This window comes from Rhodamnia argentea, chromosome 1 (assembly GCF_020921035.1).
Source record: "Rhodamnia argentea isolate NSW1041297 chromosome 1, ASM2092103v1, whole genome shotgun sequence".
Taxonomy (NCBI): Eukaryota; Viridiplantae; Streptophyta; class Magnoliopsida; order Myrtales; family Myrtaceae; genus Rhodamnia; species Rhodamnia argentea.
In genome coordinates, this window is record NC_063150.1 from 18,378,790 (window position 1) to 18,446,630 (window position 67,841).

Here is a 67,841-nt window from a genome sequence, read left to right on the forward strand (position 1 = left end):
CTATCCTAAGCTAATGGAGACTGTCGAATGTAACTTATTTGTTGCGAACATATGAATCTAATTCTGCGCATCATAACTGATAACCATGCTCACCCTCTACATAATTTAGGAACATGCACTTTATTGCTGTTTCATCACACTTGCCGTCGCTCACTTAAACATAATATAGGCAACCGCCTATTACGATAATAGAATAATCAATAAAGTTACATGATCAAACTTTTTAGGGAGTTTGATATTTGATCGTAGATAACTCGTCATAACAAGCATATCTATCAAGATGAGACCTCGTTGTTCTGTTTTAGGTTGAAAGAAAAGTGACGAGAGAATTGAAAGGGAAAAGTAAGAAATGTGTAACTTCATTATGTTTTGTGATCTCAAAAGTAATTTTTTTTTGCAGAACCAACTTTTTTTTGTTCTTATTTTTATTCTAAAACTCTTTTTGGGAACAAAATCAGAATCAGAATCATTTATGTTACTAAACAGGATTATCATCTTTTTTTGTTCTGGAAAACAGAATTAGCAAATCAAAATGGTTGTCATGCAGGGCCTTAGTTTAAATGAATTTTTCAAAATCACAAGAAATATTTGGTAGAGTATTTTTAAAAATATATCGAGAAGCAACTTTGACCTAAATAGCATTCATAAAAACTAAACTTTGTAAAAGTACATATAATTTAAAAATTATTAATTATTTGCCGGCAGCCAATTTGGCTCTCGGGCGCTCGTCGATGGCTAGTCGACTCTCGCCGATAGTTGAGGCCTTTACATGCAAATTAGGATTTTCGAGTACATTCTCGAAATTAAGAAAGTTGAGCGAAGGCAAAGTTGGAAGAATGAAATATCTATTTGCATTCCGAGAATACTATTTACCAAAGTAGCTCCGCACTTGCCTTGGGCTAAATGCCTTTAGAGGTCTTTCGAAATGAAATTGCATTTCCTTGTTTAAGCAAAAAAACGAACCAAACATCATTTGCATTTTCCTAAGGGACTTTAGAGCCTTTTTGAGTAGCTAATACTTTATAATCGGTCTATAAATCATTAGCTTAACTTTTTGAGTAAATATGAGTTTAACTAGATATATTAATACGCTCGGACGTGAATTCTTCCTCAACGATTTTCTCAAGCGAATGTTATCAAATTTTTGCAGCGTCAAGCAATACCTAATGCAGATTATCTTTGGCTCTAGAATTAACGAAATTCATCTTCCTTTTTAGGGGGAGTATCACTTTTCTTCATCTTCTTTTTTTGGCCTTTTTAAGTTCTCGTAGTTGCTCGTTAATAAGGACGCATGTTGACGCGGAGACCCAAAAAAGGTCCGAACTTGTAATCACGAGCGTCCAGTGCCCAGTTCTATCGCTTCCCATCTTAAAATTGCTTCCACGCCAGTTATCATACTCTTCAGGATTGTCTATTTAGACCAGCAAACATCACTTCATGTTAAAATCAAGCAAAGAAAATCAAAACACGATATTAAATTGATTTTGTCAATCGAAAAAAATTATCTAATAAATCATAAATTTGTTGTGCATATGTCAATTTAACTGTAACATTTTTAATATTTTCAATTTCAGTCCTAACATATTTGCATGAAGTTCGAACATAGTCCTCCCCGGCACTTTTCATCGAAAATCGCCATAATAACGATATACCACGTATGATGGTCAACAATGACCAGACTACCGTTATAGCGATTTCTGACGCAAATTGACCGGAAGGATCGCATGGAATTTTCATGAAAATGTTTAAAACTAAGTTGGTAAAAATTAAAAATTTAGCATAAAATGGGCGGTCGTATAATGAAATTTAAAACTGGTCGAGGAATTTCTCGTCAACCCAATTTCAATCCGCATGGCGCATAGTCTGCACGACACGCAAATGAAAAGGGAATTTTCTTTTTCTTAGGGATAGCGGTGGGGCTAAAGGCTATCTCATGAGGGTCTGTGGTCTAGAACAAGAACAAAGGTTAAAAATCAGCATTTTATAAGACTGATTTCAAAATCTGGAGAGTATTTATAAAAAAAAGTCCTAAATCTATTTCAATTGTGTCAATTCAGTCCTAATTTTTTTTGTCAATTAAGTTCTAAATATTTTACAATTGTTCCAATTCAGCCCATTTTATCGGTCGGCTCTAACATAGCAAACTTTTAATAACATTTTAAATTTTTAATTATTTTTTAAAAAAATTCCTTTTTGGTTTAGGGCCTGTCTTTGTAGGAGGCCGCAAGCCGTTGAGCGGGGGCTCGCAACCCTCGCCCAATGGCGACGAGGGTTCACGACCCTTGTCGAATGGCCAGTAGTTGACGTTCTCCCGTCGGCCCTAAACCAAAAAGAAAAGAAAAGATAGAAAAAACCACTAAAAAATAATTAAGAATTCAAAAAAATATTAAAATTTTACCACTTTAACTCCGGCAGGCAAAATAGACTAAATTTTCATAATTGTATAAGATTTAAGATTTAATCAATAAAAATAATTTATGATTAAATTGATATAATTGCAATAAATTTAAGACTCTTTTGATAATTTTTCTTAAATTCTTGTTGTAACGAATATACTTCTTTAAAACTTGTGTGCGTTCAATTAGTCTATGTCGCGACCCTCCGGAAAAATTTTTAAAGTTCCAAAAGTTTCGGTTGTGAGAGGGTTAACGAGCCGACCCTTCGGATCCGGTTGGAAGCGGATTTTTAGGATCACGGGTCTCTCCCAAGACCCATTACTCGAATCGCGATGTCGGAGAAAATTTCATCGAAATTGACTTTAGTGTGGTCGGGTGGCATGTGCAATGTGTACATGCAATTGGAGTCGCCACCGATCGATTTATTGGAGGGTACGATCGGAAAACCCTATTGAGCGGTCGGGAGAAACCGTTCGGTTCCGCAAAAACCAGAGATTTTTAGGTCCGGGGACTTGGTTATGCCGAGATTTTCATCGACGCCCTTTCGGTTACCGATGAGTGATTTTCTAACCTATGAATTCATGCAGACGAACTTTCGGGTGAGGTAGGCCCTAACGGTTCTAGGTATTCATGCGGATGGGAATTTTCTATTCTAACAATCACAATCAGAAATTTAAAATGCACAATCAAAACAATCAATATCGGATCAGCCAAACAATTTAAACAAACGAGCCTAAGATGGCCCTATCGACCCACAGAAATATCGAATTTGGGTTCCGGGGATGGTACGGGAAAATTTGGGGCGAAAGGCCCAGAAGGGTAGAATGGCCATTTTTTGGGGTTCGGGACCCGAAAATCACAAAATTTCGGTTTGGCCAGTTGAATGTGGCCATTTCCTATTTTTTGTGATTTTCTTGAATTTTTCTAATTTTTTCTATTTTTATTTATTTTCTAAAAAGGTTAGAGATTTTTCGGAACGACACAGATCGACCCTCAAAGTCTCGAAAATTTTTGATTCGGACTTTAAGAGTCCTGAATCGATCTAGAAATTTTAGAAATTTTTTTGAAAAATCTGGGAATTTTTATGAATTTTCTAAGTATTTTTATAATTTTTTTGGATTTTTTTGGAAATTTTATCTATTTTTTATTAATTTTTATTAATTTTTCTGGATCGGGTCAAACCTGTCAACGACCGGTCAACCCGGTCCGACCGCTCGCAGTACCGCTCGGCTCAAAGCGACGCCGTTTTCCATTTATTCTAATTTTTTGAATTTTCTAAATTATTTTCTAATATCCGGAATATATACAAAAAGAATGGACGGCTAAGATCAATCCTAGAATTAATCTCAACGTCAACTCGATCAAGATGAAACGACGCCGCATCGGACTCGCTTCGCAAAAACGACGTCGCATTTATTAAGGGCACGGACGGTCACGATCTAACCTAAACTCGATCTCGGCCGTTCATCTCACCTAAACTAAACGGCGTCGCATTTTTAGTACCTTGAACGGCCACGATTAAACCTGGGATCTAATCGGCCGTCGACCGTTAATAGCATGGACGGTCAGGATCTAACTTAGACTCAATCTCGGCCGTTCATTCCCTCTGAAGCCAAAACGACGACGTAACACTCGGGAAAAATGGCACCGTTTCGCTATTTTTTAATTTCTATCTAATAAAAATGAATATCTAAAAATACAAAATACCGATCCAACGGCCTGAAATCAAACTCAACAAATTATAAGTCGGCTCGCTCGCGCAATGGCGGCTCGGGCGTGAGCTGGACCAATCCTCGCTCGCCACCTAAGCACGATGACCGTTTGACTCGACACGTCGGCGTCGTCTCCTACCTCTCGACGACGCCTAATGGACGGCCGAAAACGTTCGGCGAGATCCAACGGCGAGATCTCGCCGGAATGACGCCAAACCAAACCTAATCTACTTGCCTCCCTTCACTGATCGACATATCTCGGAATCAAAGGATTCTATCCACTAAATCGCGAGAATCAAACTAAGCACGGTCGTGGCATCTCGGACTTCAATCAAGCATTATTGAGCATAACAATCAAATTCAAGCTTCAGAATCGTTCAAAGTGAGTTTAGAATACTTACCTCGGGTTCGGATCGAACCCGCAGTTGTTGGATTCTGGCCGAAGTCCAACCAGGTCGCGAAGTATTGAAGGCTCGACTCGGGGTTTTCACGCGTAATCAATGCGAAATGAAGATGCGATCGTGATCAGAGAGGGATAAGAAGCAAAAGGCATACAACAATTTCAATAATCGAACACGAGAACACGAGATGCCATGATCGCATTACTAAAGTTAGAAGTTCGACTTACCGGTTCGGGCGGTCTCGGGCGAGGTTGGTGGCGATAGCTTCCTTGATCCTCGGGCAAGCTTCGGAAGCTACTTCGGGGCTTGGATCGGCCTAGATTGGCCGGACGACCGATTCACAGTTTTCGCTCGAGCTCTCGTCAATGGCGGATGACGAGAGCTTTTCTCTCTCTCTAAAATCACTCTCTCTCTATTCTGTTGTGTCTCACGAGCACGAATGAGCCTCTTTCTGATTCGCGAAGCTTCTCCTCCTTTTATACTCGCATTTTGAATTCTCGCGCGCACGGGAGCTTGAGTCGGCGACGCCCTCACGTATTGATCACGTGGTTTTTGGTTATCCGTTAGATTGCGTCCCGTCGAGCTAAAACGAGCACGAATTGCTTGCAACTTCTAAAATGTTGACTTTCACGACCCCGGGACTTTGATTGTTGATTCCGCCGCGCTCCGGCGGCCATTGGCTATACTCGGCCACAATTGCTCTTGACCTGGACAACAAAAGCGCCACAACAATTGAACTAATTAGGGTCGAATTGCCTTTCAATTTCAATGTTGAATCTCGGCTCCTAAACCTGCAACTCGCGCAAATCTGTGAAGGAGACGACACTGTTTTTGACCGATTCGGCCGGTTTGGTTTAGACAGTGAATTTCGTAGAATTTTCAAAATTAATTGAAATTGAGTGGGAATTTTTGCAATTAACCTTCAAAATTGGACTTAGGGGCCTGGATAGTATCTAGAAATGCAATTTTGCCCAAAAGTTCACTTCAATTTCTATGAAAACCCCAAATTTTCCAAAATTGCCAATTTAGGGAAATGTTCAATTGAGTACCAATTTGATCAAATTGGATTGTGAGACCTATGCCAATCGATTTAGAATGTATGAAAACATAGGGAGACGGTCCAATTTTGTCACCAAAGTCCCTCAATTGAAAGTAATTTCGGTAATTGAGAAATTGAGGGACTAAATTGCAAATATTTTGGGAATTTTGCCTAATTCGTGCAATTTGTGCAATTGAAGGTGCAATTGATCAAATTGGAGTTCAAAGGGACTGCAATTGAATGTCTAGACAACAAATGTGCAAAAATTACAAATAAAAAGACTCAAATGGTATTTTTTGTGTAAATCCAATTTTCGGCTTTGTGAAGAAACACCTCGAATTGAACTCGATTTTTGATTTTTATTGAGTTCAATATGAGGAGAATATTAAAATAAAAATATTGGACATTTTTGTGTATTTTTGTGACCTCGAAAAGTATTTTTTTATGAATTTTCTATCGTTTTTCTATTTTCCGAAAATATTAAAAAATGTGAAAATATGAAAATTATTTTTTGTTCAAAATTGGTTCCTTATGCTTGGCCAAGGCTTCCAACGTTGTTTTTTTAATTTTTTAATTTTTTTGTGAAATTTTGGGAATTTTTAAAAAATAAAATCGAAAAAAATTGATTAAAAATCAGGGGTCAACAGTCTATAAGTGGAAATTAATTAAAAAGCATGAAAGCTACCACATGTCCAATGCTTGAAGCTTGTGAATCCGTCGCGAGCGGGGTGGTGAAAGAATGATGTAAGCTCATAGGACCCCAGCATGCCATTAAGAGAGAGATGGGTAAAGCATCATACGTAATTACGTAAGGACACAAGTAGCTATGAATCCAATTATGTTTTTTGGGGAATTATTCCCTGACTTTCCGATATTTGGAACTAATCATGTTTGCGAAAAACGTACTTCCATAGACTTGAATTATCAAATTCAAATCCGAAAAAACGGCAAGAAGGAAATCATTTTTCCTAAATCTCAAAATAAATAAAAATTAATCATTTTAATTGAAAACGATTTCCATGGAAAATATTTTACTTTATCGTGAAATTTTCGGAGAAACAAATGTATCCTTAAAAAATGTGGAGCTTTGGAACTCTATCGCCTCTCTCTTTGCAAAAGAGATGAAGCATAGTTTCTCTCGGAAAAAAATACGAAAAAAGTCCTAAGCATGTTGCATTGAACTAATTCAGTTTTAAATCTTTTAATTGATCCAATTTAATCTTAAGCTTTTTTGCATTGATACCAATAGAGTTCATTTAACTAATTTTAATCAGAAATTGCTTGACGTGACGCTTGACGTTGACATTTTAATAATATTTTAGCAATTTTTTGTATTTTAATATTTTTTTTTTTTTTTGCTTGGTGAGGTTCGGGATGCCTTCGCTCGATGGTCACATTATAACCTAAGATATATGTGCGACAAAATTACAAGCCTCGCCTTAGACCGATCATGTCCATTTGACCAAGATAAAGTATATTATTGGACAAACGCCAAGGAAAAAGATTTGAGTTGGCATCAAAATCGTACCCTTGTGACGTAAAAATGTCGAACTCCGTTCTTGATCAACCAACGAGCTCTCTGAATTTAATTTGCATTAAAAGAAGAGTAGCACAAAGCATAGTTCAACATTGTGGGGGTATCTATGTATACACACACGTTACCGGATAATTCTGGCCACAAAGAAAATTCTCAAGTAATTTCTTGACTACTGTACTATATTTTGTTCTATCACTTATGTAAGATTTAATTTTTTTACAAAAAATGAATGACGTAAAAATTATTTTTTAAAAAACGAATACTTGTATGTGAAAAGTTTTTAACTTACCTCCCATAATAAGTCTCAAGTAAATACATTCGTAATGACTCTCTCTCTCTCTCTCTCACAAAACGGTAACGTCCTGTTTTAGTTGGAAAAGCAGGAAAAGATTCGAGAAGGACAAGAACTTTGATCTTTCATGCTCACGGGCATTGCAGAACCGGTTTAAAATAACCAAAGCTTTTGGAATCTGGTGCAGCTTTCTTTTTTCCGCTCCCACCAGTTGGTTTCTCTTGCAGGAAAATTTTTGTATTTGCTTCTAATTTCTTCGGTGAACATGAGAAGCACATTTATGAGAGTTGGAAATAATCCTCGGCGATAATATAAACTGCAACTAAACATCCTGCTATAATGAAACTCCATCACTGTTAGTTTAAGTTCAAAACTTTAATAATTTATTAAATCCGGACAGCTCATTGGTTGCAACATTTATTATGGCTCCATTCAAAGTGTCAAGATTGAAAGATCACGTCATTAGTCATGCTATAGGGTCGAGGCTTTTCCGCGTGAATTATGGTCAGGATCAAAGTTTTATAGTGGATACGAATTATGGTCCCCGTGACTTTCACCTCCTGAAAAGTTATTCCTGCACTCGGTACGAGGCATGACGCGTGCATTGATTATAGGAGAAGTGTTGGTAAGCGGTTCAGCTGATAGCATTGATAGCTGAACCAAAAACTTTGAACTTCTTTCGTGGTTGTTTTTCTGGCATTTGTCACCTTCAGAGTTTAAAGTAAAAACTTAATGACATGCTTTGGTTAGAGGAGCGGTCGGTAGAAACCTTAATGCACTAAGCAGAACCCTGACCAGAACGTAATGTGATTTGACTTTCTTTTCCGATTTTCCTTTTCTGATTTCTACTTTCTTTCGGAATTTAAAAAGGAGATTTTTGAATGAAATGAGCATGGATAAGGGTTTCACTAAGCTCAGTCTAAATATCATAGTAACCAAAAAGCAAAGAATTTTTTTTATTTGAATTATTGAGTGTGATGAATACCGATTAAAGTTAAGCAAGAATTTACAGAAACCAAGTAGTCTTTTTCCCATCTCTCTATTGTCATAGACGACGCTGTTAGCAATATCATGATATCTATTTGATTCCGGAAAATTTAATCTTTCGCATATTGTCTTCTCTAACTTAATATAAGCTTCTTTTTCTAAGACAATCCTAGTGCATCGGATGCTCTTTGCGGTTGGTGCAGCCCACATAGTAAAATAAATCCATCCTTGCCTCTAGATAGTGTCCATTGTAGTGCCAAATTCCAATATGAGTAAGCACCACAATGGTCATTTTTATGTTGTGGACGACACGTCACATTGTCAAGCATTTTTTACGGAGGTTGCTCAATCACTATTTCCCAGGCGAGCCGCTTGATACTTCGACCCTAGTTGTATAGGTTGCATCGCTTAGTTAATGTTCTAATAGCCAACCAAATCGGCCGTCTGTTGTTTCTCTTCCGATTCTCGGCATTTCATGTGTTATTTCGAGAAACCAACACCATTGAAAACTCACCACCGTCGAACAATAAACATATTGAAATCTCGTTGTCAATAGAAGCCTGAGGCCACCACATGCACCCCACGCGCAACCACGCAACGGATCCATCATGTCCGACGTTGTGCAGTGCAGATTTGACCATTTATGCTATTTGATTTCATGAAAATCGAAGATTCATTGGATATTGTTTTGGATTATTTTTCAAACTCAAATTGATTTGTTTCAATTCACCTTGCGTTTGGGAGAAAATGTTAGTAATATTACGATATCTACTTGATTATGCACATATCGAATAATATAGAAAATTAATATATCGCAAATTATCTTATTCAATTGACGTTATTACTACAAAATCAGACCTCTAATCAGACCAAAGAGCTACAGAGCGTAAGTACATCACAAAAGCTTTAACAGGACAAATGATAATCGCTTCAAAGTTGAATCAGGAGGAAAATCTATGACCCAAAAGCAGAATACAGTTAAAAAACCTTTGACAGGAAGTGACAAGAGAGAGCAAAACCACAGAGAGAGAGAAGGGGGGGTGGGTGGGTGGGTTTTGTGTATGGGAGAAAGCAAATCATGCGAGCAGATTTGTGAAAACTTCTTTCGTTAATAAACCAATTCAAGCGGAGACCAGCCATGTTTCCCGCCCTTCGCCAACCGCTCAGCTGCTCTCTCGCACTTCGTCGCCACCGTTGGGGAATACGAGGATGTTCTGGAGCTTGACGTCGCAATGGACAAACCCTTTGGAGGGGATGAACTCTAGAGGCCCTCCAAGATCGACCTCGCGTGGTGTCTGATCCTGGCCTCCCGGGGAGGCTTCCCCTCTGGACCTCAAGCTATCGGCCAGGCTTCAGGCGGCGGCATGTTGTGGAGCTCCTCGCCCCGCTAGCTCGCTTTTAATTTGTTCAATGCAAGTTTGAACTTTTGATATTTGTTTAATTCAATCCATGATTTATATGAAAATATTCAATATTATCTTTCTATTAATTCAAGATATGAAATTAATCATGTATTAAAAGTCTAAAAATTATATTTAAAAATTTAAGGAAAAAATTACATATTAAATTAAAATTCAAGAATTATATTAAATAAATTAAAAATTCAAAAATCAGTCGCGTGTTGAATCAAAATTTAAAAATTTTGTGTCATTTTTCCTTATCCGAAAGGGAGAAATTGGAAGGGAAATTAAAGCAACGAAAATGAAGGTATTCAAAAGCCATTTTGTTCTCAAAGTTGGAGAAGGGTTTGGAAACAGTACAGCAATGTCAAGGTTGGTCGCCGTGTCCATCCCATCCATCAATGCCCCCAACCTTTTTTGCAGCGTAGGGAGGTTAGAATAGGACTCAAGGCCATCAATCTGCATTAATTGGCACGATCTCCGACCATGTTTCAACTTTCACCATTATAATGCCTTAATTTTTTTTTTTTTTTTTTTGGGTCGGACATTATTATCCTTAATTAAACACTACTTTTGATAATCATAAATAATCCTAACTTATTTTTTCCCAACCACCCACGAAAGATCTTATAGACTATTTCTTTCTTCAAATATAAAGAAATCACGAGAAAATGACTTTATTCAAATTGAAAACACATGATTTCATGATACCTGAAATAAGTGTTTCGTTGGGATCAATTGGACCGGTTACCGATTTCATGACTAGGGAAGTAAAGAACGAGAAAAAAATGAAATGAGGAGATCGAAATGGGTTAAGGACGTTTGTCTCTCTGTTCCGTTCAGCCATCGTCAAGTACTAGTTAAGTAGGTCATTAATATTTTTTGGTTCAAATGGGCTTACGGTTTGTGGGAAGAGATAATGTTGAAATTAGAATATGAGAATGTGGAGATTATGAATGGCAGACAATTCATTTTCAGGCAGGCCATACCATTTTTCAATAATGCAAAAGAATAAATCAATATTAAAATGTACTGTTTCATGTAAAAATCGAGTTTAACTAAATAATTGACTCCACCTTTTAATTAACCAATATAATTATTGACGCATATTTTTTTGATGGTGGCGCAAATGACCCGTTTGATGGGTATATCAAATTGCATTAAAAAATAAATAAAATTTGAGAATGACTTGGGTTTGTACAGATGGATCCACTTTTCAGAATTTTTTAAACGCGTTGTGCTCCGTTACTTTCTCCCCATTTCTCCGTTAGGGAGGCCCCACTTTCTAGAAAATTCAAATGCTCCCTCATCTTTTCCGTTCTCTCTCTCGTCCTTTACCTCTCTCTCTCCTCACGCTCTTTCTTCTTCCTCCTTCAACCCCTCGCCATTTTTGCTTCCTCTAATCTGAGTTTTGTTAACTCAACCTTTTGCTTCCAGTTCTGAAGTTCGAGTTCCCAGATACGCTCTCTGCATACGACCTTGTTCGAATCCAGGCATTATGAAGCATCCCAAAACACAAGCAGAAAATGAAATCGAAGAAATTAAAACCGATTCTATTCGCCAAAAATAGATCCCATCGTACGTTGAACAAAAAACTTCGCATATTCACTTTTTTGAAACAGAAAACCCAGAATAAGTTACAACTGCAGCACCAACTATACATAAAGACCCTCCTAAAACCATGCCCACGGTGGTCACTGTCTTCCGCCGAGCGTCCTCCATGTAGGTCACCGCATCGCGGATCACGTTTTCGAGGAAGTTCTTCAGTAACCCGCGCCTCCCTGTAGATCAGCGGGCTGATTCGCTTCACTTTCCCATGACTGGCCAGCAGCTGGATTGCCTGTTGCGTAATGCCCTAAATGTTGTTGCGCAAAACTTTCTGGTGCCTCTTTACGACGCCCTTTCCCAACCCCTTGCCTCCCTTTCCACAACCTCACATTTTCTTGGCCTCGAAGCTGAGAGGATTCGAAAAAGAAGAAGACAAGGGGGACTTTGTGTTTTTGGTTTTGAAGTGTTTGAGGTTCATGACGGTGAATGGTGTACGGCGGAGAGAGAGTAACGGCGGAAAGAGGGAGACAGTGACGGAGCAGAGTGCGTTTAAAAAATTCTGAAAAGTGGGCCCCATCTGTACACGTGTCAAATTTTTTATGGACTGTCTTAGAGATGACGTGGCACTCCAGGTGCACCTAATATTTTCTCATGATCCACGAGGCTATAGAGCACCCATGAATGACACGAGAGAAATGGGCAGCTATCCTTTTACAGCATCATCATCAAAAAATCGAATTTGGTTGGCCGTCTAATTAGTAAACTGCACATAGTATCAGTCTTCATAGACGTGTAGAGCAATTCGATTATCTTCACAAGTCAAGTCCTATGTTAGGACACCTCATCTTTTTGGATTACTATTCAGTCGAAATGGATAGCTTATATTTTGAATATTATCATAGGATGAAGCATTCCGCCGATTACTCGACTCGACATTGCTAGTCACCGTAAGAAATAGAACAAGAATGAATAGCAATTGGTAACGATTCTAAACCTGTTTGGTAACGTCAATGATTCTGATCTTAAAATTTTATGATTCTATTTTTTAAACACATTTGGAATAGAAACAAGAATAAAAAAAATTTATTCTTTGTTCGAGAATCACTTTTGAGAAAGATGACCAACAAAGTGAAAAAGCTTTGACTTTGCTCAATTCACCGCCACCCGCTATTGTTTGTCACCGCCAACTGCCCATCGCAAGAGAAAAACGAGAAGAAAATAGAAAATAAAAATAAATCAAAAAGTAATTTTTCCAATGATAAAAAATAATTTTTTGATAAAAATAAAATAATTAAATTTAAAATTAATTGTTCAAAACCATATATATTTTAGAAAAAAATATTTTTCTTGAAAAAAATTAAAAAATATTTTCTAGATTTGTATTGCATTATTAACAAATTATAAGAAACAAATATTGTTAGGATTCAATGCATAATCATAACGAAATAAAACTTAAAAGCGAGAAAGAAAAATCGAGACATAAGATTTTTATCCTGATTCACCCTTAAACTAGGGCTACTTTTAGCAGATAATTTCACTATAATTAGCAACCCGCGTCTCTCTTTACATCTATTAATTACAAGATATATATGTATATATATATAGTAGCTAATTTATGAGTTCAAGCCCAAACTAATAATGAAAAAAATATGAGCTCAAACTATAAAAACCCTATGGTCGCTTGAGACTCACGTGCATTCCAGTCAATGGTGAGTATGAACCATACCCTAAAAAATATGTCATGATTTGATTAAATATAAAAGTATTTAAGTAATATGGGTCGGATTTGGTATGGATTTAATTAAATATAGAAGTGTTTAAGTGCAAATTCATGGTAAAAAATCAAGTGCAAATTACCTATTGAGCTTATATTTTTTCTTAAAGATTTTGCACATATCTTTATACTCTACGAATTGAATGGACTAATTATGAATTATGTATGATCTGTATTCATTTTATTAGTGATGCTATATAAATTGATTTTGTAGTAACAAGATGTAATTATTTGATTTAAACGAAAAAATTTGGAGAAATTATTCTTGAGGACAGAAATTCTAATTTATTTTTATTTTAGAAACAGAAAATTTATATAATTATGAAATGCGTTCTAATTTTTTAAAATTTGTTTAGAAAATAAAATTAAAAAAATTAATTCTCATCAGAATTGTTATCGAACGCACCTTTGACAGATATTGATAAAGCTGAGAGCATGAATCACGCCTCTGTTTGTCTTTGGCAATGAGAAATTGGTGAAGAATTGCTTAGTGCTTGTACGGCGGAGACAACATACAAAGATTGAAAAAGATTTGTCGACATCACTTGTCACATCCCATTCCATCGGCAAACAGATGGACCCAAAGTCCACTTTCTTCACGTGATTGTGGGGTCCACATCCCATCAACAAACAACTCCGCTTTCTTCTTATTTTCTTCTTCGTCTTTTTCCTCCGCCCTTCATCTTCTTCACCTCCTTTTATTTATTTATTTTTCCAGTCCCGTCGTGTATGTACTTCACATTTGCTAATCTAAGTCACAAAAATTAGACGTAATTCAGTTTGTTATAAATTATCGCCATAAAAAAGTTATAATGACATTAGCATGACAGCACCGTCGACTTAGTCATGAACGATTACGTGTTTTGTTGAGCGAATTTGAGAAATTCCTCCTCGAAAGTTAAAATGTGTATATTTGCAATAGTTTTTGTGCATAGTATTTACATAAAATATCCTCTCCATTACTCCGTATAAATTTCAGCTAGTACAACTATATAAAGATGGGATTTGTGTGCTTTGGTCGTAAGGGAAGGCTATACCAAAAACAAAAAAAAGAGAGAAGGTTAAAGAACAAGAAAGGCGACATTGACAACGCACCAATCACTTCGAGCTGGAATCTCTTCATGGGGAAGACAACCTGCTTTGCTTTTGGCGTCACGCGTCTTTGACACCCACCGACATGTGCACATGCTTATCTTCTTATTGGTCAGTTCCATTCCCACCGGCCAGAATTTGATTTCTCCGCATAAATGTAAGAATCGTAAAATTAACAATCTATTTTGAATCAACGAAAATTATAATAATTAATTAAAAATTATTATGAAATTCACTCGTTTAAGGATTTATAATTCACGATATATGTTATTTTTACAGCCTCCATAATAACAAATGACTCATGATTTCGTCTTTCCATGTATATACAGAACGCTGTGGACCATTATTCAGGTTTTTTTCAATGATATTACATATTTTTTTAATTAGTAGAAGACTATTCGAGTTTTCATGAAGTAACACGGAGGTACCGTTGGTGTTGTTATGTATTAACGCATGAGGTTGGCCATGAGCCAGCACCAAAACACTCTCTCACAACTTAGGCATCAGCTCTGTAGCATCCTCTCAAGCACTCCTCAACCCCTGCTTTTTCGCCTTTGGAAATGGCGGAAGCGGTTCTTTCCGGCCTTGCCACTTCCATACTCAATAGCCTCGCCGCTGAAATAGCAAAACCCGGAGGCTCCTTAGCTTCCCAGAAGATCCGGTTGCTCTGCGGTGCCAAGGACGAGCTCCAAAGCCTTAGAGAGCACCGTCCAGTCCATCCAAGCTCTGCTTTTGGATGCCGAGAAGCAGCAATGGCACAACGACCAGGTCAAGCTCTGGCTCAAGAGGCTCAAGGACGTGCTGTACGACGTACAGGACTTGCTCGACGATGTTGCAACTGAAGATCTGAGGCGAAAGGTCACTTCCGGCAACAAGACCTGGAAAGAGGTACGCTTTTTCTTCTCCAAATCGAATCAGCTTGCACACCGGCTCAAGGTGGCTAATAAGATTGAGGAACTTAGGAAGAAACTGGATGGGATTAAAAATGATAGACAGTTCATCGGATTGAAAGTTAGATCCACATCTGAGTGGGCCAACTGTTGCTATTGAGAGGAGGAGGACAACTCACTCTTTTGTGCGCGAGGAAGAAATAATTGGTAGAGAAGAGGATAAGAAGGAGATCATCGCGCATTTGCTTGATTCTTCCTCTGGAGAGAGAGTTTCGGTTGTTTCGATCGTGGGTATAGGCGGGCTTGGAAAAACCACTCTTGCTCGGCTCGTTTACAACGATGACAAGGTTAAAGACTGTTTCAAGCCTAAGCTGTGGGCGTGTCATGGGGATCCTAACAACTTTGATGAGTATGTGATCATCAAAGAAATACTGAAATCTGCCCAGCATGAGTGTCAAGGGGATCCTGAGATGATGAGAGATCTGCAAGACATTGAGAATAAATCGAAGGACCGGTTGCAGCAGCTCCTTCGTAAGGTACTGGACGGGAAGAAGTACTTGCTTGTTCTGGATGACTTGTGGAACGAAGATCACCACGCATGGTTGCCCCTCCAATCTCTGCTCATGGGTGGTTCATGGGGGAGCAAGATACTCGTCACCACTCGCAATCGGGCGGTCGTGCGTGCTACAAATGTGAAATCAGTTGTTCGTGCTCTACCTGGCTTATCTGAAGATAAGTCATGGGACTTATTCAAGAAAATAGCTTTGGTAGATGGGGAAGAAACATTAAACCCGAGCCTGAAGGAGAAATGTCGAGACATGGTCAAAAAATGCGCTGGTGTTCCTCTTGCCATCAGAACTATAGGCAGCCTTTTATACGAAACAGAGGAAAATAAGTGGGACGGTCTCATTGACCGTGAACTTTCAGAAATAGATACGTCGGAACGTGGAATTATGGAAGCCCTTAAGGTCAGCTACTATCATCTTCCGTCGGCATTAAAGCATTGTTTTGCATATTGTGCGTTGTTTCCGAAAGATCACGTCTTCGATAAAGAGACGCTGATACAGCTTTGGATGGCACAAGGATTTATTGAATCATTACACAAGAACGAGGACCCAGAAAGGGCTGGGGATCGATACGTCTTGCACCTACTTTGGAGGTCATTCCTTGAGGTTGAAGAAGTCGATGATTCCACAAATGAGGTGAAAATGTTCAAGATGCATGATCTCATGCACGATCTTGCCTCAAAAGTCGCAGGAGATGAGTGCAAGATGATTAATCACAATGAGGGCGGCATAGATAGAGAAACTCGACATGTATCATTTACTTTCCAGTCCTCCTTGCTTCAAAATATGACCACTCGACTTGAGGCAGCAAATCTACGAACGTTCCTCACATTGACGAACAAGAGAACATATGGACAGGAGGTGTCCCCAATTGAATGTGAGGGGATTTTCACCAAGATTAGGCGTTGTCGAACTTTGGCTTTGCTCGGTCCAGATTTTTGTATCCCTTCTTCCTTGGGGAGTCGGTTGAAGCACTTAAGATTTCTTGATATTTCCGAAAACTGGTCCATTAAGAGCTTGCCCGATTCAATCACGGATTTGCTGAACTTGCAGACCCTTAAACTCTCTGGTTGCAGAAATCTTACAACACTTCCAAAAGATTTGAAGAAATTGGTCAATCTTAGACACCTCTTAATTGATGGGTGTGACTCATTGACGCACATGCCATGCGGGTTGAATCACCTGTCTTCTCTTCAGACTTTATCCAAATTCGTGGTACAAAAGATGGGCCATAGAGTACCTGGAGGTGTGGGGAGAGTAGATGAACTGGATGTGTTAAACAAATTGGCGGGATCCATTAGTCTTGAAAAATTGGAGTTCCTTCAACCAGCACCGAACAAAGGTCACTTGGGGAAAAAGAAGGTCTCCGTTCGTTGGTGTTGAGCTGGTCGAGCCCGTGGGAGCAGCAAGATGACAAAAGCGAGAGCGATGAATTGGTCGTGTGGGAGAACCTCAGGCCGCACCAAAATCTGACACATTTGGACATAAGCGGTTGTAGGGGTAGGAGTCCACCAAGCTGGCTTTCCTCCATCAGGTGTCTCGTTAAGCTCACACTCTTTTGTTGTAGAAGATGGAAGTACTTGCCACCCTTGAGTGAGCTCCCTTCCCTAAGGGAGTTGGAACTCTCTTGGCTTGCATGAGTTGGAGTTCGTTCAAGAGATAAGGGACCCACAACAATCCAATACCGCGTGCCCCTTCTTTCCATCTCTAGAGACACTGCGCCTCTTTTTTTGTGGCAAATTGAAAGGGTGGTGGGGAAAGAGGCTACTAGTGGGAGAAGAACAGAATCATGGGCGGTACGATTCCCAATCGTCATTCCCAAAACTTTTGCACGTGGATATATGGGATTGTGACAACCTGAATTCCTTGCCACTCTTGCCATCAGTGATAGACTTGGAATTACGTGGATCGAGCTCGAAAGGTATTGGAACATCAAGTGGTGGCCGTTCCAAATTATTCTTCAGAAGCAGCACTAGTATCCACCTCCATCCCTCTCTCTAAATTAAAGAAATTGTATTTTGCTTATATGTCGGCTTTGGATCACTCGATGCTCGAGACTCTACTTCCATTCCTCCGTAATCTCGAGTCCATGAGCATTCTCCTATTGTTCCGCACTAAGGAGTCTCTCTAGTGGCATGCAGTACCTGTCCTCGCTCCAGCACCTCTCTATTGATAATTGTGAAGAGCTCGATTTGTCGAGCCACGATGATGAGCATGGTACCCAGTGGCGATCCCTCGTGAACCTCCGTTCTCTTGAATTCGGGACACTTCCGAAATTGGTGGAGTTACCCGAGGGGATTCAACATGTCACCACTCTGCAATCTCTTAGGATTGTTGAGTGTCGGAATCTGACGAGCTTGCCGGAATGGATAGGCAATTTCTCTTTGCTCCAAGATCTTAAAATTATTGGCTGCCCAGGTATAGAGTGTATGCCTGATGGGATGCAGAACCTCACCTCCTTGAAGAGATTAAGAATTCGTGCTTGTCCAGTTCTGGAAGAGAGGTGCCAAAGAGAAGTCGGTGCCGACTGGGAAAAAATTAAGGGCATTGCACACTTATTATGCTGACTCAAAATTGTTCGGACGACTAAAGGAAACCAATCAGTCCCCAACCCTCCAGTCCAGTGGCAGGGGAATACCAATGTCGTCCGACGATATTGGCCATCAAAATCCACAGAGAGTTTCAACTCTTCTTCTTTTTGTTTTCCTTTTTCTTTTGGCGGTGGAGATTGGGCGATTGATCTGTACTTTTGTAAAATATATTGTGGTCAAGACAAAATGATAATCAATGCGTAAATCGTAATTCTGGGTTTGCTTCATTGTTCATAAGCATAAGCAAGGTGGTTGAAAGAGAGACAAAAATAAGCTCTTAATTCTGGGGTTTTTTCTCCTTTTTCTGGTTAATCTGTTTTTAAATTTGTCTCAAATCCCAGCTCTGTTAGCAGAGTTCTTGATGAATTGATTGCGCGAATGATAATATTTATGCTCTAAAAATTAACTTATGATCAGAAATTAATTTTTCTACTTTTGAAAAAAAGGAATTTTTTTTTATTTCTTCAAGCGGGTCTAAAAATACTTTTAGCGTGAAAAAATGCTCTAAAAGTAAAAGAATGAAATTACACAATCAAACAGATTTTTGCTTCAGAAGTTGTGTTACAATGGATTTCTACTCGAGAAGTGTTATGATGTGCGCCCAAATCTAGCAATACAAGCTTGTATTGAAATACGTGATTATTAAACTCGTATCATTCGACGTTGATTTCAACTTTTTTGTTATGATTTGTCGAAATACAAATTTCTTCTCGAAATATTCGGCATTTTAATTTATCGCTATTAAAATTGATTTTTTCACACTTTTTCTGTCAAAAAGTGTTCTCGTAGTTGAGTTTCGAATAACATGTAATGTTTGACTTTTTCTTTATTTACGAAAGCTTTGGATCAACTTGTCGTGATATGGGTCATGCCTGATATTATTGTCACGTTTGCCTTTGGCCACGTGTCCACTTGTTAGATCAAATAATCTCATTACTAAACATAACAAGGCGTTTCGATCAAAAATAAAAAAGAATATGGCATAAATTGTTGTAGATTTCTTAGATTACTCAACCAATCTCGACATTGTTGTATTACTATCCTCTAATCGAGATCTACTTAATATAAAAGGAAAATTACCAAGAAATTCGTAAATCAATTGTAATGGTGCCAATTCGGTTTTAAAATTTTTTTTTTGTCAATTCAGTCCTAAACTTTTTTATATTTGTACTAATTTTGTGCTTGGCGTAAAATTTATTTTATAAATATTTTAAGAAATTATAAATTCTGTGTGCATATATTGTAATCCTAATGCAGTTGAAATATAGAAGTAACCTCCGGAAAAAGAGGAGAGGTACTCGTTAGTAGTTTTGAGCTGAAAGATCGAGCTTCGTTCAGCACAGAAAATGCACATGGCAATCCCGGTCAAAGGTTTTGACTTTGACCTGCAAATACTTTCCCATTCCCGAAAGGCCCGCATCTCTACTTTTGTAAAGCATATTGTGATCAAGACAAAATGATGATCAACGCATGAAGGTCCCAAAATCGTAATTATTGGGTTTGGTTCATTGTTCATATGCAAAAGCAAGGTGGTTGAAGCAAAGACAAAATGAGCTCTTGACATCCAATTTTTGTAAATAAGTAATTGGAAACCGGGAAGATAGAAAACCCCAGCTGTCATTTTTGCAGCTACTAGAAAACACTATCGCCCGTAGGTGCTCTATAAGACGTTTTATGCATGTGTAAAACACATTCCCTATTGTATTTAGGCAAATATAATATTGTCTCTTTTACTCATATTTGTCACTGTAAAATCAATTACTGAACTTGAGTGCATAATCAAAGCGACCACCGCCATCACATACTCACCTTGATTTTGACAGTGACTCACCGAGCTAGGTGTGGCCAAACGCAGATATTCGCAGCGACTCGGAATCCGTGAGCTGAAAAAGAAACGAAGGAGGCGGACCTAGGTAGCTGCGGGCCGGGTGGCATAGGCGCGAGAGGAAGTAGAGACTAAAAAAGGTCCTACGATGGCGGCGAGGGTTACGGTGGCGAGGTCTACCACTGGGCTAGCAAGAGAAGAGAAAAGAGACCGAAGATACAGAGAGGGAGGCCACGGTAGAGAAGATATGTTACGACTATCTTATTTTATTTACTTCCTCAATTTTTGTAAAGTTTCCATTAGATCCGTCACCTTTTGATTTGTTCAATTGAATTCCTAAATTTTATATTTTTTGTTCAAATTGGTCCTTTTCAAATATATACAAAAATGGAGACACATGTCATTTTCTTATAGCTTTTTTTATTATTGTTTGTCTTTGAAAATTCTCATTTATATCAATATTTACAATAAAATAGTAAATAGTAAATAGTGTTTTTGACTATTACAGTCACGTGCATCTTGTTAGTGGATAAGTCTATAAAAATAGAGTTATTTTACCTAATTTAAGTTAACAAATAATGCGATATTTGTGAGAAAATATTTGGATTTCCTTCTATTTATTCAAATTTTCCTTGTTTATTTGATTGATTTAACTGCATCTTGTTCCAAACTTTTGCTTCTAAGATTGTCGGTTTTAATTTGTTCTCAATTCTATATTGATTTGTTAGATAAATTTTAGAATTAGTCTATTTTTAGTATTTAATCGATTTATTAATCATCAATCTATGTGAGACAATATCTTTTTTCATCATTATATTACTTGTTGGACACGTTCACTTGAATTGAAAATATTACGAACAGACGATATTTTTTCCAACCACCCTCTATTTGGTGGATTTACAAGTTTTAGACATCACCGCATGCAAATTAGCTAAATATAGATGAGTATTTTGTACATACTTGTAATTCGCCCATCAAAAGGCTGGTTAAAGGAAGTTTTCTTCAACTCGATTTGTAAATTCGCTATTATTTTCCGTGATACTAAGATTTTGAAGAGCCGATCACAAAAGTTTGTTGGGCAACTTCTTGGCTTGTTGTTCGTTTTTAACTTACCAACACTTCTACAGAAGTACTAGCACTGCTTGATTCTTTTGTGTTACCAACTAGTCAGAAAATGTATGAAGTACCAACTTATTAAAGTTACTAATTCTTATACAAAGTTACTGATTTCAAATTGAATCACTAACCAACCTTTATTTGATTTTTCTGATTTCCAACTGCTTCAATTGTTAATTACATTTTAATTGATTCAAGCACCCTGTAAAAGTTGTAACCTACGTTCCACAAATAGGAAGTAATCTTGAAAAACGTAAAATTTGTCCCGCTGATAAGCTCTCAAACAAATGTTGGTAAAACATAGAATCATTTAGATCTTTTGAAACGATAAGCAGACTCAAAACGGAAGTTGGTAATTTTGTTTAAAAATTGTTAGTTTCATAAGTAAGCTACATAACTAATCATTTGTATGTTACTGAAACAGTTGACAACTTGCAAACAACCATATATAAATAACTTAAATCAATTACAATGTGATGTCGAAAAGAAACGAAGTAAGAATCTTTTTTCATGTGCCAACACGAGCATGAGATTTGCTCCAAGAAAACAGAGCTCATGATAATTTTGAACCCTAATGATAGTTAACGAAAAGAGCACTAGTCCCTCTTCTTAAACGGCAGTGTAGCCTCAAAGGGAACATAAATTTTATAAAGAGCAGCCAATTGCAATGGAAGCAATTGACTGCTTGGCATGGGATGCTACTATTGCTGCCAAACGGATGAGAACAAATAAAAAGAAAAAACATTCGCATGGAGAAATGGAAGCTCAAAAAATGGGAAAAAAAACTTCAATAGATAAATGAACAGTATAGAAAATTAACCCGAGTGTCTTCTCAACCGAAATACGAATGCATGGACATTCCGGTCCCTGTTCAGCAGGCTAATCAACTTACACAGATCAGTGGAGCAACTAATATCAAAAACAAAATTGTTGCGGCCACTGCAATGGATACTTACACACAAATGAATCCTGTACAATTCCGTCAACAGGCAACATAGCCACTAGAGGACTACAATATTTCCTGCGTGGAGAGTGGCGGAGCCAAAATTCCGATGCCTGCCATCAGCCACGTTAGTCAAGCGAAATCCTTGATTCGGAAGCTGGTTTATAAGAAGAGTTTCCAGTTGGCAAGCCATGCTCTTCCCAGGAACTACGAAATAAATGAAAGACGCATTCTGCATTCCATCCTTGGATCGATGTGCACGTATCCTGCCCTCTAGATCATCCGTCTAGGCAAAAAGAACACATGTCAATGAGTTAAGATTAACAAAACTGTCGTAGGGAAAATCGTGAGACTACAATCGTGAACAGTTGAGGTGCATAAGACACAATATGACATGCCCATCCCCATTATACTCTTGTAGAAAAACCGAAATATTGACAAGTAATCATAGCCTACTAGGCAAACAAGGTATACTTAGTCAAATGGAAAGAAAATTTCATAATTCATCAGAAAGAAAAAATTCTTAGATAAAAAGGTGACTGGACTCCTCGGAGCACTCGCTATGTTGATTTTGTACGTGAAAGTCACCAAAAAAAATAATAATAATAAGCTGCAACACAGTAATAAGCATAATAAATTCAGAGTCCTTCCACACAATAAGAGATCCTAACTACAGGTGGAAATGGAGAAATGGAGAAGGCAAAATGAAGGTAACCGCCAGCTAAAAACGGGGAATGTCAGAAGATAGCTGTAAGAGGGTCGGTCATTTTACTGTCATGCCCTTTTTGGTTGCTGAAGGCAATATTTTATATGGACAAATTCAGAACATTCCTAAATGCACCTATTTGACATCTATTAGATTAATTGAACTTTATCGTTATATATTAGATTGGTGCTGGAAGCAAAGTACCTCTCCGACATATATTCTGTTGTCAGGTCTAAACATGACATAGACAACAGAAGCGCCCATTGCGGATGGCGGTGGTTGTTCCCTAGCAGCCACGGACACACAGTGTAGTTCAGGAACTTCCAGTGGGTTCTTCAGCTTTTGGAGCTCCATCAACTTCTTTTGAAATATTGTCATAACCGCTTTCTTGACATCTTGCTGCAGGGCTTCCGTTTGCTTCGTTGATTCAATCTCATGATGGAGGGTGTCTGCTCCAATGCGACTTAACTGAGGATGGGCCTTATCAGAACCCTTTACAACTAGTGCAGACAAATTATTTCCTTTGAAGCCATCCATCCCACAAAATGCTTCTTTCTTATGTTGCATATAGAGATCTTCCGCTCTTTGTATTATTGTTTCAGGAATTCCTTCTTTCTTAGCCGTCTCAAATGCTAGGCTTTCTTGACAAATTCCATCTATCAATTTCCAAGTTGGCTTTGTCTGCCCATCGACATATGTGGTACCCATGGCTTTGTGCACAGTGTTCTTCGTATTCAAAGGCAAACTAAAAATTCCATGCAAATGAGTGGATATAATACCAAGACAACCAATTCTATCAAGAGTTTCAACAATACTGCCGGCAATACAAGTCCCTTTCGCTGTTTCTGTCCCTCGACATATTTCATCCACAAGCACAAGGCTTTTAGAAGTTGCTCTGGTAATAATAGATCGCATCTCGGACATCTCCACCTAAGACAATACATAAAGATACAAGTGCACAAATGCTATTTGTCAGGATCATCAAACAAGCACATGGTAGTCCCCAACCTAACAATAGATCAGTATTTTTGGTTTTTATCATTTTTTATTTGGCCAGACGAGGCACATCTCAATTGTTCTTTTGTCAACTGACTGATTGCCAAATTCCTTTCCATATTCAAGAGCACCTTCATCACCACTGGTAAAATCAATATGGGATCTATTTGTTCTCGGCAAGTTATAAAAAATTCCTCCTTAAAAGAACAAAGTTCTGAAAAATCCCTGGCATCAAAATGAACACGCGAATGCACTACAGAACAATAAATATCATACTAAAGAATGATTAGGTATTGTCAAATTGGCAAACAGGCATGTGGTGAGCACAAAAGTATTATTCTTTAACCATCACTCGAGAGAGAGAGACAGAGAGAGAAGGGTAAGCCCAAGAAGTTGGTACCTGAAACGAGCTTTTTCCATCAGCGGGGCTATCATAAGATTTCATATGAAGCATAATAGAATCAAAATGTGGAATAAGAGCTGACTCTGCTGGGACCATCAGTCCACAAATTCCAAGTACAGCAGCTGCACATATTGATCGCAGCAAACTTGATTTACCACCACCATTAGGTCCTGTCAAGAGAAAAAAGGACTGCATATCAACTGTATTGTGTACTGCACTGCCTTGCGCTACATCAAACCAATAAGGTGACAGGCCAACTATCTTCAGCCTATTTGATCCATCTGAAACTTCCACATCCTGCATTCAACAAATGTAAATATGATTCAACACTTAGGAATCAGGGAAAGCAACAAAAATAATCGACAGGGCCTCTATTAGGACTTTACTTGACAAAAACAAGCCAGTAAGGAGCCAAATGATTACAGGTGACATCATTGAGGAAAAAAAAAAGCAAACAACAAATTTCTCGTTTCCATGAACTTGAGAAAGAAAACAAAATCCATGTCTTTACAATTTGGTCAATCCAACAAGTGAGGTTATGACAAAGAAGTACTTAGTTTGATTGGGCCATTTAAAGAGGAAAGTAAAAAAAGCAAGACACACATATGGTGAAATTTGACCCAATTCAGCGGTATTAAGTACCAAAAAATAATAAAGCTAGCAATCGAAATCCATTTTATTCCCTTAGTAATCTTTTTCAAGAAATTTCCGAAACACTCTGAAACCAGTACAAATGAGTCACCGAACATAAAGACACGCCATGCTCCAAGTTCAACCTCACAGCAAAGCGAGCCAACTCAAACCTCAATGAATGTAGATTGCAGACTGACTTCTGGAGTTACCTTAGATGTACAGAACTCAGCAAGGGTGGGGAAAACCCATTTCCTCCTCCTCCCTTCACTGAAATACAAGAATTGTCACGAGCCAAATCAGTAAGCAGCGGAGTAAATTATTAATTCTTAAATGGCAAAGCATTAGCCAAGTTATAAATATTAGTTCAGATATCTGTCAGACTAAGAGAAAAATTAAGGAAAAGAAAGATTTAACAAGGAAAAAGATGATTTTATGTGGTCGCTTTCTGGTCAATTGACTTGAGAGGATTGCCATGTTTCAGTCTGCAAGAAATTTTCAACCTTAAGACCAATCGACAGGGCACCCTCATAGGAAATGTGTAGCTCAAAATAGTGAAGTAAGTTCATTGACAAGACAGTCTGCTTTTCCTTTATTCTTCTCTACAGAGAAATGGAGGGACAAAAGAAAGATTTATTGTCTGTCTTTAACCCTTTATGCAGAAGTGCTATGAATCTGTCATCACATATTATTGAGGACACAAGCCTTGTAGAGAAACTTAGTTACAGATCTCATATAGATATTCATTCCAACCTCACGTGAGCAAACAATGCTTTCGCAATAACAAGCAATGTGGAAGCAAAGACAAGGACATTGGTCTTTATCTGCAGCTCAGCAGAGAGTCCCCGCAATAATTCCAAAACCCTTGCTTTAGCCTTGTCACCAGCCTCATGATACCTGAAGAAGAAACCGTTTGAATGTGTGAGCGGCCACAAAGGTCTAAAGAAGAAAAAACACAAAAAAGGAAAATGTTCTCCTGGATAAAAAGGAACACCTACCTAGCCAAGGCCTGCTCCACCTTCAATGTAGTAAACCATTCCTCTCCAACCTTTCTACCTTTTGAATCTACTGCAGGCTTAAGCTGCTTGATTTGACCTTCCCCTGGAGTACCAGCCCAAACTGTTGGTGCAAATCGTTTTCCCTTAAACCAAACTGCTTCATGTTCTCGAGAATATGAAATTTCTCCCCTTGGACCCCCAAGTGGAGCTGTCATAGACTTTATTCGTGAAGTGATTGGGATAAATTCTTCTTCAATCTGCAATCATCTTACACATCTGAATATTTAATAGTGAAAAAGCTAAAAGAAGTCTGCAAAAGTTCTGGAAAGCAAGTGGCGTGTCACGAAAAAGGGCAATTACATTAATCACACTTGAAGGTTAACGAGGTTCTAATGATCTCACTGCTAGTATCAAAATTAGGTTTGCCTCACTTAGAATTAGATTGACCCCTTTTGGTACTAATGGGCCCACTTATCAAGGCTATCCACTCTACTCTGCTAAATTAGTGACTATGACATCCAACTTTTTCTATAGTAGGGCCACAACTGCTCCCTTCTTCACTCCCTAGTTTGATATGCCTTCTCAAAGACTCAGAACTTGGTCTGGTATGGATAGGTTGACCAGCTACCACCACAAAGCTGAGGTTAATGTGGCTTTTGAGGCAACACTAAGCGAAGGCTATATCACACAAAGGTGCCTACAGCCACAATGACAAAGGGGTCTGCTGGAGAGGTCAAACAGATCATCCCTTTGCCTGTACCCTTCCCATTCCCAAAAAAAGGAACGGAGCGTAGTCATGTCTAAGAAGCAGTTGAGTTAAAGGAAGACAAAATATATTCTGGTATAGTTTAAGATAAGTTCCATCTTAGGTGTTCATTTGTTTTCAATTTGCAAAACCAAAATCGAACAAATGTGTTGGAAATTCTCCTATAATCTCTCCCTAATTATTAGGAAGATTATGTGATATTGTGTGATTTGATTTTGTTAGCTGTAAATTAGCTAATGATAAAGATTCGGAGCTAATTAGGATCTATACCTAAAATAGGTTTCTTACCTAATTGAGGTCTTCTATTCCTCTGTATATTCACCTTGTAATTACTCAATCATAAAAGAAAAATACAGGTTCTTTTCTTCATGGTAACAAAGCCTAGTTTTCCGATCTGAATTCCCTCTCTGTTTTTCTTTTCCCCACTACTGCTGCTTCATTGCATTCCTCTTTTTTTCAGCCTTATTGCTGACTTAACCAGCCTTATTGCTGGCCTTCAATTGTGTGATAACCACCCTTGTTACTCGACCCCTTCTTAGTCTCCTGCTACAATCTGTCCTTTCAAGTTGCCGAATGGAAGATTCAGGGAAGGCTATCTCCAACCAAACCGGGCCCTCTCTTAAGGATCAATCCAACTCATAGTGTTTCATTTCCTTTGAATAATAATGCTAGAGTTTCAACACCATTCTCTCTTATCCACACTGATGTGTGGGATCCATCTAGAATTGCTAATTTTACGGGAGCTAGACGGTTTGTCTCTTTTATCGATGACTGTGCTCGTACTACATGGCTATATCTTATGAAAGACGAATCTAATGTTCAATATATATTCCAAAACTTTCATAAAATGATAGTCAATCAATTTGGGGTGTCAATTAGGAGACATAGGTCTGATAATGGGAAGGAATATTTCAATCAGTATCTTGATGATTTTTTCCAAACTCAGAGTGTTATTCATGAGTCTTCCCGTGTTGATACCCCTCAACAAAATGGAGTTGCCGAAAGGAAAAATAGGCACCTCCTAAATGTTACTCGGGCTCTCCTCTTTCAAATGTCTGTTCCAAAGCATTTTTTGGGGGAAGCTATTTTAACTTCAGCATATCTTATTAATCGGGTTCCTTCCAAAACCTTAGGAAATAAAGTCCCTTACAGCTCCTGTCCACCTTTTATCCCGATGTTTCCCACAAATATCACCTTTCCCCTCGGGACTTCGGCTATGTTGCATTTGTGCATATTCATAATCACAACCAAAACAAAATCGACCCCCGTGCTCTAAAATGTGTCTTTATTGGGTACTCTAATACTCAAAAAGGTTATAAATGCTATGACCCTTTAACACGTCAAGTTTTTATCTCTATGGATGTCACTTTTAAGGAAAACCAGTCATTTTTTCCTTCCTACCACTATCTTCGTGGGGAGACTCCTAATGAAGATAGTGGGTTTCAATCACTGCCTCCACTACCTAATACGTCGTCCAATCCAACTTCGTCTCCTTCTCTATCTTTGTCTAGTCCTAGCCCTCTTAGTCCACCTAGTCCGTCATCGAGTCCATCGAGTCCTCTGTCCAGTCCTAGTCCTTCATCGAGTCCCCCGTCAAGTTCTCTGCCTAGTTCATCACCATCATTTAGTCCTCCTAAGCATGAACCAACCAAACTGCAAGTTTACTCAAGAAGGATGAAGCTCAATCCGGAACTAGATCAAGTCCTATTATCCGAACCGTTATCAGGTAATGAAATCACTCACCCTTCTTCTAATGAACCAGAGTTAAGTGATTTGGATTTACCTATTGCCTTGAAAATAGCTACCAGGAAATGTACCCAACATCCTATCTCCCAATTTGTGTCATACCAAAGACTATCTACTCAACACAAAGCCTTTATTACTGCTCTTGATTCAATGACTATTCCTAACTTGGTACATGAAGCTTTTGAGTATAGGAATTGGATACAAGCTATGACGGAGGAAATGAATGCATTGAAGAAGAATGACACAACGGAAGTTATGACTTTACCCAAAGGCAAGCAACTAGTGGGATGTAAATGGGTTTATATCCTTAAGTACAAAGCTGATGGGACCTTGGAGAGGTATAAAGCAAGGCTGGTCGCAAAGGGGTATACCCAAACCTATGGGGTGGATTATCAAGAGACATGCGCACCAATAGCAAAGATGAACACAGTACGGGTGCTACTTTCTCTTGCAGCTAATTTTGGTTGGTCTTTGCAGCAATTTAATGTGAACAACACGTTTTTACATGGAGATTTGGAGGAGGAAGTCTTTATGGAGCCTCCACCAGGTTTTGACAAGGACTTTGAAAACAATCGGGTGTGTTGGCTTAAAAAGGCTCTATATGGTCTCAAACAGTCCCCAAGAGCTTGGTTTGGAAGGTTCAAGAAGGCAATGCCTGATATGGGTTACAAGCAAAGTAGAGTGGATCACACCCTGTTCATCAAACATTCAAATGAAGGTGTGGTCACAGCTCTACTTGTGTATGTAGATGATATAGTTGTGACTGGAAGCTGAACCAATGTCTTTTAAGAGTAGCCTTGCACAACAGTTTGAGATCAAAGACCTTGGAAAGTTGAGATACTTCATTGATATCGAGGTGGCCTACTCTAGGAAAGGTATTTTTATATCCCAAAGGAAGTATGTACTTGATCTTCTCAAGGAAACATGATGTCTCAATAGCAAGGTGGTGTGCACTCCTATTGATGCAAACCATAAAATGGATGGATAGGGAGAGAGTGGCATAGTTGAGAAAGGGAGATATCAAAGGTTAGTAGGAAGGCTTATTTATCTGTCTCATGCTAGGCCAGACATAGCCTTTGTTGTGGGAGTTGTAAGTCAGTTCATGCATGATCCTAAAGAAGAACATATGCAAGCTGTCTACCGGAATCTTCACTACCTCAAAGCTACTCCTGGAAATGGTATTTTGTTTAAAAAGGGTGACAAGCTGAATCTTGAAGCCTATACTGATGCAGATTATGCTAGGTCACCAACAGATAGAAGGTCCAAATCTAGCTATTGCACTTTTCTAGGGGGAAATCTTGTCACTTGGAGGAGTAAAAAACAAAATGTGGTTGCTAAATCTAGTGCTGAAGCTGAATTCAGGGCAATGGCAAATGGGATATGTGAATTTTTGTGGCCCAGGATTGTCATTGAAGACCTCAAAGTGGAACACGAAGGAACTATGAGACTCTATTGTGATAATAAATCAGCAATCAACATTGCTCATAATCCGGTTCAGCATAACCAAACCAAGCATATTGAGGTAGACAGACATTTTATAAAGGAGAAGCTTGAATTGGGTTTGATCAATACTCCCTACACTCCTAGCAAAGATCACCTAGCAAATGTACTAACCAAAGGCCTACCAGTGTCGAGATTTCAGGAGATTATCAGCAAGTTGGGCACAGAAAATATTCACTCACCAACTTGAGGGGGAGAGTTGGAAAATCTCCTATAATCTCTCCCTAATTATTAGGAAGACTATGTGATACTATGTGATTTGATTTTGTTAGCTGTAAATTAGCTAATGACAGAGATTAGGGGCTAATTAGGATCTATAGCTAAAATAGGTTTCTTACCTAATTTAGATCTTCTATTCCTCTATATAATCACCTAGTCATTACTCAATCATATAAGAAAATTACAGATTCTTTTCTTCAAAATGGATGAGGATTGGTTATGGCTGGAGTTTGCATAAGACCCACCCACCCCACTTTGAAGTTGCAGTTCTAGTAATGCACTGTTGTCAAAAAGCCAAATGCTAGAACAGGCACAGCTAAGCTCACGATCAAACATTGCCTGCGTAGTCGTCTAGTCAAAGCTGCATAACAAAGAGCATGTGACTGCATGGTAAGAATTGGTTTCCACATAATGAAAACCAAACTTCAAATCAAAGAACTTTTATCTGACCAAAATCACATCATCAAGGACCAAACTACCACACCAATGTTGAGTAGCCTGTCCACATAGAGGAGCAACTAATGTGTATGTAATGCAAATATAGCCTAAATGCTTACAGCTATTGACAAGGCCCCTGCTGCCCGTTCAACCTCTGCAAAAGCTTCTTCTACATGTATCATTTTGATGCGCCCTTTCCATGAAGACTCCATGTCCTCAAAAAATTCAGCGGGAACAAAGGAACAGGAACTAATCTTTTGATCACTTTCACCATCTAGGGAGATCATGCCACCGATTTTACTTGATGCCCATTCACATTCAGAAACCTGGAAAACAGCAAGCCAATTAATGCCTAAATAACCAACATGCAACTTTTGTAACTTCCAGCTTATTATGAACAGGAATAAGAAAACGAAACAAGTTTGAGATCAGCAGCATGAATTATTCAGTCATAAAATGCACTTTAACCCTCGAGTATTGCTCGTTGTATATCTTAAGACTTCATAATTGTCTGCTGGAACGAAATATGGCCACAAAAGGCTAAACTTTCATATGTGAAGTCTTACCTTTGTTTGATTTAGAGATAAAAGTACAACAATGTAAACATTGTCTAATGATCTTCAAACTTTCCATGGAAGGGGAAAACTTAACATATCATGAATTTCACAAGAAAGAACATTTCACATGTCTTGAATATGTTTGCAGCACCACTCGATCAATTATTTGACTTTGCAAGGAAACAGCAAAATGCGATAGCCACATAATTGGTGAAGCAAAGAGCAAATCGCAACTTTCTTGAGTTAAAGGGTCTCAATTTGATAGTCAGTAGCCCAGACTAAGGCCATAGAAAGGTCAAGTGAAAGCTTAAAATGAGTCCAGACAAGAAAAACAATTAACAATGACAGAAAAATAAGAAAAAAGTGCAAAAAGCAAACAAGACGAAACAGTTTAAAAAGGACAAATAACATAAATAGCTCAGAAGCCGAAGTGCACATAAGAGTAGCAGAGTTCATTCAAACAATTAAAGACGGAAAGTTTCAGTAAGACCTGGATAAGAAAACCAAAACATCTAATCAATTGATCATTCATTAGTGGGACAACAAAGAGGAAAAAGGTTAGAGTGGGAAAATGGAAAATAATCACCTAAGGGAGAAACATGTTAAAGTTTTAAGTGATGTGACACCAGCATTGGTGAATCACCCAACCAAGAGCATACAAAGAAGAGCAAGTAGATCGCCCAGGGGGTCGCCGGATTAAAAAAGGAAAAACTTGTGGATACCCCCAAGGATAGAGACTATCTTTAGAAAAACATAAAGGTCTGTCTGCTGTCAAAAAGCAAAGCCATTGTATGAGCAGCGAAACACAGAGACAAAGCAATGCTGGGGAACCGGCAAAAAAGCACCTCTTAATGTCCAATCCCATCTCTTTTTCCACAATTACTGATTAAACAGCTGGAGATATTGAGACACAAAATTCTTGCAGCAGATACAAAGGATGCCATAAAGTTTTGCTTAACCAAGCTGAAAACAGTTAATATACCAGGTGTGGATTAGAAAATACTTTGCTAGGCTCAAGCTTCCGTAGAGAAATGAGTATGCCCTTTGACTGCTGAAATAAATGGTTCTACAGATCGTTCGGCGAATGGATTTTAGACTTCATTCAAATTATGCAATGCGTAAGGAAATAGAAATCTAAAGGCTGCAATTTGAGCAAGATCTATAAGATCACAATGGTCCTAGAGTTTATCGAGAAGGATCCAAGTTAAGGTCTAGTAGGTTCATAAGGTCTTTCATCACAAACACAGTTCGAAAATAGCCATGTCTTTTCCTTATCCTCCAAAAGAGCTAAAAAGTGTATCCATGTCATAATTAGAACCTAAGAATCATTAACAACAAAATGACAAATTAGAACCTAAAGACTACTCTGGGACACAGAAGGCAGAGAACAACCAGATAAATGGACTTCACTTTCTTCTCTGTTTTATTTTTCATCCCCCTCTTCCAGGCAAAATACCAGCTAGAGGGACTCTGCTCCTATATAGGGATGAAATGTCTCATCAAAGAATCATTAAACCAAGCTTCTAGAACTCCTGAATAAGAAAGAGCTACGATTTTAAAGCTTTCTCATTAGTTTGAGATTGGACCTCTTAAAGGGTTAACAGAATAATTTGGCGTGACATTGATATTGAATACAAAGGAAAATGCATTGGTTTATTCCCATGCAAGGTGTAGGATGTCTACATACGAAAGCCTCAGATCAGCCACAACCTATGTTTATTTGCGTGTATTCAAATGAGTCAGGAACACCAAGTTTCGTCCAATAATATTGTCATTCAGATGAGGAGACATGAACATCCACAGATGGAGAGCTTCATAGAACTCACTAATGTCTGAAAGTCAACTTTTAACCCTGTTGCGACCCATGTTGGATCCATTAATAGCTTTAGAATTTCTCTGAGCTCACAATTTCTGTACATGTGCAGTACTTCATCCAGAACATGTTTAATTCTACAAAACTCAATATGATTGGCCTCCCTCAGCTCAAGTAGCTTCACAAGCTGCATAACAATGAAGAAAATTTTCATTAGGTCCTCTAGGCCTAGCCCAGCATGGCAGATATGTGAGCTATATAAACAAACGTATCAAGTAATTAATTTGAATTATAAAAAATTGAAATTGCAACTTGCAACTACTTAAAATAAAATAAAATAAAAAAATGTTCTCAAGCAACACATGTCTACAAAATAACGCTTCAATGCTCCAAATCCTCCTCCGCCCACCTAAAACAAGTATATAACTAAATACCGCTTTTAGCTGCAAGCCAGTATAAAGTATGACCACACCAACCTTAGTTATAATGATGCTTGATTAGAAATACACCAGCAAAACACGCAGGATTAGCAAACCTCAATCAGAGAAGAAGGAACTTGAAGTGCAACACATTAAATGCAAGGATGAAACTCCAACACTCAGACTGATGAAAGCAGAAACGAAAATCATGAACATACCAGCTGTATTCTGTCAGACAAATAAACCAGAATCTAGTAACCTTGTATGAATAGTTATTGTGAGAAAGATGGGGATGAAAAGTTCATTTAATGCATGCAAAGTTTCAATAAGCACAAGAACTTTGTTGAATAGGAGATGACTAAAGACATATTGCCAAACGAATTTCACTAAAAAGCCTGATAAATTAGAATCAACCTTTGCAGATGAGATGCAAGTAAAGTCAGGAATCGAGCAATTTATCTCGTTCATAAGTTTGCAAGTAGCTGCCCAAACAGTAGAAAGAGCAGGACTTAGCACAGAATCTTATACAACAATACAAAGAAAGGGTTACTATTGCAATGCTAGTAAATGTTGAAAAATGCAAGGGCATATAGGAAGAAAGCTTGTCTCCACATTCCTCATTGATAATCACCCTGAGAACAGAATTGTTACAAGATGGCAAAGAGCTATGACGGTACAGCACAAACTTTCTTACCACATGTAACACCATACCATGAAATCCATGCACAGAACTAATGCATGCCCATATTTCGTAGTTATTGCACCTATGGTCTGTTTGGTATAGCTATGATTGTTCTGTGCTGTGCTGTGCTGTGTCGAAGAACATACATTTGGCGACACAACTTTTCAAGGAGTTCTGCCTGAGGCTCGAATGACTAATATGTTTTGCAAAAGCCACTGCAAGATTACTGTGGGTATCAAAATGATGAAAAGATCTATAACATTGTTGTAGAGTTGTTACCAACAATTATATTTATATTCTCAGAACTTTTACAATATACCATATACACCATGTACTAGTAGCAGTAGTAGCAACAATAGTAATGTAGTAACAATAACAACAGTGGATATAATAACAATGTCGGTACTGTTAGTATTATTAATTTTTTGTCTTATTTTTATTATGATTGCTATTATAATAACATAGTCATGTTATTAGTTATTATGCCAATTTTTTAAAAAAGTTGCTATAACTTTAATTCCCTTCTGGGGATAGATAATTTTCATTAATAGAACTAGGATTATCGATAGCATTATCAATGTAATTAATATTTGCTCTTTTATTATTGCAGGATCAATATATTATTTAAAATTTCTAGAAACGCCATGACAAGAGAAAAAAGTAGGGTTTTCATATATGTATATTTGTCCTAATAAATAATCTTTTAAAAAGCTAAATTTCATAGCACCTCAAAGCTACTAGAGGCAACTTTTGGAAGCTGTTTTGAAAGTACTCGTTGACGGTACTGCAGCTGTGGTATATTTACCCATTGCCTTGAAAAGCCAAAGCACCCTATTTCACAATTGTAGCAGCTAAGGAAAACCTACAATAAGATCTGTCAGTCTATCTCTTGAGTTTTCACCCAAGAGCTTGTGGCAGTTTCCAGTGTGATCAGGCGATGGCCACTGATACTGAATCACTGGCTGGTGATCTTGCCACGGTTTTTTTCCACTTAAATCATGACTAAGTCACGTCAACTATGTTTTCAATTAAGCTAGTCATATCTAATGAAAACCAAATATACAATAAGATGCCACATGCTATCTTCAATCTTCTATGTAGGATTTTTCTAAACAAGATAGAACAGAGCAAATATTTGTCGTCATACTTTAAAATATCCTATCCTATAGATAAATCCGGATGACAGAACATAACCTTAGGATCTTCTCCTATCTTTTCTATCATGAATTCCACTCACTTAACAAAACAAAATTTAGAGAAGTATATACATTTACACCAGCATGACCAGTACAGTAATTTAAATTCTGCCATTGGCATATTACTTATCTTCCAAGAGGAGAAAGAGATCCTTAAATTTCTTCTCTATATACATAGTGGGGGAAGATTGCTGGAGGATGGGAGTTTGAGAGAGAGAGACACACACATATTTCAATGTTCTGTCAAAGTGAAAGGACCATCAACCTAGATCCAACATTGTTGAAGACTGATTTCTATGAGTTAGTAGGAGTCACAATAAGCCCCCTGGTCAAAGATACTAAAAATCAGCTTTATCCAACCCTTCTATCCTATGAGACTCACAATATCCATTTGCACCAGAGATACTAACTTAAGAGATTACTTTTTCTTTTCTCTTCTGTTTTTTTTTTTTTTTTTTTTGAACGACGAACTGAAGATGTCACAAAACTTAGGAGGAAGTTTTCAAGCAATCCCATTTTCTCCAGGAGAAGGGGACTGTCCAACTCTAACTGCCATTGCATGATTAAATCAACATGCAAAAAGTATCACTATTCCGGTTAATTTTCGAGAGATTACTACAAGCATCTAACATTTCAGAGGAAAAAGAGATCTTATGATCCATAAGTTTAATAAAGGAGGTAAACAATCAACCAAGGGACTTAAGTACATCACAGCACCTTGAATTGTGATTGCAATCTCATAAGCAGGAGGATTAAGAAGGAGATCTCTAACATACCTGGCAATCAACAAAAAAAGAGGGGGAAAGGAAACACATGCATTAGGAGAACTTGCGTGTAATTCTCATTACAAAGCCAGCAAAATTAACTCAGGATTCTGTAACACCCAATCTATTTAAAATCCCCCCCCCCCCAAAAAAAAAAAAAACCGCACAGGCCACACCAAAAAAAAAAAAAAAAAGACTTGCTTCATAACAGACACTAGCAAAAATATGGAATGGACTTCCATTAACTTTGATTGGCACTAAAACATGTTAATCGGTTCTGCTTCTTTAATTAGATGAAGTCTAAATGAAGGAGAATCCCTTTTGCAAGTTTAATACAACCATTATGGTTGTATTAAACAAGCAAAGGCTCAACTCCTTCATGACATCATCATAAAACACTTGTAACGTCAGCTAGTCAAAATAACGGCAGTAGCTTTTATTCACAGTGTGAGTTACCATAAAAATCATACTACATGCCATGTCAAGCATCACTGTTATTTAAATACACTTTAACGCTAAACCGTAACCGACAGTTCCTTATCTGACTACCATAAGAACGATACCATCTGATTAATAAAACAGACACCAACTCACCACCTCTTATTCCATGCCACATCTACAAAAAGGACTTTAGTGTCATCTGAGACAGTAATATTAGAGAATAATTTCAAATTCATATTTTAAACCAAATTGACCTTGCGAGCTATACATTCACCTAATCCATGTTTTTCTGACAAGCTAAGATATAGGAGTCAAACGTTAGTAAGTTTGTAGATCCAACCAGCCCATACACCTTTGGTCACACTTATCTAAAATGATTACCAAATGAATCATCCATACTCCATAAGGCCAAGCTTAAATCCTTCACTTTCATATAGTGTTGTACGTAAAAAAGCACGATAGACTGTGCATGTTCTGTATTATTGACAGCTGGCAAGGCCCAGTAAGGGATTATTCTGGGATTATTCTACTAAAGTGTAAATTGTCCAACTTACAGTGCAGGCAGACCGGTGCAATTTGATGGGAGCAAAACCTTCAACAAGCAAGGTATGCCTTCTGTGGGTATGGCACCTGTGCGATGCCGTCGTATAATGATCACACACAATAAAACTCACATGTGCAAACCTTCACAGCATCAAAATATCCAGACCAAATTAAACCAACCAATTTGTGTCGCTGTCCCCAAATGCAAAGGCTGAGGTCTGTTTTCTGAAGACACGGTAATATTTCTAAATTTAACTCTGTCATCAAGTCCGTAAAGCTCCTTTACCTAAAAACAGCAAGAAACAGAAACGAAATGGAACAGTTTCTCATTAACTTTTGCATATTAGCACAATGTGGATGTAGCACTGAAGAGAACCTTGAATAGAAGCTCAGGCACTGGATCGCCTTCGATCCATTCTAGGTTTCTTGAATTACATTCCGCCCACAATAAACCTCCCTCACCGTATTCTCCCCAGCGACAAGTGCCTGAAAACCTCCACATGTCAAATTATTACAAAAAATAGTGGCTGCTGTGGTTGAGAAGATAACAGCTGTCCATTACAACAACAAAAATGAATAAATAAGCACATACATAGAGAAGAATGTCCAAGACTAATCTAAAAAAAATGCAGTCTGGTGCAATATTTCCTGAATATAGCAATCCTTCATTCCTCCACCTTTGATAGTCTTTTACATTTTATGTAAGGGAGATTAGCAACACTGATATCATGCAGCTAATATCCAATGTGCTCTCCCAATTATTCAATTCAAGTTCCTTCTGTTCTGTTCACATACAGCCAATTTTTCACTAAGCTGACAATCTGATCTTCAAACCACCCTGCTGATGCTCACTGCAAGCAACATTGATCCTAACAAAAATATGCTGCATATGATGAAATCTGTCATAAAGCAGAACACAGGATGGAAACATAGGGCAAGATTGCTCTTCTCCAACAGTACAAAATTCAGATAACCAACACAAACAGGAAAGAACGATGAATAACCCAAAAGATAGGGATGCTGGTCAACAGGTTTATAAAATTAGGCAGTTTTTAAGCAACAAAGATCTTCTGTGGAGAGACTATATAGCAAAATAAAGGAAAACAGAAATATTCTGCCAAAAAAGTGAAGGCTAGTGCTTGCTTAGTTCAAGGGGCTTTGCTCGTTAAAGTACTGTCCAGATGCCTTCTATCATCTCTGGAAGGAGCAGGTGAATTTGCTAATTTGGTTGGGTTATACCAGTCAACTCTTAGGCTTTGATTTTGGAGAGTGGGGTGTGGAATGTATAAGAGAAGGGGCAGAAAATTCATGGAAATTTGAAATTTCTCCCTAAAAAAAATTCAAAATGTTATCCATTTTCTCCCCCAACTCTCATCCTTCCGCCCCACCCTTCCAAAACAAAGCAATAAAGTAGTCAAGATTGACTGGATGCTCAAATAGAGACATCAAACACATGAAATCCAAAAATGTTCTTTTAGATGTATATTCCAAACAATTCTTTGACAGATTTTTCATACCCTAAGGAAATAAGCTATGTCACTTGACACAAGCATACCTTCATATATGTCATACTTTTGTCTTCATCCTTTTGTGATAGGCACATGATAGTGTTCACAGATTCCCATCTCCTTGCGACAACATTGGACAAGTTATTCGGCACACGATAGCATAGGATCTGTTTGTTTATGCTTCTTCAAAGCCAAATTTAAGTGACTATCCAAGTTTTGAAAAACTATGAAGAAACTGCATATAAATCTACGTGTCAATATCCGTTTATTGTGAAGTTTCAGGTTAAGAAAAAGTCAAAGTACGTCGGCCACAAGATTTAGATTAAGCAAAAAGCAAAAGTCTATCCAGACACGGCCGTATGCTTCTGCTGATGACATAGCTTGTTGAATGAAACTACAACACAAATAAATGTAAAACTCAAGTTATGGAGAAAAGTATTTGAAGCAAGCAGTGTATCATTGTAAAGGGGAAAAAATTCATTGACAAAGCAAAAAGGGATCCCACATAGCACGATGAGTGCTTTTAAAATTATGTTCTTCACCAAGTTAAGGAAAACGGTCAAACCAGATGAATTCTGCCTCAAGGATGTATGCACAAATAAATGGTGGTACTGGCAAGTTCGCAGTTTTGTGACCAGGGCCTCTTCAGTTAGACCGTCCTCCAGCGAATATGTCTTCATAGTCTCTATAACTAGAATCATGGAATATCCTCTAGCTGACCGAGATATACCTGAATTTAACATATAAGGAAAGTGAGAACTACAATACCTTTCATGCCATTTGCCTGGCATAACGCAAAAGCAAAGAGCATTCATCCAAGAGAGAAGTCGCACCACAAAGGCAGGACAAAGAAAAAGGAAAGAACATGGGAGACATACATACAAATTGCACTGTATCATAATGGCCACTCATTCCAGGATGTGAAGAAATCACTGCCTAAAAAACGTGATTTTTCTGTACGTAACCAGTATCTCCAATTATAGGCCTCTCGAGGAAGAATCCCAAGGGCTACAAGACAAATTGCTAAAGAGAAGCGTAGAAAACCACTTGATAGCACAATCCTGCATTATCCAAACAATATGGCCACTGGATCCAGTAACTAGCGCATTTTTTTCAATGGCAGTCAACTTATGAATCTGGTGAATAGTTACTTTCTTCTTAATCAACCAAGTTTTTTGTTATATGGAAAAAGATCATTGAGGATTAAAAAAGTTATGAGTCAGTTAATCAAATGGTGATGTTCCAGTTTTTGAGAGAATTACTGTGCTGGCCGATTTGACTAAGGGGGAGCACTATTTTCTCTAAGTTGCAGAACAGACTCACAAGGAGATATGATTTCATAAGTTCTTCAGTCCAAAAACTTCATGAGCTACTTATAAAAATTGTGATAGTCGTTCATGTCTTCAATCTTGCTGTTTTTAGGCAGTAAAAGATTAATGCTGTCTCACTCAGTGGCAGTGTAGTATGTCTTCTTCATCTCTTCTGTTCTTGCATATTTCGATGTAATAAAAAGAGTCTATTTTAATAATGCATAATAATAGCTATGAATGCAATCTGCTCATTGGCCATCTATTAAAAAATAAAATAAACGAGGTAGCTTAAGAAACCATGAAAATTTGAGGCTTTGTGATGCAATAAAGCCTAAAGGAACCCAAGAATCGTATGAATCGTAACAATTGACTTTATGGAAGGTCGAGTAACATGCTCTCACCAATAACTGGCATTGGCTCTGGAAACTCCAAATCATGATCAATACCAACAAGTCCATATACATAGGGACTGCCAGGATGAGCATGCCTAAAGACGGGGAAAAAGGGTTAGGAGAAGAATTTGCACATTGAACATTGATAAACCAAGAATAGATGATGAAATAGCAAAGGAAAATATCATAGAGATGCATGGGCCCACTCATAAAGGCTTCTCTAAATTTCAAATTGTGAAATCCTTTTACTCAACATGATAAGGAGAAGGAGAAGCCCCAGTCTCTTCCATCCATCAGCAAATTCTTCTCTTTTACAGCAAACCATCAGCTTTGACATAATATCAGCCTATGTTATGGACAGCAGAATCTGAATACTTATCTCGAGTATAAAATGATGTAATAGATTCTGTTCAGATGGCTTCAATCAGTGAGTTAGACATTCGATCAGCGGAATACCTATAGGTACCTTCATTTAAGGTTGCTAAGTGTTACTGTATCATATCAAGATAAATAAGGACTTAGGATAGCTGACTTCTGTTTCTTTCCTGTAGTATCTCATGCAACAAGAGATTAGGAAAGCCCGTGATAATTAAACTTTACTCATTGATAAAGCATAGGAGGGCAAGTAATAGTATCCAATGTCCAACCAAATATGTATGGGAGCATCATAGTTTACAATCTCCCGGAACTCTTTCTTCGTTGCAATATCCGTAGTAGCTACTGCATCTCCCATTCAGGTAAAGCATAAAACCCATGGCTACGTGACCAGGAACCATTTACTCCAGTTTTTATTCTATTCACAGCTAGTCTCTATCCGCCTCAAGATAAGAAACACAAGAAAACTAGCCTAACAAGATGTCAAGGGTCCAATCCAGATCTTTGTTATACAAAAGAATAATACCACTACTACTCCCAAAAGCTGTTAGAAGTCACAAAGAAACCCTACAAATGCTTCTACTTGCTGCCTCTCATAGAACTTCCTTGTTTTCTGTTCTTGGATATAATTCAGACAAAAGTTTCGTGAATACTTACTCTTTTGCCTACACTATATTTTATCTGAATTAACCCATTTATTATGCCACATTCAAAAAAATGCCCAGACATCTACCCAAGCATCTCTATCTCCAGCACACTCATTTCACAAGCACAACGGAACAAAATTGAATGAGAAAGTATTATCAAAAAGATCACTAAGTCACTCTGCACTTACCCTGATATAAAACGACTCTTGCGACATCGAGCTTGAGTTGGACCCTGAACTTCTTCTACTATGCACTGAATAAACCAAAGCCATGCACTTTAATGAAAAGTCAATCCAAGACAGGTCTATAGTACCATAGCCAAGAAATATATGCTTCTCGCATAACTATACCGATATAAATAAAGATATCTGAAGATGGACTAATAGGAAAGAAAAGAAAACATAGTTCAAGCAGCAGCAAGGAGCAGATATGCTAGGCATGATCATGAAGGTAAAACAAGTTGGTATTGAAGATCATGAACTACCAACCAGAGAGGTCATAGATGAAATCACTACTTCCATGTGCTTTTGCAATTGAGAAGTAGCCTTTTGGTTCGGAATTTGTTAAAAAGTGCCCCTAGGACTCTTAATAAGATATGTTAATTATGCTTTGAAACTTGTGTATATATTATCACATGCTAAAAAGAGAATAAATTCAATCTTCAATGTCCTCTAATACATGAACCCTTGTGTTCTTACTTTCACTGAATTCTTGTCATGCCTCTGCATTTCGAACATTGCATTTGGACACATTAAATCAGCAATCAAACTTTGCAAACATGAAAGCACTCGCATATGAACATCAAGCTATATAGTCTAAAGACAACTGACAACTAGGTCAACTGGATAAGAAGTCTAAATGCCATGTCTCAAAATCAAATAGTAAAGTGAAAAAGTAGAGGGCAAAAGAGAAAGCAGAAAACTGGTAAAAAGTTCAAATATTAGCAAAGTCTGATCGAATGGGAAGAACTCCGCTAGACATGGCCCGTGCATGAGAGATGGCCGATAATTCTAGCTTTTTAAAACAGTTACCATGATGAGATTTATAAGAACATCCGTGGCAAGCATTTGGGGCTTCCACGCCTCTTCTGGAGAAAAATCCCCGTAGAACATGGAACATTTGGGCATGAATTATTGACCATGAGCAAAGCAGTATCATCCAATCATGTCAATGGAATGAGAACCGCAACTAAGTATTGCTCTTTTATATATTTCAATTGGGTAAGGGATTTTTTCTTTTTGGGTGGTGCATGATGAGTAGGTTAAAAGTAGCATAGTTCACAGTGACATAAACAAAATATTGTTTTGGGTTTATCTCAAAATAAAAGTTAGCTATTTCTTTATGCAAAACAAGAGCTTATGTTCAAGGACATGATAGAACACAGTCTGCGAACTATGCAATCAGAGACCATGTCATGCCAGAGCTTTAAATTGGTAGTAAACATATGCAAATCATGCAATCAGACAATGAAACTGAATAATCCACTCACCCCCCAGACACCCCCCGGGCGGGGCCGCAGGAGGCGTGACTCAATATAAGGAAAAAGACCAGCACAATAGCATCACGATCAAGCATCCATAACAACAGTAAAAATCCGCTAGACTGAGGAATGGTTGCCCTAGGCACATTGAGTTGCACAAACAAGCACAAGAGAACAAAGTCAGTAATTCTTACCACAGAAAAGCCATTCCGAGTGAGGTCATCCAGAGTTTGTCGAAGATTCTGCAAACAAATCACTTTCAAAATTAATTGAATTTCTTTTATTAGTCAAAGAAAATGAAAGACAAAACAACATCCACAACAATTGCGCTATTCCTGCAAAACCTTATACGGAATCTTATTATTAAACATCTAAAGCAGTTGTGAGAAAGCATATCACGATCAAGAAGTAGCTGTGATAAGGAAATCTTCCTATCTACGATGTGCTTGGATCTGCTCCAACCAGTCCAATTAAATGACACCTAGAAAGCACAGGAGGTTTAATTCTGCTCCATCTGTTCTTAGATTGGATTATATTACCAGTTCTTTCCTTAATAAAGGCAACTGCAACTGGATTACAATTACAGAGACTCGCCCAGGTCAATAGTACAAAAAATGCTGCCAGGTCATATGACACCGGCAATATAACAAAGAAATAAGTTTGACATTCATGGAGCTAAAAATACGAATTTATTAATAATTACTCTCACCGAGGATATGCAGCTGAATGATGAAATGTTGTAATTATTTCTTTGATTTGTATTTAAATGCTGCCCGAATGCCATGACCCAAAAGCTATCCTGCACACCGTCTCAGGCAGATAAAAGAGAGAGTGGCCTGGAGGGCATATTTCCTTTTATCTTTGTATAGATGAGCATAAAGACTTTAAGGGTTATAGCGAAGACATCACCATAGGTACCTGCAGCATAGATCACTGGGGTACACAAAATAAAAACAAACACACAGAATGGCCCTTGTGTAAAATGTGGTAGCATAGGGGTAGGCTTCTTAGCCTTTTTTTTTTTTTGGCCTTCTTAGATTATGTTGTTGAGAATAAGATAATTTTGGCTTCTATTTAGGAAAATAACCATACCAATGTACTTGATCCATAGCTAAAAAATTAGCATTACATATTAAAATAAGAAACTCATTGATAAGTATTATGCTCAGAACTTAAAATTGCAAATTTGGGAATATTTCATCCAAAATGTTGGGCACATTGATAACAATTAACAGCATTACCGGTGTGGTCTCTTTTGCTATTTTTCCTTTGTTTTAGAGCATTCTTGACAGTATCCCAGTCTGCCCATTTTAGTGTTTTGAATTGCTAATTTTCCCATGGAACAAGCATTGCAAATCAAGGATCCCCCGGAAATAAGTATTTGAGTGTACCATATTAACCATTTTATAAGTCCACTAGTCCCTCAGTAAACTTCCCAAGCATTCATGTTGAAGTTGCATGCATAACCAGTTGTTCTAAAACTTAAAATGTCAAAGAAGAGAACAGCTCGCTTTGTAATTTATATCTTAACCTACACAGGAAGGCTAGTAGAATGACAAAAGCCCAAAGTGTCTAACCCTAACAAGTGATGGTGCAAGAATTAGTAGGAACCAACGTGTAAAGAAGTGAACTTCATACCCGAGTGAAAAGGAAATATGAGGAATCGAACTGAAGACAATTGGCTTCACTATGCATCTATATTCATGTTGCGTGACAAAATATTTTTTCTAAAAGCTTCAGCCATTACAAAGGGTATAGAAAGTTAGAAATCCCATCCATGGTGTTACCATTGTGTGGAGTGTCTATACTCGAGCACATAGGTAAAAAAGAAGGAGCTCAATTGTAGAGAAAAAGAACAAGTTAGTACGAGAACAAGTTATGATAAGATGACATAAGATGGACTAGTATTATCATACTACCTTGACACCAAGTCCTTTTGGTTTCAAAGAAGATGTCACTTTATTTTAACACTAGATATCTGTCATTAAAAAGTGCACAATCGCGCAGAGAACATGATAATTTAAGTATCAGTTGAATAGCTAGAAAAGTCAACATAATCCCAAATTATATGCTATAAAAGCCCATTAGTAGAGGAAAATATCTAGTAAACCGAAATTGATAACTTCTAAGAAATAACAAGACATGCATGTACAATAAAACAATACCATGACAGGGCATCCAGCCCTTGGAATGCTATCCGAGCGTAAGCCACCAAAAGGATTCAGACCAGCATATTCAACAAGAATACAAGCATCTATCCCAATTGCCTCATAAAAGTCTCCGACCTGGGGGCAGAAAATGCTTAAATCATTGTCATTATAAATGCCCAACAGGGTATTGCATTTCAACTTGAATAGCACCACAAGCTCATTTGCTATACAAACATACTCTGCACAGCAAAACTTCTCGAGGAAACTTTGACTTGAACTGCAAAATTTCCGAGTTTAGCGACCCTTCTTTTAGACTACATAAAACACAACCGGATAGGGATCAACTTATTTTAGATTAGCAAGAAGTAGCTATCAACCTATCAACATAGACAAGGAAATATATCCATTTATCTGCATGTGCAAACTTGAATAAGCAAAAAGAAAACTGTTGTGTGATCTGGACATCAATTAATTTCAAACCCAGCAACATCCCACAAATCCATGAAGAGATGGTCGCATTAATTATGAAGTTTCTCCCATTGAGAAGATTCATTTGACCCATAGATAGTGCATATGCACACTTTACTTCACAGAAAGCCTCAAGAGCATAGACAAACAGCATGTCAGCATTTCCACTCAACTTGAATTGAAATACTATGGTCACAGCTTCTTCCTATGTGGCTAAGATAAGTTCAACAAGGATTCAGATTATGGATACGACTCACTAATTGACTGGACTCAGTAATATGGATTTTAATCTGATGATAGAATGTAAGGATAACTAGCCCACTCGACATGTGTAAATGGAAATTTGCCAATGGATAATCTCAAATATGAATTATCGAAGGTGCAAAAGGCATTATGGTTGTATAACAGTCTAAAGAGTCCGATGGAGACACTTTCTTAGAATTACTAATTAGATCCCCTGATTTTGCCCATCCAACCACCATGTTTTATTTTGAGACTAATTCACTCAGTATGAGAAACACAGAGCAGCTTTTCTCCCCATGAAAATAATTTTACTGATCAACTAAGTTGTCTACACAAGCCTATCAACATGTCACCGGTCTCTGTTTAATCACCAAATATAGAAATGGAGAGTCAAAACCTTGCTGCTATCAAACTTTCATATGCAGTTAGCTAAATAGGCTCGAAAGCCGCGAATGCATAAAAACGTTGCTGGCTATCGATTAGTACTACACAGAAGAAATCAATTCTTGACACTAATACAATTAGATCTGCTCTTCAGATCTGTTTTTGTTTCTGAAAAACAGGTGTGTCCAGACAAATATGAAGTGCGTGACTTAGAATCACGAGAAATCACCTTCCATTTTTCAAGTTAACATCAACACCTAGCAAATTGGAATATACAATCCTGCTAACCAGATGGACTGTTGAAGGCTTCCTACAAATCTGCAACCTCTGCAGAAAAAGATAAAACACAATAGAATCATTCTTTTTAGAACATGAAGGACAAGCCACTGAGAAAGAAACTCCAAGCTCGTATTCATTAGACTTATGCTTAAACCGGCAAACCTCTTTCCACCATTGCATGTGAGAAATGAATTTGTCATCAAGGATGTCATCAGATGTTCGGCTTTTCTTGGTAGGTTTTGTGCTTCCTTTCAAAATCTTCTGGTTTCGGTAACATCGGATTTGCAAAAGCTGTCTGCTTCTGCACGAATAACTAGAAAGTGACGTTTGAAACAGAAACAGAATTTCGAACAAAAAAAAAGAAAACAGAATTAACTTATCTCGAAGTAGTGAATAAAGATCAAAAGCATACATCGATCCTATTGCAATGCAGATGTAATTACTTAGACTATTAGTCAAATCAAGATCCATGCCAAAAATGGATCCCATTCTCCACTGAGAGCTGAGAACCGAGGTCTTAAGGATCAAATACTAGATTCGATTACTTGTCGGATAACTACGGTTACTGAAAATTAGGATGCCATTTGAAACCACGAAATAGAATGATACAATCTCTAGTGAGCTCAATGATTTGAAACTGATTAGTGATTACCTGCATGATAACAAGGCAGAAGTGAGGATCTTACTTCCAAAATGACCGATTAAGTCCATTAAGAGAGTAACTGGATGTGATAACCACAATCCAACGTGTGCCTATAAAATTCCAGTTAACTACTCGACAGCTCCAACCCTCCAGAGGCCAAAAGACAGCGACCCAATGAACAATGAGGCTGGCCGATACCCCTTTCCATCCTTGAAAAGCTAAATACAACCGGTGACATAGAAGTCCCGTCACCTAAATCAAACAGGTCCGACGCTCCAGACATTGCATTGCGATCTTCATTCAGCGTTCTGCAGAAAAACCACACTTCCACCACAGAAGGCACTACTTTTGCTAAGACTCTAGTTCCGAGAGAGCTCACCCTCACTAACCTCAGGCGCTTGCCGAAACATTTCCAAAACAACAGTTACCATAAAAGAAACCAAAAAGGAAGGACCGAAACACACACGCACAAAACCCGGAGAGACAGAGAGAGGTGTTACATGAAGGGTGGTGGAGGGCCGACCGAGCAGTGTCTGGGAAGAGGACGAGGAGGACGGAGGAGGAGAGACAGAGAACGCCATTTGGGCAACGAAACGACGGCGTTCCGAGTAGCGAGCCAGCACATTTCGGGGTCCCTTGCTTCGCCGACGCTCTCGCGAGAGAATCGCGCTCTCGGACGGACTGGCGTGAGGGATTCAGTTTAGGGTTTACGAGGGCGCAACTGATAAGCCGCAGTTCCTTTCCCGCCACTGAGGAACAAAAAGCGAGACCGGAAAGGGAGAAGACAAGCTAGAGCTCCTACTCTCTTCGTCTTCGTTGTCTGTCTGTACGATCCTGAGGGAGGTGAGGCTTGCTCACGTGCAATGGCGCGAGAGATTGTCGCGTAGACCCGATGCAATCACCGCCGTTGATTTATGATTTGATTTCTTACTTTACGGGAAACACCAGAAAACTTTTCGAGCTATTTTATCCGCAAAGTTTCTTTTGCGAAGACTACAAATTGTCACAAAGATTCTAAATAATTCTACTTTTAGGCTTCGTAATTTAAAAAATATTTTTTGTAAAAGATATCGCTTATAAAAATAAATAAACGATTATTATTTTCATCATTTACATAAATTTTTAGACACAATTTGTTATCAGTAATAAAAATAATTTTTATTGATTAGTCATGTCAAACTTTCTTAATGTAACGAAAAATGTAATCAATGCATGGGACCATTTTCGAAAAAATATATTTCAAATAATTCAATTTTCATGAAACAAATACGATTCCTCGTATCCATCACTGGGTACCTAAAAAATCACGAGACAGCCTACATGCTCAAGTATTTATACATAAAAGGAGCGACTAATTGAGGGAGTGAAAAGAGAGAGCCCCTCCTTCATCTTCCTCAGCTTGCCCGATTCTTTCTTGGGCTTCAAGCCAAGGAATCGGAAGTGGCTTTGGCTGCTTCACCAACGGGGGAGGCTCTTGCCATTTTTCGATATCCTCAAAATAGAATCCATGCGGGAAGCAAGTGCGACCTTTCCGGCTAGGAGTCGGCAAGCACGCATTCTCAAAGAAGGTGGGATGGACCCGAAACGCCTCCATCTCTGCTCAACATGACCAACACGGAAACCACGGATGTCGCCGTCAAGAAGCCGGACATCGCAAGACCGCGTTTTACCCGATCCCGAGAGGCCACCGTTAGTTCCCATTAGTTTTGCAGCAATGACACTCCGGACAATGGCGGAAAGATTTCGCGCAATGTATCCCTCCTTTCCTGAATCAAGAGCAAGGGCGCGATCACATGCATCACTATTTCATCAAGGTCCTCTTCCAGAAGTGGCTTGCCCATAGCGGTGGGATTGCAATGGAAAACAACCATGGCAATAGCTGAAGATGCAAGTGCTTCCAAATCAACAAGGGTCACATCCATCACATTTCCTAGTTTCTTGAGAACCCGAGCACAATCTGTCGGGCCATGGACGACCCACTCGAGCTCCGGAAATTCCAAACAGTAGTCGCCACGAATAATGAGATTGCTTAATTCTTCTTGAAAGTTAAACGAACTAGCTTCGTTTGCTTCTTTTCTTGGAAATACTGAAGTTATATTAGTGAGAAAGTTGTCATTGAGACGTGCATTCTATCTCTATACGCAGCTTTTTTTCTCAATTTCAACGGTGTAACGATCTATGTCAACGAGAAAAGAGGTCAAAGACAAACAATAACTTAGGCCGTTTGGGGATGTTTCAAATGATTCGATCAAAATCACTTTTTTTATTTTCCTAGATGTTTTGAGAATCAAACGCGTTTGTAACTTTTTAAAATTTTGTTCGTGAAGAACGCGTTTGAAATTTTGTTCCATTTGTATTTAATAAATAATTATATAATACATTTGATGGCAAGAATAAGAAATAATCAAATGTGATTATAGAAAAAAAAGGAAAAGCAACAAAATTTTATCATTTGTTTGTATGTTGGATTTATATTTTTAAAGTATTACTTTGATTTGTCTAATCATTTATTTGTTATTATTTCTTTGCTTTTAGATTGATTACCAAAAAATAGAAATGAAGGGTTGCTTTATTACACATGCAGCACTTGCAACTTCATGATTTCACACTAAATTTTTTTGGTCAAAATGAAATATTTAGTTGGTTGGTTTTAATTAAAAAAAGGATAAGTTAAAAACTATGAAATAAAATAAACTTAATTAGATAAAAATAAATAATAAAATTAAAAAACATGATGGGTCTTATATAAAAATTTAATTAGATTTAAATAATTTAAAAATAATTTTTAAATATAATTAATTTAATTAATTAAATATAGGTTAATAAAAAATTTTTAAGATTTAATTAGTTTTTATTTAATTAATTATTTTTAATTTTAATTAAAATCTATTATGCCATTATTTAAATTTTTATTAAATTTACCAATAAAATTTTTAATTTAAACTTGATTTAAATTATAATTATGTAAGTTAAAATATAAAAAATAATAATACTTTATATTAAATTATATGTAATAATGATAAATTAAAAAAATTAATTAAATTCAAAATATAACTTAGTTTCTTCATAAATAGGCATGAGAAAGTAATATTGGCACGAGTTCCTGCAAAAATGATAATTACAGGTCACCGATACCGATGAACAAAATCTCTTTTGGTTCAATGCCAAAACTTGGGAACTTTATCGGAAAAAGAAAGAAAAAGTAACGGTTTTCGCGATAAAAATTGACGACTTGCAAGTATGGACATGACTTCAAATGCAAGCATTAATCTTCCTATTTGTTCTGTATTAAACATCACACATGCTTGTTACGGACATGGTTGCGGTAGCCAATCGAAAAAAGAAAAGCAAGACATGGTCGCCTTCGTATCGGTAAGGGTTTACATTCTGTCTTTTTGGATGGATGCATTGGGAGGTTCCTTAGGTTTAACCACACTGTTTTGACTAGGACAAGTAATGATCTATCAAGGCGGGGCGCGATCGGTTTTGTGCTCTGCTCGATGGACGGATGGCCCATTGAAATATCCTTCCAGCACTTGTTTCATGTTCCTTGCCACAAGTAATATGTCTGTAAATCCAAGCTTAGCAAATCGCACTTGCACATCACCGATGGTCCCCTGGTCGTTTTCTGAAAGAAAATCACACGCTTTTATTCTAGATAACACTTCAGACCAAAAAATTATAGATAACACTTATTTTCAGGTACTCCGCCATGACCATATGCTGCTTTCGGTGGCAGGCTGGTTTTGATGAACTGCCAATAGCTCAGACAGCAATGGTTCCTCGGCAGGATAAAAAATCAAGTGGAAATTTGCTTGCTGAATCTCTTCTCGAGCCTTGCAAGGGACCCAAACAAGCAGAGGCCAAATTGTGACCTTCGCCGTGGCGACGTATGGAAAGGGCAGTTTTCTGGTGCTCTAGTGGGAACTTCAGACGAATTGAACCAAACAACATGGAGCAACACATCCTTAGGGTACTATCAGAAAACAAAAATTGGCATTCTAAAGGTTACGATCCACAATAGAATAATCCTTAACAACAGGAACATCTCTGACAACTGGAGCATCCATGGAGCACATGCCGGTCTCTAACCTTCCAAGGACATCATATCAGTGACCATTGACATGCTTCCCAGCCAACATATAGTTCTGAGCACCTTTAACAGGAGAATTTGGAAGGCAACTCCTGTCAAGGAGCCAACCTACCTCTCTGCAATGAAGAAGCTCTCACCAAGTACCAGACCAAGTGTAATCCGGATAATTGGACCTCTCGAGGCGGTTAACAAGAAGATGACTCATGGGTTGGAAATCTCAGCAGGTTTTCATAGAAGCCATAGGATCAGGACTGACCTTGCCTTGGTGTATATTTGCATTTCGCACCATCCGAGCTACCGATAATGAGATAAACAGCTCCAGTATCCGAGGAGAGCTTTCCAATCTGATTTCACACCAAGTTCTCAAACCAAGGTGTAGTTGCCCAACACAACGACAAGAAGACGCATGTGCTGTGACTAGAAGCGAAGATGGAGGAAGCGAAAGTTCAACTTCATCCTCTCAAATGAGCTACGCAGCAAGAATGCTCCTAAACTAGATCACAAGCTTTGTTTTGCTGGAGTGAGCTTAAAAGTCATTGGCTGTGAAGATTCCTTGCTTTGCAGATACAAAATGTTTTGAGCTCAATAACAGCAGAAGCGAAGAGGAGCAGATGTAGAGGAGCAGAGAACCAGAGGGGGAAAACCGTGAGCAGTGATGAAATGAGTAGCGAAATCATGCCGTTTGAGCTGATAATCGAAAACCTCAAAAGACAAACATGCAAAAGTCTTAGAATTACTCCAAACAAAGTAACATAAGCATGTAAGCATCAGAACATGGCAAACTAAGTATGAAAAACACCTTCAAAGTTTCGGTAGCTGAAGAGACCGAGCCAAATACATGTGGCATCTATGCACCCTTTGCTAAAATACTTGTAGAAGCCATGTGAATCCAAGTTTTTAACTAACTTCACCATCAGGACAGCAACATACGTAACTCGATCATCCAAACCAGGCTACATAGCCGAAGGTTCAGCAATTAGCGACTCCATTTAATATAAGCCATGGGTTTCTACCAAGATGCAGCCTTAAGCCCTGCAGAAATGAAATGAATGTTACACTTCTTGAAAGGCATGGAATCTTAAACCTTGACATATTGGAGAAATTCCATGCTCTAAGCCTCTACTACTAAGGGGTGTCATTTCGTGAAATGTTCAAGAAGAAAAAAAAAAGAAAAAAGTAGAACCTGACATAGATTGTGACAACCCAAGTCATGTTCCCCACGTAACTTTCTACATAGTTCTTTCACAGCTTTTGGTTCTATTGCCACAGGACTGTCAAAAAGTAAAAACAGTCTACTGGTGAACTTAAGGCCTACCCATTGGCATATGGGGAATCACGATGAGCACGGCGATGTGGCGGGGACCGGCTATAGCTGCGGCCACGTCGAGGAGGTGTGACACTGCGGCGACGAGGAGACCTATCCCCAGGGCTGTAGCTCCTGCAATTTTATGCAAATCCACAAATATAATCACAAAAAGGAAAAAGTCAAGTGTATTGACCAGCAAACAGGACGCGTAGAACAGAAAGTTCTATAGATAAAATCATAGTATGACTATGTTCTTACCAAAAAAAAAAAAAAAAACACACCATTGTAATCTTATTATGTTAAATTTGAGGCTTTCACCATGAAACAAAAACAGACAGTACACTGTAAAGGAGGGAGAGAGAAAATCATATCAGAGCGCAAAAATAAACTAGAAGCAGTATTAAAAACCTAGATGACTATTCCTCAAACACATGGCCAGCAATAAGGCAATTTTACCCAAAATCAACCACCAGACTTGGCACTTCAGGGGTCAAAACCTGCGTTTGGACATCTCAATCACTGAGCTAGTTGCAAAGATGGATGCCTCAATCAAATTTCATTTCTTACAGTTGAATTCAAAAAGACCAAGATCCATGCTACCCTTCCAAAATCTGCCAATCCTTCAACTCTCAGCATTTCAGTTCTATTTTCCATTAGTTGATTTCCATCCCCCTACAGATTATCGTGGTACAACTGCCGCCATATGAGGAAACCAGATTGAAAGTTTTCTTTTTCTCTCAAAGAGTTATTTCAGTCTAGCTTTGCTTCCAATTACCATACTTGAGCTTTTTCCCAAGTCAGAACTAGAAGAGACATTTCAATTGAAGTATTGCCAGCAAATGCTACCATATCATCTGAACACGAGACACTAGCACCACATCAAGCCCATTCTACAAGAAACTACAGCATCATCAAACAATTGCCAGCAGAGACAATCCTGACACGCCGAAAAATAGGGCATTGACATTGAGGAATAAAACTAAACACACTGCAGCATGTAACAGAAGATTAAGTCAATCACGAAAAGTAACTAATTAACTGACCTTCTACCGTAACTTGGACTCCTACGACGCCGAGGACTAGGGCTCCTACGCCGTCCACTTCCCAAGCCTCTCGAACCGACGCGCCCACGACACTCTCTTGCAAAATGACCCGGTTCACCACACTCATAACACTTGGAGTCCTCACCTCCGCCATAGCCACGTCCACGCCCACCGCCACGACCTCCACCACCCTTGTTGTGAGAGACTTCCACACGCCAGCCATTCTTTCCTGGACACCCAGCATTAATTCATGGAGATTTTCAAAAGTCACAAGCATATCATAAGTGGGATGATAATGTAAGTAAGATTAAACTGTAGATTCACCAAAGGATGCCCATCATGCTCAACTTCGATTTTCTTAAGTAAGTTAAATATGCATCACTGAATCTATCAATTCCTCCTTAGTCAGCTTGTAAGGGAGTCTGATGACATGCTCTGATCTTTAAAATCCCCAAAAACTATTAGCTTCTTGACTTTATGAAGAAGTGAAGAACAATATATCACAGTCAATGCATGATGAAGACAGAGATGGGTTATTCGAAAGGCTTTTCCCCGTATAAAATTCGGGTATGCAAACAACATTTTGAAACAGCAGTCAACTAAATAAACAATGTCTGAGCCCCTGTAACTAGACTAACGACAGTGACCAAGCTTTCATTCATAGTTACATTTCATATGCTCAGATTTTCTTGTCAATTTTTTTCAAGCACAGTGGTAGTAGCATTTCAACCACAGTTCTTTAAACAGACACTTCAGCTGCGGCTTGTTTGATTAGCAGGAAAATACAAGTACTTCCCAAAATGAACAAGTCTATACCTGTCACCTGTACAAAATATCCCGGTAAAAACCACAAAAAACAAACGCCATATGAAATTAACAACTTGTGAGCGTATGCAATTTAAGAGATCTGAGCCCGAGACGGGTGCAGGTCAGAGAAGACATCGCATACTAAGAGGAAAAGAGGATCTTTTTACTGACCATCCAACGAACGAATAGCATCTAGAGCGTCTCTTCGATCATCAAACTCAATAAATGCATAACCCGGTGGCCTCCGAGCAACCCAGACACTGCATTCATACCATCCAAGAAATTAAAATCTACAGCCAGCAAGCCCATGGAAACAGTACTGCATCAACTAACATGAAAGAGTAGATAAACATGAAGTTTTTTCCGCAATACCCATAAAACCCTAACTGATATTGAGACAAACAGAATCAGTCAGCATCGAAAAAGGAGGAAATCTGAACAAAAAAATCCATCCTTTAGATCACGCAACATTCGAATTACCTCTTAAGAACACCGAAAGCACGGAATTCATCCTCTAGATCCCTCTCCGTCACCCGCGGGTCCAAATTCCCAACGTACACTCGCGCCATTGTCACAGCAACCAGCTTCAAACCTCCACAACCCAAAAGCAAACAAGATCACTACAGCAGATCACCTCCCGAAGCACCCAAAAATAAAGGGCAAACAGCAAACGAATTTCACTGGAGCGCACACGCACAAATTCAAGGGTCGGAACGAAGATAAAGCAGCCACTTAAGCACGAAAAACGACCAGAAACTTCACTTTTGAGTTCGAGATCGACGATCGTAACTAGGGCTCCGAAACGAAACGGAGTGCGAGAGGGAGACGGCCAGCTGATGGATCACTGTTAAGTGCGCAAATTGAGGCTTACCTCTCAAGAGATTCTCAACGATTTCAAAGGACCGACCGCGATTAGAGCTCTTCGATGTCGCGACCTCAGTTAAAATTGTCAGCTCAACGCGTCCTCTGGAGATTTCGGCTCGAGACGAAGCCGATGGGCCTCATCACGCACTGGGCTTGCTTTGTCTGAAAGCTCGACGCACACCGGGCCTGTTTCGTTCGAAGATTTGACTTTTGACCACATATCTCGAGACTCGGACCATACGAAAGGAAGATCCCCCACGAGGGGCCAGCAGTCCGTACGACTTTTATCGAATAGGGCTGGAACGGAGCGGACAAAAAAATGACCAAGCTTTTCTGAATCGACGTGACCCCGATATGAAAATCAGTGTTGAGTAATTATACCATCGGCGAGCCGATGGCTAGGATGCTTATCGACAAACACGGTATGGTTATAGATGTTGATTCGTCCACAATTGACACTTAGATAAATAAATTTGGATCAATTGTTGATGCAGAAATTGAAAACAATGAAGATATTGATTGATGGGTAAATCCGGTGACAATTGAGAAGTTAAGGCCCCTTGTAGATAGATTATGTCAACGTGCAATCACGGAGAGTCGTGACTGCTTGTAGATAAAGTGGACGTGAATCATAGAGTGTGATCGTGGGGTCTAACATTATGGAGATGCGGTTGTAGTCTATTCCCATATTATTAACTGTTCAAAAGTGATTGCGTTTTGAAATAGGCTATATAAGCCTTGTTGAATCGGTCATAGAAAAAGATAATTACCAATACAAATTATGTATCTTTCATTTTATCAATTTATCTTTCATGTTCTAGCATTTTTTTTTCCTTTAGAGTAATTAGCTCTAGTTCTTAGTTTTTTTTTCTTACAAAAAAAAACACACTAATTTTATTTGTATCAAAAGCCTGCTGGATTGGCAAAATCCCAGGCGCGGTGCATCTCTACAAAGCAAGGCCCAAAGGGCCGAGGGTGAGAAGATCAACCAATTCTGTGGAAGGCTCGAATTTCGGTGGGCCTTCGCGGCCCAATCTGAAACTGAGTTTGCACTTGTTGGGCAGAATTCAAGTATCACATGGAGCTCTAATTCTTAGTTACGCGGTCTATTTCCTATTCACGCTTTACATGTGGGCAATAGTATCATCAGGAATTAGCGCATGTTTGAGACAAAACATTTTGAAGTTTGATTGACTGCGAGGTATAATTTTACCGAGTAAGTGGAGTTTAAGAAGAACAAATTGTTAACTGAAACATTTTTCCTTGTTGTGCCCATAATTGGTCATGTGAGATTCTTTAAAACGCTCGATTTTTTTTTTTTTGGAAGAAACATCTCACTCGTATCCATGAAAAAAATAAAGTGAACCATCATAGTCCGGACTACTGCAACTTCAAAACAAAACAAGATTCAAATAATAAGATAAATCATCAGAATAAAGATATCGATCACGCACTAAAAAAAAAAATTATATGCCTTCTTTAAACCAAAATTGACGGTCGATCACCAAATCCGCCTTCAATAATGAGCACACATCGAGATCTTTATATATTGCTATTACTTTGCCTTATGGCGGTGAGCATTTAAGTTTGGCATCCCCAACACCATTGCCGTGCAAAATAAAAAGGTTGAACGAGCACGGATCCAACAATGAGATTGAAACCTTCATGAAGCTCCTCCGTTCTAAAACTAGGCTCGTATGCTAATGAAATTTAAAAGAAGTGAAATCTTGAAAACATAGCTTATAAACTCCCCAAAACAGGAGAGAGAAGTTTCTATATCTAGACTAGATCGAAAAAAAAAAAAATCCACAAACAGGAGAAGCAAGAAATAAAGAGCTAAAATATTTAACAAAAGAGAAGAAGGGATGAGAGATCTAATTCAAACCTTCCCCTCCGCAGAGGTAGAATAAGAGAGTTGTCTGAGATGAGAGGAAGAGAGAATGGAGGTGGCAACTAGGGTTTAAAAGAAGAAAACGCTCGATTAATTCGGCCACTGGACATACTTTTATGCTTTCGAGAGGTGGAGTCGCTTGCAAATGTTATGATTCGTTTATTTACATATTAAAAAAAACTATATATGATGGAGTTAAATCCAAGCTATAAATGAGGACGATGAACAAACTAATTTGAAAAGTCTCAGCTTTAGAAATAATAGTACCCTAGAAATATGAACTTTTATCTATTTTACAATCAAATATCTATTGGGGTGTGACTCATACTCCCCTACGACATAAAAGCACGTGGCTCCCACTTCACACCGAGCGTGTGGGGTCGCTAGGGGGAAGCACTCCTGGATACGAGAAGGCTTTTACGATTTAAACCAATAATTTTTCATTAATATTCTTTTTTGCTCGTAATTAAGTGATGTAATGAGAAGTGCGATGTACTAATTACGGTGGAATTCTCTGTTGGACGTAGCCTTATTTTAAGGCGAACCAGGATAAAATCTCGTGTCTCGATTTCTCTTTCTCGCTTTTACACTTTACTTTGTTGTGATTGTGAGCCGAATCCTAACATTATCTAATTCATTTTTTTTTTTCTTTTTGGCAAATAAAGTACCTCAACTTCATGTTTTTGATCCAACGCGGGATCTCCTGCCGATTTCGGGGTGAAAATTATTAGTGAAGTATTGACGCCGTTAAATAGTCGATAGGGGTTAGACGCCTGAGCATACAGGCAAAGACGGCACATCAGCTGAATTGAAAAATAAATAAAAGTTTCAGGTCCCTTGCGATGTGATTACCCAAAATGCGGAACATATGAGATTGAGTTTCGTTTGCTCGACTGATCCCTGTCCTCAATCACTTGAATCCTGCGTTGGCGACTCGTGATAGTGAGTGACATTATAGGATGAACGAGGAGATTCAATTATCATTGCAACGTGCACGTCCCATGCGCTTGGCTCTATGATTGTCGAATCTGATGCCTCCTTCAGAAGCAAATTGCATTAATTCTTGAAAGCGGGTCACAGTCCCTCGCAAATAACACCAATGATGTTTTTTCATCGGTAGAATATATGACATCCTTATCCCACATGGCTTAGGGAATGGACCTTGAGATGGTTTATATGGCTTTGGACCTTATAAACTTGCAAGACGCGTTTTTACGGGGTTGTATGGGCGGCCCTCGAAGGAACAAAACCGTGAAGAGTGGCGAGCCTTGTGCTGCACTCCAAAACAGACAATATCTTGCAAATGGCGCAATGAAAGCGTAATGGGCCCTGGACCGTTATAGTTGGTATCAGAGCCAATGTGAGGAATTTGGCGAGCCTTGTGCCACACTCCAAAGCAGACAATATCTTGCAAGTGACGCAGTGGAAGCGTAGTGGGCCCAGGCCTTTACAGAATATGTTTTCTTTGATTACTTTATTTTCTGTGAACCCAACGTCGAAAAATGCGAGAAACTTTTTCCTGAAGGTTATTTTTCATGCAAAAAAAAAAAAATGGAGCCTAAGTCACAGTGATTTTATACACTTGAGGTGGTAATTTTGATGTGTGAGAGAGATATATATCTTACTTGGTTATTAGCTCCCACTCTTTGACGGCCAAATTTCGATCAGTCACTTAACAAACTTTCACAAATCCTGTTTAGATGTATTATGTGTGTAATAGGGGTTAAAATCTTTTTGAGGGAAATGATAGAACTTGGGATCGCATCTTCTAATTCGACTCGATAAAAGGTAGGTAAACATTCGTCCACGGAGGTAATCGGACGATGTATCTTCTTGGAATCATATTGTGGGCCGCGCCTGCCATTCTTTGGATTTAGCCTTACCTGTTGCACGTCAAGGAGGAGATGATTTAAATATACATCCTAAACTTTGGAAAGTCAAGATCGAACCGTCTATGTTTCATTTTAATTTGAAATATCATTTTTACATTTCAACCATGTAATAAATGTATTGCATTGATATTAATTCAATTATAAACCTTTTAATTGGATCGGTTTAGTCCGAAACCTTTTCGGATGGGTACAAATTCAGTTCGTTTGGTCAATTATGGCCGAAAATCACTAACATGGACTCCGAACATCTCACGTGGCATGATTGATGCTCATGTTGGTATTTTTAGTAATATTTTTTTATTATATTTTTCTTTTTTTTTTGTTTTCTTTATTTCTATTTTTTATGTTCTTTTTGATCGTCGAGGGCTTGTTATGCTAGCCCTCGCCTAGTGACAAGCAAGGGCTGCCTCGCCAGACAAAATGATGAGAAAAAAAAGAAAGAAATAATAAAAATGGAATGAAATAAAGTAAAGAATTAGGTTATCAAAACCACTATCACATTATCGGGCAAAAGACAATCATATCGATTATGTCCTGGTGATTTTGTCTACTTAAGGTGGTAAGTGTCTGCGTGTGTGTGAGAGAGAGAGAGTGAGCTTACTTTGGTACGTGAATTTGACCGCGTACCTTCATTAAGGACTCTCGATGCTTCTTAGATGATTGCAGAAGTTCAAGTAGGGACACCCGAGCCGGTAACTTCCGCAACCGGTTGACAATGCTATACTCATTCGCTTTGATTACAGTAAAAAATTCCTTAGCATCTTTCTCAACGACTTGCTTAGTCGGTTGGTCATCGTTATAAGCACGTCCTAATCTTGTTATCAGAGCAAGATCGTAGGACCAATGAACCGCCTTGTCACTAATGTACGGAAAAGGCTGAGGCGAAGCAATGACGATTCCGAGTTCAACGTCCATTGTATCTTCTAAGGCGGGCATGTCTGCTAACTTTGGGTCATTCTTGATCAAGTCGGTCACATCGGCATCTTCTTCCTCGGACTCTTGAAAAGTCCCGGATTGGGTTAAAGCTGCAAGCTCCTGATCCTAGTCAATGACAATCCGAGATATAGTGGCTACTATCCCAGCTTGATTTGCCTAGACTATGAATCCGTTTTTCATGAGACCGGAGACCTTTTCCTTCAGCCGATCGAGTGATATCAATTCACCGACCTTATAATATCCCGCCCTGATTAGAGCGTTGAGAATATCGGCTACTTCAACCTTAACAAGACCAACCTTGTCGATTCCTAGCTCGAATACAGCATTAACTTTACCCGAATGATCCGGCAAATGATTATTCCGGACATTCAGTTGTTTGTCGCCCTGGAACGAGAATGCCTTAGAATCGAGTAGATCTTAAATCCGATGCTTCAATACGAACCAGCCGTTAGTGTCATGTCCAGGGCTCCCCACGAGGTAATCACATTTCTTCGATGGATCATATCTCGGCGAGCTCGTGTTATTGGATCGCAGAGGCTTGGAATTTAGTAAGCCTCTCTTGCGTAGAATCGCGAGTACCTGCGACGGGGTTCCTGGTAGAGGGGTAAACTACCGAGGGGACCGTAGATTCCCTCTTTGTCGTTGCGCGCTGAAATTAGCCTACCGCTAATTAGGAATTTGTACGACCGGCGTCCGGGTTGTAGGTTTTTGGCTGTAGGTCATGTTGACCTGTGGGGCCGGCTCCTTGTCTTTCCTTACCGCAAACCTCTTGGTTGTCGTGGCGACATCACCGTACCAGCCTTTCTTCATGCCGTTCTCAACTTCTTCAGCCATTGCGATGAGATGGCTGAATGACGTGGTGATGGATCCCAAAATTCGAGTTCTCATAACTTGTGGCGAGGTGGAAACAAACAATTTCATGAGCTCCCTTTCGGGAGGGACCGGTTTCATTTGAGATGCCACGTTCCTCCACCTGGTGGCATATTGCTTGATCGTTTCTCCTTTCTTCATCTCAAGCTGCTCAAGATCTTCCCTAGAAATGAGAACATCCAAGTTGAAGCTAAAATGCTTAACAAAAGCATTAGCCACCTTCTCCCAGTTCTCCATGTTGTAGATTTCATAGTACGTGTATCATCTCATAGCCGCATCTTTCGGACCGGCCTAGAAGGTTTGAATCATTAGAGGACCATTAGCCGCATACTTACTCATCCTAGCTTGGTACATCTGGACATGTTGTACTTGATTTGAAGTGCCATCGTACTTTTCGAAATCGGGCATTTTGAATTTCTCGGGCACATTGACCTTCAAAAAGGCGGAGAAATTGACCTGAGGTATGTTATGGATACCCTCCATTTCCCGTATTCTTTGTTCCATTTGGACCAACAGCTTGGTCATTTCGTCATTTGGTCCGGGAGCCACAGAATTGGCTTGGAGAACTGGAAACAATGGTGGGGGGTTTGATCCGGTATCGGTTATGATAACATCTTCCGGTGGCATGGTATTGATGGGAACACGCTCCGAAATCTTGTCGGGATTGCCCGCGAGAGGGGATAGAGGAGGAATGACTAGTGGAGGGTTTGAGCTTGATGGCCGATACCGGGCTGCAATGCTGGCCATCATCCGCTCCATTTTTTGCAACATTATCCCTTCAAAACACTCGCTCAGAGTGTCGAGCTGTTCACTCAAAGCTTCACGGACAGCAGCATTGATCTCAGCTTTGTGGGCCATTTTTCTTGTCACCGATCGGGTAATGTGCAGAGGATCCATGATAGATTACCTACAAGGGAGGGTCATATGATGAATATAATGCGTGAGAGACGTCGAGTCGATCCATGGCTATACTAAACTCATGAACACTTGACTCGTAACCTTGACCTGCAGGTTCCAGCCTCGTCGAGTTTCGGGAAATTATTCATAAAAAAATCATCCAATAGTGAAAATGGTGTGAAAATTTACCATCTTATAGTCAAGAGGCTGATAAACAACTTTCGTGTTGGACGATTGAGCTAGATCTGAGTGGATCAAATCAGTTTAATGCGTCTTTACGAAAAATTACGTTAAGAAAACTGTTTCGTCCACCTGTTGTTAAAAGAACGAAGGACCCCTTTAAATTGTGAATTTAATTCTGAAATTTTTCAGGCTATTATTTGAAACATAGATCAACAACTTTTGTGTTTGGAAATTTAACAATACGGTACGTCTACTAGTAGTAAATCACAAAATTAATCTATAGTCTGAGAACGTGTTAAATTCCAGCCTGCCTGACTCCAACCATTAATTCCATAAAAAATAGAAAACACAATGGATCATCACGAAATTTTTTAAATAGATGGTTCAATATTTCACAAGCATTTTTCATTTGAAGTACAGAAATTGAATCCAACTCGAAAGGGGTGTAAAAATTCTTACAACTCAGCGAGGTCAGAATGAGAACATAACTGTTTTATTAATATGAGAGTGTAATCAAAGGATGACAAGCCTGACATCTGACGAGATTCCCCTAACATAAGACCTAGGAAAATAAAGAACATGACAAGACATCGGAAAGAAAATAATTAAATGCAAGACCAATAATCGAACGACTCGACGACAAGACAATCTCGATCTATGACTTCAGGGAAGCAAGTCTGTCCTTCAACCGTTTATTTGCGGTGGTCAACTTTGAGATAGTGCCCTCGGCTTGCTCCAACTTCCGCTTAAGCTCCTCATTCTCGGCCCGATGAGAGGTTGTAACCGACACTATAGGAATCTTCGGTTGGATTGCCTTGGGAATTACGTGCTTCTTGATGTAAAGCGCCACAGCATGATATGCTTTCTCGTTGCACGATAAGACTTTCGTCGGTAGCTTGAGCTTGGTCGGTCGGCAAAAGTCCCATAGGGAATGGATGGTGATCATTGTCTGCTCATGTTCCGGGACACTCTGAGTAAAATCGAACTGGACCCGGTCGGCATCAAGAGGTGGTGGCAATGTCCGAACCACTCCATATTGGTGGGCCACGCGAAGGGGGTGATACTCGGTTGCTCTGGTAAATCCGAGCAAAGGGATGGGCTTTTGGCACCCACTCGCCAATTTAGCATTCTCTACTTGGAACCAACTAGCTTGCCATCAGAACCCCCTTGGACACGGATCCGTTAAAAGCAATACCCAATCTGAAAAATAATAATCCGGAATCTCCTCTTCTTTATTTTTAAAAACAGTAATAGGGTGGGAAAAATTTCTAATTTTCTCAAGCGAGACGAAATGCTTACATGGCCTAATATGTGATAAAAACCAAATAAGCAAGAGATCGGCCGATGCTTGCAAAATGTTTCCTTTTCCTTGTTTGAATTTCCTGAGGGAAATAAAAGTCTTAGCCAAGACAGAATGGACTAAGTTTCTCCCATCACATATTTGTTGAAGAACAAAAGTAACATGAGGATTGAGGAAGTTCTGAAAATATGGGAAAATGACCATTCTAAAGAAAGCTAGTAGAAAAATCCTGCCCTTTTGAATAAGAGATGCCTCATTGAAGCATTTTTTTACGAAAGAAAACGGGCAATTCCTACGACCAACTTTCAAAATCTTGCGAATTTCTTCTACTTTGACTCTAAAAAATCGGCTAGTGCTATGGCAAGATCTAGCCCAATGGGTGGACTAATCAACTCCGCATCCACAAGTTTTCCAATAAGCATGCCATATTCTTCCCGAGTAGGAGTAAGCTCATGCTTACCGAAGATAAACGTCGAGGTATCGGGACTCCAGAAGTGAGTGAACGCATGAACTATCCGCACACGAATCTTGATATCCAATATCGGCATCGGTCGCCCAACTCTTGATTCGACATATGCACGGGTGGTACGGTCAAGTTGGGTCGACCACTCACTCAAGTCTGACTTCGGTGCATCCAGAATCCGGATATTCTTAGGATTATCCTTGCTTCCCATGATCAAGACAGAGACTCGACAACCCTAATTGCCATGGACCAACCCAAAATAATAAATGAAAAATGAGTAAATTACAAGACGAAACCTAAGAATTTGCCATGAGGGACCACAATCACAACCGCATGCGCATAGATGCAAGTTAATTGATTAATGGTATTTTCAAAATGAGATTCCAAAAACGGACCGTACCAATGGGGTTTGGTCGGGTCTAATTTCCAAAATTTATGCTATGGTCGAGATTCTACCCATGCCATGGGGGTATAGTCAGGGGAGAAATCTCCAACATGAGAGAAATTGTCGGGATTGGGGACGGGGTCGCCCGTACCTCGGCGGTGAGGTCGAGGAGATACCCGCGCGATACCTTCCTAGTTACTAGCAATCCGGGTCCGATCGCGGTGACAATGCAATGCAAATGGGATGCGGACATATGGTATATTATACAAATCAAGAATAAAATTAAATTACACTACCCTGCAAAACAGAGGTTAGTAACATTTAAATTTATTCTGCAAAACCATATAATACCTAAATAATCAAGGAAATAAAGCCAAACAAAGAAAAGTCATCGCAAGAATTTGGCCTAAGTCCTCTTGAAATACAATGACATTTTCGAAAATTCAAAAGTCATCCTTTAAGATCAATTCTTTCGAAAAATTTCAAGTTTTATTCCCCAAAGGAGTCGCCAAGCTATCGCGACCTAAAATTCGGATTGAACTTTGGGTTAATGGATTGCTAAATTAATTAAATGAATTAATTAACCTAGCCCGAGCTCTCCCAAACTCTACCAATTCGCAACTTAGGTTCACATGATTTCAATCAAAATATTTTCGATTTTTGGAGCCGCCACTAATCTTTTTCGGAAGGTAGATTAGATACCTAAATAAAGTATGAGAGAATACTTTATTTTCTGCTAACCAGAGGTTTAGGTTCGGGGACTTGATTATGTTAATTTTTCAATTAACACCCTTGCGGTACCATTCTTGTGAAAATTTTCTTGATTGACAAATCCAATTGATTTCAATGTATGAATTAGAGTGCAATTTATTTTTGTTTGATTTTTTTTTATTAAATGCATGTTATGAAAATACAACTAGATGAAATGCAATGTAACCATATGCAAAGTCTAGCTATGTGATGGTATGACAAAATATTATATGATGAAAATGATTATGTATAATGACTTCAAAAAAATCAAAATTTAATACAAAAAAAAAAAGTGAATTCTAATCTATGACATATAGTAGAAAATATAAACTATATGACATGGTATAAGTGATAGGGATACACACGATGAGTGAAAATTTGATGAAATGCTCTAGCCTAAATGTCGTGAAAGAACAATTCATGATAAAAAAAAAAAATTGATGCAAAGACAAATATGAGTCAAATTTCATGATATGTAACCTATGTGGAATATGCTAATGACATGGAATGCATGGATGGCAAGAAAATAATGCATGAAAAATTAAACTATATGGTATGCAAATGAGACATCATCACTTTCCATGAATTTTCGATTTTTTTTATGATGAATTGGTCCGACAAATAACACAAATTGCTTCAATTTATATTAAGAGTTACCCTAAGACGTAATTTCTGAAAAAATTCATTTAAAGCCAAGACATGATGATTTTTTTTTTTTATGATTTTATGACTTTTTAATGAAAAAATGAATCAAATAAGAATATAATAAACCTTGAGCATAATACACCTTATAATCCGAATTTTTCCAATGAATTCACTTCGTACCCGGGAGGTGGGGTTAGAAGGTAATTTATTCATGTCGTACCCTGAGGGTGGGGTCAAATAGTGAATTTATATATTATGAAATTTGTCGGTCCGTTGACAAAAAAAAAATTGTCAGTTCGGTCCCAAAGTTATGGGATAGGTTAGACAAATTCATGTGCGGATGACGTCGTACTTCGGGGGTAAAGTCGGATAGTCATCCACAATGCACATATTCCGAGGGACACGGCACAAGGGAGCATGTATTATACTCAAGGTAGATTATAAAAATATTTCAATTAGACTAAGGTATATAAAAAAAATTAATTTCTCGGCCAACTAGGGGTAGGTGCCAAAATTTTAAAGGGGATAAGCCCCTATCCGCTTTTAGGAAAATTTATATCTTAAAATTTTGAAGTGTATCTAGATAATTCTCCAAATCTTAAAAGATATATTTAATTCAAATAATGTTTATCTACAAGACACCAAGATATGCAAGAATAATGTCCAAGTCGAGAAATAATATATCCAATCAAAGCAAAGATTCATCTATAGCATCTTAGAATAGTTAAGATATTGAATCAAGGTGTACAATCCAATCAAATTAAGTAACAAACTTAAAATCATTCAAAGATAGGAATTCGTTACCTAATTTGACAAGACTTATTGCCAAATTCAAACTTGAAAAACCGTTCCGTGGGTGAAGTGATCAAACTTGATGACCGGTTTAATGGGGAAATCACGTAGCTCAGGGATGGGAATCAATACGCATGAAAGTCCAAGGTCAAAGGAGACCCTTCGCAGCGACAATTTTCCACAATTCTTGCCTGCACTAAATATCACGTGAGAGGGCAACCAAAGCTGAGCTGATTTGGACTTGATCTTGCTACGAATCAACCCTAAGCTTATCCCTGCACAACCACAAAACCTGCACTAAAATAATAGTGATGACAGCCACTGTTTCTGCACCGAACATTGCTGAAAATAGTTCCGAACAACGAGTAAAATGGTGGTCGAACAGCAGCCAAACAAGCCTGGAATAGCAGTAAATTCCAGCACCAAATAGCAGTGGAACAACAGCGAATCAGTGGCGAAACAGCTCCTAAACAGCCCGGAATCAACCCCAAATAGCAAGAGGAAAACGGGCTCCGACGGTGACGGTTGGCGGGCGAATGGTTAGGTGACAAAGTAGGGGCTTCTTGGCGGGACAATAGTGTCAGGATAGGGCTGCAGTGATGGCGGTGAGCAACGACAACTACGGAGCAGCGATAGCAACGCACATGAGGTTTATGTCGGGGTGGTAGCGATGCACAAAGGAGATGGCGACACACATGAACAAAGCTGGACTTGAACCCTTTATTTGCTCACGGGTTCTTGCCTTTCAGAACTCTCGAAACGTTCTCAATTTTCCTCCCTCAAAGCCCCCTCCACTTGTGACCGGGAGTGTTCTTTTATAGACGAGGATGAATTTGGATCAAAGAAAGAAACAAAAGCTTCTTTCCTCTTGGGAATGCTTAAAGATATATTTCAGCTTTCGTCTCTATCCTCACCATGGCTCATGCGTATCTTTTCTGGAAATCAAATCTCTTAAAATCTGAACGTCAGCCTTGCGAGAACCTTTCCTTGCGTCTCCTTCAAAGTAAATATATGAAACCTTGAGAAATAATCTCCTCTGCTACCAATTTGATTTGTTTGTTCATATCCTTACGTCTCAGTCAAATATTCTTCTCTATTAACCCAATCTTGCCCCCCGGATCAACTATGCCAAATTACACTGGCCTTTTAGCTATCCTCAAGCGCTCACCATTTTTCCTACAATGACCAAAACATTTTTTAAAAAGACCTGTAATACACTAGTTAATTTGACCACCGTGGGCTTAATTGTGCAACTTCGGACTCAAATCGTGCTCTAATTAATTAAAAACCTTAGTCTTTTAAATTTGAGCAAAAGCGGGCTGATCTAAGTCTAAGAGTGGGTTTAGACCCCTTTAAGAATTTTGGCACACTCTCTAGCTTTAGTCAAAAATTTCAAACTAAGTTTGGTCCAGTCTTTATGTTTGATTAAGCTCCATTGACTTAACCTCGCAATAACTGTTGATTATCGAAAAATAAATATGCAATGCATGAGGAATTAATTTTTTTAGTGAGAACTATGGCTTGTTCTCATTTTAATGAATGATTATTTTTTAATAATAATAATAATAAATAAATCAAAATTTAGGATTCAGACGATTAAGACGCGGCCAGTGCAGTAGAGAGGGGGGAGGTCGCACGCGGGGCTGGCGGGGGCGGTAACGGCGAGGTGCAACAGCTTGGCCAGCTAGGTGATGAAGAAGAGAAGCGAAGAGAAGAAGCTCTTCACACAAAGACAAAAGAAAGAGGGGAAGAGAGTGGGGGTTAGGTGAGGGAATTGAATGCAGTGGGGGTGAGAAAGGGGGGAGGAATTTAGCTGATTAGCCGGGTAGTGGCTGGCGATAGCTATATCCCGATTTCAGATACTATTTTCTGTAAAAAAAAAAAGAAAAATATAAAATTCCCATCGAAACCTATGTCCC

At 38.6% G+C, this 67,841-nt stretch overlaps 3 protein-coding genes across 11 annotated transcripts; 1 reads left to right on the forward strand and 2 right to left on the reverse strand.

The window, feature by feature from the left end:
- Positions 1-14,738: 14,738 nt before the first annotated feature.
- Positions 14,739-17,017, forward strand: LOC125314599 (putative disease resistance protein RGA3). Its single transcript, XM_048277327.1, has 3 exons — positions 14,739-14,891; positions 14,947-15,066; positions 15,191-17,017. Exons 1-3 carry the CDS (start codon positions 14,739-14,741, stop codon positions 17,015-17,017), a joined length of 2,100 nt encoding a protein of 699 aa, XP_048133284.1.
- A 4,916-nt stretch (positions 17,018-21,933) lies between these two features.
- LOC115732082 (DNA mismatch repair protein MSH1, mitochondrial-like) lies at positions 21,934-47,604 on the reverse strand. 7 transcript variants are annotated; one of them, XM_048276005.1, is made up of 23 exons: positions 47,306-47,603; positions 46,325-46,475; positions 46,113-46,210; positions 45,027-45,102; positions 44,804-44,923; positions 42,833-42,880; positions 41,347-41,411; positions 40,146-40,231; positions 39,000-39,164; positions 37,303-37,412; positions 37,107-37,212; positions 36,938-37,013; positions 35,896-35,954; positions 33,715-33,782; positions 32,895-33,068; positions 30,631-30,837; positions 25,843-26,099; positions 25,598-25,741; positions 25,057-25,114; positions 24,436-24,511; positions 24,212-24,336; positions 23,020-23,745; positions 21,934-22,395 (listed from the first exon to the last, which is right to left on the reverse strand). In XM_048276005.1, exons 1-23 carry the CDS (start codon positions 47,428-47,430, stop codon positions 22,168-22,170), a joined length of 3,348 nt encoding a protein of 1,115 aa, XP_048131962.1. In that variant the 5' UTR covers positions 47,431-47,603; the 3' UTR covers positions 21,934-22,167. The 7 variants fall into 7 exon arrangements, with proteins under 7 accessions (XP_048131962.1, XP_048131951.1, XP_048131946.1 ...); XM_048275994.1 differs by having other exon boundaries at positions 24,212-24,511; positions 25,045-25,114; positions 46,325-46,457; positions 47,306-47,604; XM_048275989.1 differs by having other exon boundaries at positions 24,212-24,511; positions 25,045-25,114; positions 46,325-46,463; positions 47,306-47,604.
- A 4,007-nt stretch (positions 47,605-51,611) lies between these two features.
- Positions 51,612-55,072, reverse strand: LOC115755021 (serine/arginine-rich splicing factor RSZ21). Of its 3 annotated transcripts, none has more exons than XM_030694254.2 (6): positions 54,926-55,072; positions 54,535-54,646; positions 54,226-54,314; positions 53,248-53,476; positions 52,214-52,336; positions 51,612-51,930 (listed from the first exon to the last, which is right to left on the reverse strand). In XM_030694254.2, exons 2-6 carry the CDS (start codon positions 54,621-54,623, stop codon positions 51,924-51,926), a joined length of 537 nt encoding a protein of 178 aa, XP_030550114.1. In that variant the 5' UTR covers positions 54,624-54,646; positions 54,926-55,072; the 3' UTR covers positions 51,612-51,923. The 3 variants fall into 3 exon arrangements, with proteins under 3 accessions (XP_030550114.1, XP_030550113.1, XP_030550116.1); XM_030694253.2 differs by lacking the exon at positions 54,926-55,072 and adding an exon at positions 54,817-54,923; XM_030694256.2 differs by lacking the exon at positions 54,926-55,072 and adding an exon at positions 54,752-54,905.
- Between the last annotated feature and the right edge of the window lie 12,769 nt (positions 55,073-67,841).

What these genes read in the sequence shown, in the direction of transcription:
- LOC125314599 (XM_048277327.1), top strand. Translation starts at nt 14,739, where the DNA reads ATGGCGGAAGCGGTTCTTTCCGGCCTTGCCACTTCCATACTCAATAGC. An exon ending in GCCTTAGAGAGCACCGTCCA is followed by an intron (nt 14,892 to 14,946) that starts GTCCATCCAAGC and finishes CACAACGACCAG; the next exon opens with GTCAAGCTCTGGCTCAAGAG. An exon ending in GCAACAAGACCTGGAAAGAG is followed by an intron (nt 15,067 to 15,190) that starts GTACGCTTTTTC and finishes TCGGATTGAAAG; the next exon opens with TTAGATCCACATCTGAGTGG.
- LOC115732082 (XM_048275974.1), bottom strand. Translation starts at nt 47,430, where the DNA reads ATGTGCTGGCTCGCTACTCGGAACGCCGTCGTTTCGTTGCCCAAATGG. An exon ending in GGGCTGGATGCCCTGTCATG is followed by an intron (nt 42,881 to 44,803) that starts GTATTGTTTTAT and finishes ATTTGTTTGCAG; the next exon opens with AATCTTCGACAAACTCTGGA. An exon ending in TGCCTGAGCTTCTATTCAAG is followed by an intron (nt 37,213 to 37,302) that starts GTTCTCTTCAGT and finishes TGCTGTTTTTAG; the next exon opens with GTAAAGGAGCTTTACGGACT.
- LOC115755021 (XM_030694254.2), bottom strand. Translation starts at nt 54,623, where the DNA reads ATGGCGCGAGTGTACGTTGGGAATTTGGACCCGCGGGTGACGGAGAGG. An exon ending in TGCTATTCGTTCGTTGGATG is followed by an intron (nt 53,477 to 54,225) that starts GTCAGTAAAAAG and finishes CTGGGTGTCCAG; the next exon opens with GAAAGAATGGCTGGCGTGTG. An exon ending in AGTCCAAGTTACGGTAGAAG is followed by an intron (nt 52,337 to 53,247) that starts GTCAGTTAATTA and finishes ATAAAATTGCAG; the next exon opens with GAGCTACAGCCCTGGGGATA.